We start from the raw sequence: 71,866 nt of genomic DNA on the forward strand, positions 1-71,866 counted from the left end.
TGCCTGGAATGCACTACCTGACTCTGTGGTTTCATCCCAAAATCCCCAAAACTTTAACCTTAGACTGTCTACTGTCATCCTCACCCCATTCCTAAGAGGTCTTTAAGGGGCATGCATAAGCTCACCAGCGTGCCTACCATCCCTGTCCTAATGTTCCCTTTTATTCGTATCCATTTCATGTATTTATAGTTTAGTTTATTTGATTTGTATACCACCCTACTCCCGAAGGACTCAAGGTGGTGAACAGCCAAGCAATAAAATACATAAATACACAAAATTTAAAACCAGATAAAATCAAATTAAATCATTTTGGCCCGGACAGATTAAAACACCCCAATAATTTAAAAACAGATTAAAATTTACATATTAAAAGAGGGAGGAGATTAGGCCAAGCCCGCTTGATGGAATAAAAAAGTCTTCACAGTGCGGTGGAAGGTACGCAGATCCAGAATCCTCCGTATCTCTGGGGGGAGCTCATTCCAGACGGTAGGTGCCCCCACAGAGAAGGCTCTCCCCCTAGGGGTCGCCAGCCGACACTGTTTGGCTGACAGCACCCGGAGGAGTCCCTCTCTATGAGAGCGTACTGGCCGGTGGGAGGCTATTGGTGGTAGTAGGCGGTCCCGTAGATAACCAGGTCCTAAGCCATGGAGCGCTTTGAAGGTGGTAACCATGTTTATACTTATATTTGTTATCTAATACATGCTTAAATAAACCAATAAACCAATAAACCAATAAGTGTCAACCTGAAGCCATTTTGGAACGTCTTCAGGGCTGCCACAGCGAGACTGGTTGGAGCTGTGGGAATGGGAGGGGAAAATAGAGACCGCTGGGGACTTGTAGCCAAAATAAAAATTTTTATCCTGGGAATCAAGGATTTTCCCACCAGGTGCTGGGGAGGCATGGACTGAAACCAACTGGAGCTGGGACTGTGACCTGGTTGAGCCATGTGATGGACATATGGACTGGGGGGGGAGGAGAGAACTTTGATTTTTAATTTGGGTGGGGAAAACCTCGGGACTTCAGAATTGGATGTGCCAATATGATATGCCTAATAAATTTGGACTTTTAGGAGCATCTTGGCCCCGGAGTTTTGATTGCATTGGGTCTGTTATTTGGAATCATGACACTGAAATTTGGTTCACACAGTTATTTACAGTATAAGAAATGAAAAGTTAATGTAGTGTTTAAGAATCCTCTTTTTAGACCTGACGTAGCACTTAGCAATAGCAATAGCACTTAGACTTATATACCACTTCACAGTGCTTCACAGCCCTCTCTAAGCAGTTTACAGAATCACCATATTGCCCCCAACAATCTGGTTCCTCATTTTACCCACCTCAGAAGGATGGAAGGCTGAGTCAACCTCGAGCTGGTGAGATTTGAACTACCAAACTGCAGGTAGCAGTCAGCTGAAGTAGCTTGCAGTTCTGCAGTCTAACCACTGCGCCACCTCGGCTCTAGTAGTTAGAGTTTGGAATAGATATAAAATAAGGTTATTTCCTAAATTGCCCTTAGGGGAGTCACCACAAAAGGTTTTTTAAAAAGGGGGACCATGGATGGCATAGGACATAGGCTGATAACTTGACAAATGCTCTTGAATGATATGCATTTTAGATTGAAAATGAGAAAAGACTTAGAAAAAGACGGTTATTCTTATCACTGGTTTACATATATAAACTGCCTGAAATATTTAAAGTGTGTATATATATATATTTTCTGAGGTTTTCGCGGGTGTTTGTATGTAGGTCTTTGGTTATTCGGGTTTTCTCCCGTGTAAAATTGGAGGTTTCTTGGCAACGTTTCGATGAAGTTTCATTCGTCATCTTCAGGCTGGTGTTCTCGGCTTCGTGCTTCTAGGAGCAATGTGTGTGATCGCAGCTGTTTCTTCCTTTTAACTGCCAGTGGGGGTGTGAACTGATTGGGTGGGAGCTTGGCTGTGTTCTGATTGGGTGGAGGTGTGTTCTGATTGGTTGGGGGGGTTGGCTGTGCTCTGATTGGATGGGTGTGTGTTCTGTTTAAGTGGGGGCTTGGTTGTGCTCAGGTTAGTCTGAGTAGCTGGGGGATTTGAGCTGGTGAGCTGTGTTGCTGTTGTTTGGCTTCGTGTTCGTGGCCGTGCTATCTCTTCATGTTGGGTGTCAGTCTGCTTCATGTATGGATTGGAGGGGTTTAAAGTGGCTAATGATGCAGCTGTGGTCTGGCTTCTGGTCCGTGGTCATGTCTGATCATCAGTGTGGGTTTGAGTCTGCTTTCTGCGTGGATGTGTGGTGGTTACATCCTGTGTGGCTCTCATGAGTGTGGGTCTGGTGTCATTCTCGACAAACGAATCCCTAACACAAAGAATGACACCAGACCCACACTCATGAATGCATATCATTCAAGAGCATTTGTCAAGTTATCAGCCTATGTCCTATGCCATCCATGGTCTCCCTTTTTAAAAAAACCTTTTGTGGTGACTCCCCTAAGGGCAAGTGGGTAAAATAACCATGTTAAACAAATGTCAATCCATGATCTTAAAATTCCTGTAACCACCTGATATCATCGTCTCTTTAACCACTTCCTTTGCATCTTGTGTGCGATCACAATTTTACATTGCAAAAGTCAGAGACGCATATTGTAAGTTCTTTATTTCTTCCGCAGAAAGCCTGCAGGTTGGTCCAATTCAATTCCCCTTTTTTCCGAAGAAGGAACTAACTGCATCAAGTGAAAGCCAACAGAATTCCCAGGAAAAAAAAAAAACATCTCGTCCTTAGATTCTGAAAGAGACTCTTTTTATACTCTCCTCTGGAGATTCTTCCTATCATCACCAGGTATGTCAGCAGTAAAAGGAGAGCTTCGGTTGTGGTAATTGTCATTTGCAAAGTATGCCTTTTTTGAGTTCAGGACAGGGCTTGGGGATCATCAGTATGGGATCAACTAATCGCCTAGGATCCTCTGGCTAATAATGGAACTCAATTTAGCAGCAATTTTTTCCAGGATGGTGTGGACACCATTGCTCATCTCTGACTCCAATAAATCAATCTATCTGTCAGTGGTGGCTTTCATTTACCTTTGCTACCAGTTTGCTCGCATGTGCAGACCATATTTGATGATGATCAGGTGGGTGGGCAGAGCCTCCCGCCACCCGCTACTACCGGTTGCCTGAACCAGGACGAACTGGTAGAAACCCACCACTGCTAGCGCTCTCTCTCTCTCTCTCTCTCTCTCTCTCTCTCTCTCTCTCTCTCTCTCTCTCTCTCTCTCTCTCTCTCTCTCTCTCCCCCTCCCTCCCTCCCTCTCTCTCTCTCTCTCTGTCTCAGGGTTGACCAAGAGTCCCATAGCCCTTATCAAGTCCTAATCTGCAGTGACCAGGGGTGGGTTCTAAATTTTTTTACTACCGGTTCTGTGGGCGCGGCTTATTTTGTGGGTGTGGCTTGGAGGTCATGTGACTAGGTGGGCATGGCTAGCTGGTCAGAGTCCTTTCTGGAAGGTCCTCGCACTTACGACCAGTCCTCGCACTTACAACCCGACTCATTTGTTTGCTTTTAACACTGATCAGCTGTAGGGCGGCCCTTTGAATCCCCGCAGCAAGAGTTTAAACAGTTTTTTTCCCTCTAGTCATCAGCTGCGACTCAGGAGGCAACAATAGATTGGAGGTGGGACCAAATAAAAGGTAAGAATAATGGGGGTGGGAGGGAGGGCGGGGGGGGAGAACTGGTTCGGTGATGTCATATCATCACTGCTACCGGCTCGGCCGAACCGGACCGAACCGGGAGGAACCCACCACTGGCAGTGACTCACAAGTCTGCTCTTGCTGTTCTGGACAGGTGTGGTTATTTGTTAAGAAAATCCTTTCTTAAAGATGATTACACTGGGATTAACAGTGGGCAAAATAGGGGATAGAAAAAGGAAGACAGAAATGAGAGAAGAATATGCTATAGATACCTAGACTTGAAATATGGATTGAAGCTAAAATATATGAAAATTAGATTATGTAAAAAGAAAATATATCAATGGATATAATGAATTAATTTTTATTGAGATATTGGATGGTACTATTTGAGAAAATTGATGGCTATAATAATTGGGATATTGTTTCAATACCTATAACAATTATAATAATTTGAATATTTTCAATAATACATTTATTTAAGCAAAAAGAAAAGAAAATTGAAATGATATAGGATTATGATTTACTAAATAAGACTCATTTAAATTGGCTTTTATATAAATGGTATTGTTAAATAGACAGAATTTAGGGAAGTAATTGTGAATTGTATAATGTTGTGTTATTTGAATTAAGAATTTTGTTTAAATGTTAAATTGGTATATTTTCAAGATTAGAGATAAGATTTAAATGTGATGAAGTAATAATTAAATAAAGACTTAATGAATATTATATGAAGTAATAAAATGTAAGGAAGTTTTAGAAATGGAAATAAGATTTAGAAATATAAACATGTTTGAATTGTATTTTTAATAGTGGGTATTTGGGGTAAGAATTGTGAAATGTATTATGGGGTATTAATTGAATCAAGATTTAATGTGGATTAATAGAAGGATAATTGCTTTGACTAAGTTAATATGAGTTAGCTTTCTATAAAATGGTAATAGTTGAGATATGTGATAAGTGTAATGGTAAAAATAGAATATATAAAATTTTGTTAAAGATGAACAAAAAGTTGAACAAATTAATGACCGGATTAATGCTCTGTTCTGAAAAGATGTATTGTATGTTTATTTGTGTGTTTTAAAAAAAATGCAAAAAAGAAAGAAAGAAAGAAAGAAAGAAAGAAAGAAAGAAAGAAAGAAAGAAGGAAGGAAGGAAGGAAGGAAGGAAGGAAGGAAGGAAGGAAAGAAAGAAAGAAAGAAAGAAAGAAAGAAAGAAAGAAAGAAAGAAAGAAAGAAAGAAAGAAAGAAAGAAAATCCTTTCTTTTCAAATTTGTCAGAGTTGGTGAAGATGTCCTTTTCTGGTCCTCTTCTATTATGGATTTTTTTTCTCATCCATGACCCAACTCTAAGCTCCTCATTTCCATTCTGCAGAATCTTCTTTGGATATATTTTGTCTTATGAATGAAGGCAGATATACATATCCCAGGATAATTTTGCAGGATCCAATCTGGGTTGGTCCCTGGGACCAGAACTTTAGTCTTCAGGGGACTTCTCTGTCATGGAAGGTATGCTTTGGGCTATTCTATGCATAGTATGTGGCATTTTAGTTGTTGATTGGGGTGTTGATGGCCAACATCCATACCAGAGGTGGGTTTCAGCAGGTTCTGACCAATTCTAGAGAACCGGTAGCAGAAATTTTGAGTAGTTTGGAGAACCGGTAGTAAAAATTCTGACTGGCCCTGCCCTCATCTATTCTCTGCCTTCCAAGTCCCAGCTGGTCAGGAGGAAATGGGGATTTTACAGTATCCTTCCCCTGGATTGGGGAGGGAATGGAGATTTTACAGCATCCTTCCCTCGCCACGCCCATGCCATGCCCACCAAACCATGCCATGCCCACCAAGCCACACCCACAGAACCGGTAGTAAAAAAATTTGAAACCCACCACTGATCCATACTATGTTGTATGCCATCAGAGTAATCATATGAACATTGTATTCTTTTTGCTTTTGATTTTACACAGTTCTTGTGACGAACCAGAGGAAACAAACTCCCCACAAAATGGAAAAATATTTCTGCTTTTATCTGACAAAGTGATCAAGCAAACTGTCCTCCATGAATTATTTCTGCTTCGCTTGTACAGAAAGGCACTGAGGTCAACCACGTCCTTTCTGGGAGCCAAGTTCTTCATTACTTCTCCCAAAAAAAATATACATGTCTAAGGTGACCAGACGTCCCGCTTTTGGCGGGACAGTCCCGCTTTTGAGCAATTTGTCCCGCGTCCCGCGGCGTTTTAAAAAAGTCCCGATTTTTCATTCTGCCTCCTGAATCCCCGCTGATGGCTAGAGGGAAAAAAAACTCTTTAAACTCTTGCCGCGGGGCTTCAAAGGGCCGACCTACAGCTGATCAGTGTTAAAAAAAAAAATGAATAGACCCATGCCTGCAAAAATAGAAAAAACAGCCCCTGTTAACAGCTTCCGCTAGGTTAATTAGCTGCAAAAAGCTGCAAAAAGTTCCTGGAGCAGATTTCCCCCCCCCCCTAGCTATACTGAAAACAAAGGCGAAAGCGAAACTAAACCTGCAACGTGACAAAATGAGGCAGAGAGAGATTTCTTTCTTTTTCTTTTTCTTTTTCCTCACCAAAAAAGGTAGGTACAAAACTGCAAACAATGGGAAATTTTGGGCAAAAAATGAGAGTTCAAGATTTTAAAACACAAAAGAAAAAAAGCTCTATTTAACTAGGGAATTGTAATAATTGAGATACTATTAATAATTGTATATTGTGTTGAAAGCAGAAATGGTTAAGTTGTGGTTTGGAGGAATATATGGGGGAAATTATTTGGTTTATTATTATTGGTAAATATAATTAATTGATTTGTAAGAAATTGGATTGCATGGAAATAATTGGAATATTCATGTTCATATTGATTAATATACAAAAAAATATAGTTATATAACTAATTGATTTATATTAAAATGTTGAATTTGTATTAAACAACTGTATTACATAATTACATAATTAACCAATGTGAGGATGGATATAAAAATAGATGACAATGGGAAGGGGTATAATATAGAATAGAAGGGAAAAATTGAATTTGATTAAGATTAGAGATGAGGATGAAGGGTAATATTGTTTTTTTTAAAAAATAGATGAATAAATATGGCAAAAAGGAAATATAGAAATTGTAAATTTAATTGAAATGACTAAACGCTGTTTAAATTTGTGAACCAGCCAAATATTCTGTTCAAAGAAAATACATTGCATGTTTGTATGTGTGTTTCTAAATTCTAATTATTGCTATTTATTCATATTTGTTCTTTTTTATTCTTTAAAGTTTAACAATTCATTCTTAATCTTAATATCTTTATATTTGCTTGGGGTTGGCTTTCTTCCCTTTCATCTTTTTTAGTGTACAGCAATCTTTCTCCTCAAACCTACCACCTCTCTCTTTTCTTTCCTTCTTACTTTCTCTTCCCCCCACCCTCTTTTTCTCCTCCCTACTTCCTCTTCCTTTCTCCTTCTCCTCCTCTCTTCCTCCCTCTCTTACCCTCACTCCTACTCTAATTTCCATTCCTTCATCCCTCTCTATTGCTGTATCCTTTAATGCATATGGACTACTCAGAGGGCTGAAAAAGTTATTTTTGACTGGTCCTCACACTTTTGACCAGTCCTCGAACTTATGACTGTCCTCACATTTTACATTTTTGCCCTATCTTGTCATCATGGTGAAGAGAAGCAGTTGTGAAATGAGTGACATGGTTGTTAAGAATGCTGCACGGGCATAAATGTGAGGATGGTCATAAGTGTGAGGACCAGTCAAAAGTGCGAGGACCTGTCAGAAATGACTTTTTTCAGCCCTCTGGTTAGTCCTTTTGTGCATATGGACTACTCAGAGGGCTGAAAAAGTTATTTTTGACTGGTCCTCACACTTTTGACCAGTCCTCGAACTTACGACTGTCCTCACATTTTACATTTTTGCCCTATCTTGTCACCATGGTGAAGAGAAGCAGTTGTGAAATGAGTGACATGGTTGTTAAGAATGCTGCATGGGCATAAATATGAGGATGGTCATAAGTGTGAGGACCAGTCAAAAGTGCGAGGACCTGTCAGAAATGACTTTTTTCAGCCCTCTGGTTAGTCCTTTTGTGCATATGGACTACTCAGAGGGCTGAAAAAGTTATTTTTGACTGGTCCTCACACTTTTGACCAGTCCTCGAACTTACGATTGTCCTCACATTTTACGTTTTTGCCCTATCTTGTCACCATGGTGAAGAGAAGCAGTTGTGAAATGAGTGACATGGTTGTTAAGAATACTGCACGGGCATAAATGTGAGGATGGTCATAAGTGTGAGGACCAGTCAAAAGTGTGAGGACCTGTCAGAAATGACTTTTCAGCCCTCTGAGTAGTCCCTATACACATAGCCATGGCCACCCGGTCACATGACCAGATAGCCACGCCCACCCAGTCACATGGCCTCTAAGCCACGCCCACACAACAAGTCACGCCCACAATGGTGTCCTTCTTACCAATGTTAAAATCTGTTCACCTTACCCTATACGCATAGCCATGGCCACCCGGTCACATGACCAGCTAGCCACGCCCACACAGTCACATGACCAGCTAGCCACGCCCACCCAGTCACATGACCAGCTAGCCACGCCCACCCAGTCACATGACCAGCTAGCCACGCCCACAAAATAAGCCACGCCCACAATGTCCCTCTTTACCAATGTTAAAATCTGGTCACCTTATACATGTCAGATGATGAACTGACCTTGAATGGCTCAAAACTGACAGAAGAGAATAATAATCTTCTGATATTACCACTGTTGCCTCCTTGAGCAGAAATCAGAAGTATTTGTATGAGGAAATATGCAAAAGCATAATCCAAGTGACTTCAGATGAAGGTTTCTGTGAAATTCCTCACATCTTCCACCGTGATTCTTGGAAAAATCAAAATAGATGCAAATGACATTTGATCTCTGTTGACTAAAATAAGGGTGAGTGGTTTGTTCTTTAGCTGTCTGGATCCATTATTATCCTTCCCCAAAAAGCAAAAAATAAAATAAAATAAAAAATAAAACTAAAAAAAGATCCATTTCCATAGAAGAAGACAACCAACATGATAACCATCTTTCCTGGAGTAACGGATGCTAAAATGGGAAATTTGACAGTCAATTATACTGAACACAATGGCTCTGATGACATATCATCGGAGGCCAACATTTATCAGCCTGACTATCAGAAAAAAGTCATCCATTCTTTAATCATTTTAATTTACATTCCAGGAATTATTGGGAATGGAACTGTCATCCGAGTTTTGCATTCCCAGATGAAGAGGACTCCTTTCACCATCTATATCCTCAATTTGGCTGTGGCTGACAGTGGGACTCTTGTATTCCTATTTACTTCCGCAATTTGGCACATAACTACTGAAAATTCCAACCTAGAAATCATAGAATGTTTAATATGGACTTTCTACGCTGGTCAGTTTCTTCTGACAATCATCAGCATTGACCGGTGCTTGGCTGTCTTCTTCCCAATTTGGCATCGATATCATCAGCCACCATACCTCTCCACCATACTCTGTGCCATTACATGGATTGTCTCTTTTTCCTTCTGTGCAATTCATTACACTTTGATTTTAGTTAAAGGCCCTCGAAGCATCCGCCAATCCTACCACATTTTTATATATACCATTTTCATATGGGCCCCACTCATGGTGACCTCCAGCCTGGCCCTCTTCCTCAAAGGCTTCCATAAATCACAAATGAAGAGGCGAGGAAAGCTTCTCAAAGCCATCTTGCTTGTCCTGCTTTTCTTCCTCGTCTTTTCTTTTCCGCCAATCGTCATTTATCTCATCAACCTGATTTCCAATGAAAAGTATTTCAATTTATTTACCTATGGCTACTTATGTGCCTGTCTAAATAGCAGTGTTAACCCACTGATCTATTTTTTGCTGGGGAGAAAGAAGGAACACCATTCTACGTTCAACCTAAAAATTAACCTCCAGAGAGTTTTCAAAGAGGAGGAAGAGAGTGAAGAGCAACCAAAGGTCCAGTTTGATATCCATTTATGGTGTACTCATGTGAGTGAAAACCCTGATTAAACCAGAGTGATAAACCCTGATTTATATGTTACTAAATATACACACTGACAAAGATGTTAGACTAAAAAAGAGCTACTTTATGTCCCAATTCAGCAACCAAGAACTCTTAAGGGAAACTTTTAAAATGGTCATAGGACCAATACATTAATAAATTGTTTAGTTATATCCTAAGAGAAATAGAGAGGTGATCTTCATAGCAACTATGGGTAGAACTTCGCAGGGTTTGGTTGAGAATAGAATAGAATAGAATTCTTTATTGGCCAAGTGTGATTGGACACACAGGAAATTTGTCTTGGTGCATATGCTCTCAGTGTACATAAAATAAAAGATACATTCGTTAAGAATCATAAGGTACACCACTTAATGATAGTCATAGGGTACAAGTAAGCAATCAAATCATATAAGGAAACAGTCAATATAAATCATAAGGATACCAGCAACTAGGTTACAGTCATACAGTCATAAGTGGAAGGAGATGGGTGATAGGAACGATGAGAAGATTAATAGTAGTGCAGACTTAGTAAATAGTTTGACAGTGTTGAGGGAATTATTTGTTTAGCATTTGGGGAAAAAACTGTTCTTATGTCTAGTTGTTCTGGTGTGCAGTTCTCTATAGCGTCATTTTGAGGGTAGGAGTTGAAATAGTTTATGTCCAGGATGCGAGGGGTCTGTAAATATTTTCCCAGCCCTCTTTTTGACTCGTGCAGTATACAGGTCCTCAATGGAAGGCAGGTTGGTAGCCATTGTTTTTTCTGCAGTTCTAATTATCCTATGAAGTCTGTGTCTGTCTTGTTGGGTTGCAGAGCCAAACCAGTCTACATTAAGATTCAGCCCGGAGCTTCCAACATGATTCGTCACGAATATGACTCATTCTCCAACTCACAGCCAACATAGGGCCATGACTATTCAATCTGCCTCAAAAGCAGCCAGGCAGAATACAACCCAAAATGGGCTTAACGAATGTGAAGGAAAGTCTACTAAGATTCCACCATACCAACACTTTACACAGTGAAGTTGCCTCCAGCTAGAAATAAGGACTTGAAATGTCAATAAGGCGTTGTGCCAAATTGCAATAAATAAGATTAAGAAGCTTCATATTTCAGAGTATAGTCCAAAACAGAAAAGGCAATGAAATCATAATTCAAAATAACCTTTTATTATGAAATAAAATGGAACGATATAGTGTCTGAAAATTTCAGGATTTTGAATATCACATTTTATTTAAGAAAACACTGTTTACAACAAGTTTTGCTTTTTTCCTTTCCTATTTCCTTTCAACGTCCATGACTTTTGTGACTTCATATATTGTTCTATTAAATAAAATTGTGAGTTAAAACAGCGCCCCCCAATCTTTCTGGCTCCAAGGACCAGCAGGGGTGGGTAGAGGATGGTTTTGTGTGTGTGCCCGCCACTTACACAAATGAAGTTTTGCACACTAACCCACTGTCAACTTGTAAAGCATCCCTGTCCTGCTCTTGAGTTGCCATAGGAAAGGGGGGATGGGAAACTGATGAAATGGCATGGGAGCCAAAGACAGATGCACATTTCAGGCTTATATCTCTCAAGGCTGTATCCCAGGGTTACTTACAGCGGCAGGAGGGGAGTGGTCTCTACAACCCACGAAATTGGCCTGTTGGTGAATGTGATTGATGACATGCCCTGGGGAAGGGGAGGAAATGGGGGCATGATTGGGGCCGTAAATTACATGGGGTCAGAGCTGGCTTCACTTGGGAATATCCGACATGAAGCTCCTAATAAATAACTGGATTTCTTTTGAAGCTTGGCTCGAGGCTCATGATTTAATTAGGGCATCCGTCGGAACCTTGACAACCACAGCTTGTGCAGCCCGGTTCACAACGGGTCACAGACTGGTACCGGTTCATGGATCGTAGGTTGGGGAACCCTGAGTTAAAACATTTCCAATCAGTAGTGGGTTTCACTTTTGTTTGCTACTAGTTCGCTCGTGTGGACTCGCCCGCACGTGTGCGTGATGCTTCTGCACATGCGCAGAAGCATCTGGGTGGGTGGGCAGAGCCTCCCGCTGCTGCTGCTACCAGTTTGCCCAATGCGAACTGGTAGCGGCAGCAAGATGCTGGCAAACTGGTAGCAACCCACCACTGTTTCCAATATATATCAGGTGCTGTCTTTTATCTGCTTAAGGAGCCATGACCAATAATCTTCCTTAATATTTTTCTGCTCTTCTGGATACCTTAGCCAATCTTTGAAAACCCCTTCGAGGAATATTTACTTGGCTGCCTCCACCAAGTAGTAAACAAATTAAAGGGCTGGGATTTTTCCTGACTGAGGAACAATCATCAGATCTTGAGCAAAAAAAAATCCGTCTTGAAGAAGATATTGCTTATAATTCACTCATATTCAAATATATGATCTAATAAACGTGCTTCAAAAAATACATATGTAAACCTCTCCAATGTACTGATAACCTTTTGATTTAATAATAAATGTATGGACATTTTAATTTGAAAAACAAAAGTCCAAATTATGATAATATTGATTATACAACAATATTTTAAAATATGAAATATGGGGACAATGGGTTGAGAAACATAATAAAGGCAATAATTTATCATTCTAAAAATTAGGTATATTTAAACTCTCATATATTTCAGGGGCAACGAACCAGAACACCTACATAAGTAGGCCAAAATAGTTTCTTTATTGTTGATCGAAGATCTTACCAGACTGACTGTCCCAAAGGTGCTTTTTCAGAAGGCAACAACTCTTGTTTTTTTTTCTTTTGAAGACATTTCGCTTCTCATCCAAGAAGCTTCTTCAGCATTGACAGGATAGTGGGCAGAACTGAAGAAGCTTCTTGGATGAGAAGTGAAACATCTTCAAAAGAAAAAAAGCAGGAAAGTCCAGTTGCCTCCTGGAAAAGCACCTCTGGGACAACCATGACCTGATGATGACTGAGAACCTCTCCATACTTTTACCAGACTGACTGCATTCTTTTGGGGAACAGGCATATAAAAACTTCAAGATTTTGATCTCTGTCGCTTCCTCCAAGCTACACCCCATCTTCATTCCTCCCTCTACTCTAGCCAGGTATTCCACCACAATACACAATACACAATACAGCAGTAATTGTTACTATTTATTTATTATTTATTTATTAATCAAATTTCTATACCGCCCTACTCCCGAAGGACTCAGGGCGGTGAACAGCCAAGATAAAATACAGATAATACAAATATTAAAAAAACCCTTAAAATTATTAAATATTTTGGCCGAAACACAGATTAAAACACCCAATTTATAAAATCACGAATTAAAAATTTAAAAGAGGAGAGTTAGGCCAGGCCAGCCTGCTGAAATAGAAAAGTTTTGAGAGCACGGCGAATTATTATGAAATGTGATTGTATTATATAATGTCAAGATATTTGATATGAACGTCTCTTCTTCACTTCTAGAAACTACATATGCAGCACGGTTTCCAAATTTTTGCTATTCGGATTCCTAAATTACATTAATTTCCCATGTTCTTTCTGAACAATATATTGTTTATGACCAGTGGTGGGTTCTCCCTGGTTTACACCGGTTCTATAGAACCGGTAGTAAAACTGGTGGGAGGCTCCGCCCACTGACCCTGATGTCATGAAAATGCTTCTGCACATGCGCAGAAGCTTCTGAGCTTGTGCAGAAGAGCCCGTGCGTGGACGAGCAAAGTGAGCGCGCGCCCGTGGCCCCATTGTAAACCGGTAGTAAACCCACCCCTGGTTTATGACTTGAATGAACAACAGTATTGATACTTCACAACTGGTCTTCTTTCATGGTTTGCTGCTGTTCTGAGCTGCCGTTCTCATCCTTGAAGACTCTTTGCAGAGCAACCTTGTAAGATGTTTTGGGTTGTTCCTTTCCCGTCTTCCTCCCCACTAAGAAATAAAGGAGTGGGTTGAAGCTGCTGCTGACAGCCGCACATCCTACCCCAATGGTCAGGAGGAGGGGATTATAGGAACCTAAATATTCAATGACATATAAGGCATCCATTGGGAGAGAAAAAAGGAGGAAGAAAATGAGAGCCAGCACGATGGTGGTGACCAGTTTCCTTTGATTGCATTGCATTTTAGACCTCGTTTGAATCAAGAGAGTCACCGTAGACACAACCATGAGAGGCGTACAAAGTAAACCATTCACAATCAGCTGATAAAATAAAGGGGAGCTTTCAGAGTTCCTGGTTTGGTGGAGAATGAAGTGCACCGCAGAGAGCAGGAAGGAGAGGATCCAGATGAGGCTACAAACAAGTGTGGGCAAATATGGAGGACGATGGCAGCGATGCCAGAGTGGGAAGAGGACAGCCGCACACCTGTCCAGGCTGATGGCCGTCAGCAGAAACTGGCTGGCAGAATAGGTGAAGAGGAAGAGCTCAAAAAATAACATGAAAAAGACTGCCAGAAGGTTAGTCCTTTTATGGAGAGTTAAAACAGCCACAAATGTAGCTGCAATAATAAAGGATGTGAGTGCCCCAAAATCAGCGATGGAGAGATTCAGGATGAAAGTGGTGAAAGAATTCCTCTTAATGGAATAGACCAAAAAATAAATTGTTGCTCCATTTCCAATCAGGCCTAAAATACAAATAATGGCAATGGAGCCATTGATAAGGTTTCGCGTTAAAACATCAAACAGAGGAAGAGTTCTAAAATATTCCGTCCAGTCATGACTCCTGGGAACAGGAAAAAAGCAAAAAGAGAATCAGTCCTTGATTATCTTTTGAGAGCTGAACGTAATTTCATTTTAATGTATGCCGATTAGTGTACATTTAAAGTGACAATAAAGCTCTACTCTACTCTACTCTACTCTACTCTACTCTACTCTACTCTACTCTACTCTACTCTACTCTACTCTACTCTACTCCACTCCACTCCACTCCACTCCACTCCACTCCACTCCACTCCACTCCACTCCACTCCACTCCACTCCACTCCAATTTTCTATTCTATTCTCTTGCAGAAATCCTTGAATGCTGAAATAGAATTACTTATGATGGGCACCTCTTCTTCTCTCATTCTTCACATGCTGTGATTATATAGGACCCATCCCTAAATCTGGGGACAACAGACAACAGTGCCAACCTAGGACCGTGATGGTGAACCTATGGCACATGTGCCAAAGATGGCACGCAGAGCCCTCTTTGCTGGCATGTGCGCCATTGCCGCAGGTCAGATCTCCGTGGCGTTTCTTCCGTGAGCTTCTGTTTCCCTGAAAACGAAGAAACAGAAGCTCACGAAAGAAAAAGATCTTACCTCTTGCACCGCTGCCAGTGTTGGGATGCCTCATCTCCCTCTGGCCACCTGGTCTTCGGGTCTCTGCTGAGCATGGATGCACGCCCACACACGTTCATGCATGTCCATGCATTTTCAGTTTGGGCATGTGCATGCGCACAGTTTGGTGTCTAAAAGGTTCACCATCACTGACCTAGGAGAAAGTTAACTAAGGGAATCCAGTTAACAATAGAGCCACAATCTATAGTTATTGGGACGGAATGGGACTTTTCGGCTCGGTCTCTTCGCCTTGCCTGTTTTGCCTTGAGGTTTTTGCCTCTGGGTTATTAGCCACAAACTTTTCTCCTCGGCTGGCCCTCCGCCGGTCTTTCGCCATGGCACAATGGCCACAGCCACTCCCTTCCAGGTGCTTCGCCACAACCCATACACAGAAGGAGGTTTCATCCTAGGTCAGGGATGGCTAACCTTTTTGCCATCGCGTGCCAAAAGCGGAGGGAGCACAGTGGGGTCACACGCACACATTATTATTATTATTATTATTATTATTATTATTATTATTATTATTATTATTATTAATTTTATTTCTATACCGCCCTTCTCCCGAAGGACTCAGGGCGGTGTACAGCCTGATTAAAAGCACAAAGACAGACAAAGTTTAAAAATAATTAAAATTATTCAATAATAGGCCCAATTTATAAAACCTCAAATTTTAAATCCCATTTAAAACCAATTAAAATCTTTACCTTGATAGCCCAGCCTGGCGGAACAACAAGGTTTTGAGGGCACAGTGAAATACACGGAGATCAGAGATTTTATGAATTTCTGGGGGCAGTTCATTCCAAAGGGCAGGGGCTCCCACAGAGAAGGCCCTCCCCCTGGGTGTCACCAGCCGACATAATTTGGCCGATGGCACCCTGAGGAGACCCTCTCTGTGGGAGTGAACTGGCCGGTGGGAGGCTACTGGTGGCAGAAGACGGTCTCGAAGGTATCCAGGTCCAATGCCATGGAGCACTTTAAAGGTGGTAACCAACACCTTGAATCGCACCCGGAAGACCACTGGGAGCCAGTGCAGCTCGCGCAGGAGGGGTGTCACATGGGCACAATGAGTTGCACCCATAACCACCCGCGCAGCCGCATTCTGGACCAGTTGGAGCCTCTGGACTAGATGCATGCCCACATCCATAATTCTATGCACCTCACCCCCCCCCATGCTCCCCCCACTTTTGGCACGCGATGGCACGGTGGGCCCAGTAGGCCTGTTTTTCACTCTCCCCAGGCTTCAGAACCTTTCTAGGAGCCTGGGGAGGGTGAAAACGGCCTTCCCCACCCCCCCAGAGGCCCTCCGGAGGTCAGAAACAGTGTGTTTCCTGACTTCTGGTAGGCCCAGAAGGCCCCAAAACAGCTGGCTGGTGCACGCAGGCGTGCCGAAACTGAGCTCGCGTGCCCACCGATATGTCTCCACGTGCCACTTGTGGCATCCGTGCCATAGGCTCGCCATCACGGTCTTAGGTTTTTTGATACCTGGGACAGTTAGGGCCCAACAAATCAGCTAGAGGGGGAAGGAAGGAAAGAACAACCTTAGTGAAATGGGAGGGAGAAGGAGGGAGAAGGAGTGGGGGGACTTCCACCTCTGCCTTTTTTTTTGAGAGAAGGAAGAATCCTTTTCAGGCCAGATATCCAAATCGCTAACTAATGACAATGAAAAATTTACGGCATTGATTCCCACCCCCCAAAAAGAGGGGAGATGTTGGCAAACATCCCATTCAAGATTTAGAAAGTGGCGTAGGAGGCTAATGCCTCCTACTAAGGCAGCATTTAACATCCAGCTGCCTGCAATTACTGCGAGTTCAATTCTCACCAGGCTCAAGGTCGACTCAGCCTTCCATCCTTTCCAAGGTGGGTAAAATGAGGACCTGGTTTGTGGAGGCAATAAGCTGACTTTGTATTAAAATATACAAAAGTATGAAGGCTATTGCTTAACGCATTGTAAGCCACCCTGAGTCTCCGGAGAAGGGCGGCATATAAAAATAATAAAATAAATAAAAATAAATAAAATAAGAAAAGGAAATTCTAAAAGCACTCCGTTCATGTCCCTGCCCGTTCCTCCAGTTCCAAGGGAAGCACTCCTGGTTTTTTTTTTATGTTTTGCAAGGGGAAGCGTTAGTTGCAATTAATTTCTTAACCAAAAGCAACAAAAGCCTGCCGGAGGGCCAGCCGAGGAGAAAAGTTTGTGGCTAATAACCCAGAAGCGAAAACCTCAAGGCAAAACAGGCAAGGCGAAGAGACCGAGCCGAAAAGTCCTAGACCCTTATTGGGACTGTACATAGGGAAAAGATGCAGCTGCTTTGCCAAGTTGCAGTGATACAGGGAACGTGGATGCAGATACAGAGACCTCCAGGCTGGACTCATGTAATATACCTAACCAGATCTAGTATCTAAACATAACTATTTCATCTTCAGGGATTCTGATTTATTCATTTGAGTGCTACTGCATCTTTCCTTTGGGACAAGAGTTCTCCAATGTTTCTAGTTCCATGTGAGTGGCCAGTAAGAATAAATGTTGCCAGTAGTGGGATTCAAATAATTTAACAACACATGTCAAAAGAAAGGACTTTGTAAAGTTGTGCCTGCCATTTTGACTTTTTTTCCTCATGTTTTATTTGTTTTATTTATATAATATTCAATTTCCATCAAACAGTGTGTGATCTGGGTACGGTTATTTTTAAACAATCATAGCCCACATAATTGTTGTAATATTCATCACCATAATATTAATAGTATAATAACAATAATACTTAACATGCTCTTCTTTAATAACTCTCCACTTTAGCATTTTCTCTTTTTATATCTCCTCCTTTCTAACTTCTGTTTCTATTGTCTAGCCATTGATAGAATACATCCCATGTCAAAAAATATTCAGTTTCTTCTTTATCCTTAATAGTGAGCGTTAACCTATCCATTTCTGTGCATTCTAATATTTTCTTAATTACATTCCCCTCAGACAGAATCTCTTCATTTTTCCATTGCTGTGCAAATACAATAATAAAAAATATTGGACGGAAATACATACTTGGTTGGAAAAAAATGACAAAGCAACATATAGACTTGAAACCAGAGATATATTTTTGTTAGACATTCTACCAGAAAAATATGATTAAAACAGGGGTGAAATCCAGTAGGTTCTGACAGGTTGTGGAGAACCGGTTGTTAATTTTCTGAGCAGTTTGGAGAACTGGTAGCAGAAATTTTGAGTAGTTCGGAGAACTGGCAAATACCACCTCTGGCTGGCCCCAGAGTGGGGTGGGAATGGAGATTTTGCAATGTCCTTCCCCCAGGAATGGGGAGGGAAATGGGGATTTTGCAGTATCCTTCCCCTGGAGTCAGTGGTGGGATTCAAATAATTTAACAACCGATTCTCTGCCTTAAAGATTTCTTCCAACAACCAGTTCACCAAACTGCTCAGAAGGTTAACAACCAGTTCTCCCGAAGTGGTGCGAACTGGCTGAATCCCACCACTGAATGTTGCTCACTTAAATGAGTTAGCATGCACGCTCGCTCGCTTGCCCACTTCTCACGCAAGTGAGGATGTGTGTGCATGCCTGCTCACCGGCCGTGTCCACAGTCTGGCTGCAAATCCCACATGGCCCACTAGTGGGCAGTGGCCCACATGTTGGGGACCCTGCTTAAGGAGATCAGAATCTGTGATTATCAAGATTCTAGTAACTTCATGCAACATGTCAATGAGGTTCTCTAGTAATCCTCAAATGGAGAGGAGCGCCTCACTGGGAAGCTTTCCCTTGTCTGCCAGCTACTCTAAATCCAAAAATCCGCATCGAATCACTTGGGAATCTCACGTTTCTGGACATTCACCCAAAGTGGTTTAAGAACAAGTTGAGTTGGTCAACCTCTATCCTTCAGAAGAGGCCCCCATTCCAGTAGCTGCAATGAGCACAGCAGAGGATGACTTTTCCTCTGGAATGTGATGAAACAATTGGAAGGTGTTCTGACCCAACCTTAACAGAAGCAAGAAAAAGACTCCTTGTCACGAAAAACCTCTCTTTACTTACCTCCTGTGAATTAATGGCATTCACACACCAAGAAGTCCTAGCAATAGTCCTTCGAAGAGTTAACTGCAGTAACAGACCTTATCAGTTCCTTGCGATAATTGCAAGATCCTGAGCTCTCAGCTGAAAGTCTGCAAATTAAGTTCTGGCAAGCAGTCTTTGATGCACGAAACACCATGAGCAAAATCTTCAGAAATACGAACTGTTGTCTCCTACGACAACCACTCCCCTTTCCTTCTATTTATTCCCCAGCCAGGGAGGGGCCACTCAGTGTCCACGTGTGCCTTGCTTCCCAAGTTGACTCCTTGTCTTCAGTTGTTCCCCTCTCCTAACAGCTCTGCGCATACAGCCATCTGGAACAGGCCCCAGCTGTTCTTCCTCCTCACTCATAGCAGCCTCCAAAGGCAGCTGCCTCTCCGGTGGCTGGGAAATGTTGGACAGCCCTGGCTCTATCTCTGTGTCTGATGCTGAGCATCCATCAGAGCCTTCCCCAGGCTTCAGAACTGGCCCAAGTTCTTTCCCAACCTTCTCATCATCTGAGTCTGGCTGTGGCCTGCCAGCTACCAGCTCTGCTGGTAGCTGGTAGGCCACAGCAGAAGGCTAATTTCATTACTACAAAGAAAATATTTTGTACCATAAAATACTTACATCTCATAGTAGGTTGGCCAGACACGGAGGGAGCCATTATAATCTAAGGATTCAGTTACCGAAAATCATGATTATTGTCAAAATGCACATATATTTTAAAAACATCTTCCACAGTTACAATTTTATTTTTATGTCTCTATGTCTGGGTCTGTGTATAAATAAATAAAAGAATCCTCAATAACTTTTTCCTGTGGTCACCCCACAGAGTCACTGGTGGATAATCTGTTTCTCTGATGCTTTCTAAGATGCCTGCCCCAGAAATATTTAACCTGGTAATTAATTATAAAACAAAATCACCTTGAAAGGAAAATTTTTCTTCCCTTGTTTTTCCTTCATTTTCAGAAATGTTTCTGGACTGCCAATCAGGGGTAAAATCCAGCAGGTTCTGACAGGTTCTGGAGAACCGGTAGCAGAAATTTTGAGCAGTTCGGAGAACCCGCAGTGGAAATTTTGAGTAGTTCGGAGAACTGGCAAATATCACCTCTGGCTGGCCTCAGAGTGGGGTGGAAATGGAGATTTTGCAATATCCTTCCCTCAGGAGTGGGGGGGGGGAATGGGGATTTTGCAGTATCCTTCCCCTGGAGTGGGGTGGGAACGGAGATTTTGCAGTATCCTTCCCCTGCCACGCCCACCAAGCTACACCATGCTCACCAAGCCACGCCCACAGAACCGGTAGTAAAAAAATGTGGATTTCACCACTGCTGCCAATCATATATATATATATATATATTCTCTCTAAGTTCTCTTAAAGTACATTGAGGATGATTTCATCCCTTGTGTCCTTCTGAAGGACAATTCTGGGATGATGTTGCATACAGGAAATGTTGCAGATATCACTGTATTCAGGGATGGGTTTCACTTATCTTTACCTCCAGGTCCCTGCACACGCGTGCTGTCTGTGCATGTGGCCAGACTTCCATGCATGCACTTTGCTTGCTCGTGCATGCACCCAACTTCAAAAACATGCCTAAATAACATGACTTGGAGCCTGGGCGGGTGGGTGGACCCATCTGCATTTGCCGCTACCAGTTTGCTTGAATCGGTGCGAACCGGCTGGATACCACCCTTGCCCATGTTAGCATTCTTACATTCCCCATGAAAGCTATTTTGTGAAAAAAAAAAAAAATCTTCCAGAAGACATTTTGTGAATGCATTCATCGAATGGCTTCAAAATGTTGATGCCGTCTTAATCCCAGGATGGATGGGACAAGAGGAATTTGGTGCTAAAATTTCGATTTTATTTGAATAAGCTCACAAAGCATTATGAACCTTTGAGTTTTTTTCGTTATCAGTCACGTTATCCCACAAAGGAAAGGAAATTCTATATAATATAATTTTCATACTGTTCATACCTTCTGAATCCGAATAATTAAATTGTTGCTTCATTGTGCGAAAACTGTTGTTTTCTTGTTTAGAAAAGTTCTGTGGATAAGATGGACAATCTGGGACACTGTAATGTAAGAGGAAATAATACAATTATCAAAAGCAAGCACACTCAATTTTTTTTTCCTGATTGTCAAAATGACTGAAAAGATTTGTGCTCTTAAGGAATTCAATTTCCTTTGTCCACACAAAATATAAGGCATAATAACTCTTACTGGCTTTCAATCAAGCAATCGAAATTTATTTACAGTCTGAGCCAAAACGCAATACAACAGAGCCGAAATGCAGTATGGTAAGTGCAAAAAATGAATTTTAAAAATGTGTTGTGGCTCCGATCCCCGAGCCCATCTTATTGGAGGAAGAAGGCTCCGAACATGAAGGAGAGGAGCCAGCCAGGCCTCCCTCTCCAGGCCCCTCCTCTCTGGCAATGCCTCAGGTGTCTGCCGAGGGAGAGGAGATTGACCAGGAGCCAGGTGTCTCCGATGACAGCGATGAGGGTGATAAGTCGTTCCTGGATCCACGCCAACGAAGGCGAGATAAACGTTTGCAGCAGATGAGGAGGTGTGCCAGGGATTAAGCTGAGTCACTGGACCACACCCCACAGGCTATATAAGAGAGTGTGGTGGCCATTTAGACTCTGTGATGGACAAAGCTAACTTCTGGCTAGTCACTTTGTACAACGCCTGATCTGCTGAAGGTTTCATATTTGAGCTGGACTGTTTTGAAAACTGTGTGTATTCGTTGGTGTTATCTGGTGGAGGAACACTCCCTCTTCTTGTAGTAAAGCACTTGGCAGACAGTTATCGTATTGCTGCCAAGTTCCTGATAACGAACCTTGTGTGTGCCGAGTACTTCTTTAACCCCCGGCTGGCTGTTTGTGTGTGTGTGGGGACGGGAACAGAACAAAATGGAAAGAAAGTGTTTAAAAAGTTAGCAGTGTATTGAAGAATGGACATTAAAAGTAGCTAATTTGGCAGAGATTGCTAAAATCTCTGCATATTTGAAGGACCGTTTGAATGAAAGATATGTACTGAAATGGAGAAGATGGATTGATTATATACAAAACAAATATGGGACTAAAAAGTTGCAAATAGCTTATGAATGAAATATTTAGATGATTTTTCTTTTTACCTTGACATTTTGGTACTTATGGAGGAGTTAAAGAGTAAGGGGGAGTTAAGAGTTTATATTTAATTTGTTTATGTTAGATTATGTTTGTTAAATGCAATACCCTGTATTTTGCTCTGGGAAGTCGGGGGGCGGGGGGGGGAGGGAGAAGGGAATGGATGGGGAGAGGAGGGGGGGAAATTTGTTTGTAAAGCATTTTAAAACTTTTCAATAAAAAAAAATTACAGTCTGAGCCAAAATGCAATACAACAGAGCCGAAATGCAGTATGGTAAGTGCAAAAAATGAATTTTAAAAATGGAAAGCAAGTGTTTAAAAAGTTAGCAGTGTTGGAAGAAATATCCATCTCTGTTCAGTTCCAAGACACTGGAAAAATGGAGGCTGATTGGAAAGATGGTTTATTGGTAAAGCAGAACCACCTGGGTAGCTGACCACATGAAGTGGAGAGTGAGTGTTATTTATACCCTCTCTTGGGCCTTGCCCTTGAGCTTCCTGTTCCTGTGGCAAGGGCATGTATTCTATTGACTGTCAGACTCCCAAGAGGCTATGCAGGGGTCATAGCTGAGGTTGTCTGAGATAAGTTTGGTTATCCATGTTTCCAGTGTCTTTCTCCCAACTTGGAACTGAACCCAGGTGGATATTTCTTTCAACACTGCTAACTTTTTAAATACTTTCTTTCAATTTTTAAAATTCATTTTTTTGCACTTACCGTACTCTTACCCAGCCTTGCTGAATGATGCAATGAAGGGGCTTGGTTGTGCCATGTGGTGAGCTCTGCTGATAGATAATCCTAGTATGTCCTGGAGGGTCATGTCTTAATCCCATCACCCTGGAGCTGGAGGCCTTTTGTCTTGTAGATAGGCTGGCCCAGTCTTTCTCAATGAGCACCAATTATCTGCTGGGGGCAGGGAGCAGCAGGGAACTGCTCTTTGTCTTTAAAAACATGTTTTTCCTTTTCTCATCCAGGGAAATATAATATTCTGCCTTTTTAATATCTCCTAGAACAGTGATGGCAAATCTATGGCATGTGTGCCCAAAGTGGCACACAAAGCCATGTCGCAGCCTTGCCTGTTTGTCTTCCGGATTTCTGGTGCTCATGCGCACATGACAATCAGCTGTCCTTCGCACGCGCGACAGTGCCGAAAACTGATGTGCGCATGCGTGCCAGCCAGCTGATCACTGGGCGCATGTGTGCCAGAACCTGGAAGTTCAGCTTTTCAAGTTTCAAGTTTATTAGATTTCTATACCGCCCTTCTCCCAAAGGACTCAGGGCGGTGTACAGCCATATTAAAACACATAGATTTATAAAATTTAAAACCAAATTAAAATCAATATATAAAATTGGCCCACAAATTTAAAACACACATACACCCATAATAAAATTCATATTAGGCCAGTCCGGCTTGCTGGAACAGGAGGGTCTTAAGGGCGCGGCGAAATGTATGCAGGTCGGGATTAAGACGGAGCTCTAGGGGCAGCTCATTCCAGAGGGCAGGTGCCCCCACAGAGAAGGGTCTCCCCCTGGGTGTCACCAGTCGGCATTGTTTGGCCGACGGCACCCTGAGGAGCCCCTCTCTGTGGGAGCGTATTGGCCGGTGGGAGGTTGTTGATGGCAGAAGGTGGTCTCGTATATATCCCGAACCTAAGCCATGGAGCGCTTTAAAGGTGGTAACCAACACCTTGAATTGCACCCGGAAGACCACCGGGAGCCAGTGCAGCTCACGCAGGAGGGGTGTTATGTGGGCGCACCAATTTGCACCCATAAACACCCGCGTGGCCGCATTCTGGACCAGTTGGAGCTTCCGAGTGCTCTTCAAGGGGAGCCCCATGTAGAGAGAGTGTTGCAGTAGTTTTTCCAGAGCACGATCCCTTTGCGCGCGGGGCAGTGCCGAAAACCAGCCTGTGCATGTGTACCAGCCAGCTGATCACCGGGCGCATGTGCGCTAGAACCGGGAAGTTCGGCTTTTCCAGAGCATAGCCCCAATGAGCGAGCGCATCCGCATGAGATGTTTTCATGCGACCTTTTTGGCACTCGGTGCCGAAAAAGTTCACCATCACTGTCCTAGAATATTTCATTCTTCTAGGAGAGGGATGGGTGCTAACTTTCTACAGCAGCTAATAATTAATAGCATGAGAGTAGAACCTGCTGTTATAACTGGGTATATTCAAACAGACCCAGATCAACTAATGTTCTGCAAAATGTAGGCACAAGGCGGAAGACAAATAGACAACCAGAAGAAAGCGATGGACCTTTTTAAAAATATATAGGATAACTGCAGCAAGGTTATTATGTGCTCATAAATGGATATAGAACTGATTTGTCCTGTTTCTCTGTTGGAAACAACAATTTGATCTGTTCTGACATATTCTTTCTGTGTTTCTCTACTTGTGTAAAAACAAAAAAATCATAGAAATTCTGATCTTTGGATGTGATGATGAACCTGGCTTGGCTCTCTGGATTTCAGATTTGATTTTGAGTTCTCTTCTGTATATTCTTGTTGAAAGTGAAACTGCTTTCAAAAAAAACATACAAAAGGGAAGCTTTCTAAGAGCTTCTGTAATATTTACCTTCCTATCTTCCTTGTCCGTTTATCTATTCAGCAGTCCAGTAAATTACCATTAGCTAATAATCATGTGCGTATGGTTTTGAAATCTGACACAGATGGTGTCTTAGTAAAAAGTCTTTCACAAGATTCACAAACTCTATGTTAAGAACAGTGGCAGCGTTCCAGAAAAACCCCAACTCCAAGTAAAGATGCAGAAGCAAACATTTTTCCAAAGTTCTCTTTACTAGAATAGGCAAACTGGCACATCTGGGAAAACCTGAATCTGAAAAGCCCGGGTTTTCCCTCAGTAAGTCAAAACCCCCAAAACTATTCCCTGACTCCCCAGTCGATCACATGCTCCAATCAACATCCGTTCTATTTTGACCCAACGCCCTGACCACTCCTTCTCCAGATGCTGGATTGCCCTGACCTTGATCGGCAGGAAGTTGTCTACTAACAACCCCTCTCCTTAATCCCCCCTCCTACTTTCCCACACATGAGAAGGTGGCAGCATTGGGGCTTCCGGCCTAATATGGCTTCCAAAGCTGACAAACAGTATATGTCAGGGGTGAAATCCAGCAGGTTCTGACAGGTTCTGGAGAACCGGTAGCGGAAATTTTGAGTAGTTCGGTGAACTGGCAAATACCACCTCTGGCTGGTCCCAGAGTAGGATGGGAATGGAGATTTTGCAATATCCTTCCCCCAGGAGTGGGAAAGGAATGGGGATTTTGCAGTATCCTTCCCCCAGGAGTGGGGAGGGAATGGAGATTTTGCAGTATCCTTCCCTGGCCACACCCACCAAGCCACATCACGCCCACCAAGCCAAGCCCACAGAACCGGTAGCAAAAAAATTTGGATTTCACCACTGGTGTATGTGTTATCTCACATATAAGATGCACAAGAAGTATTTAAAGATCATATCAAAAGGCTATACGAATTTTAAGGTCATGAACTGAATGTCAAGCTTGAAGTCATTTTGGAATGTCTTCGGGGCTGCCACAGCGAGGCTGGTTGGAGCTGTGGGAATGGGAGGATGTTCTGTCCCCGTCACACACGCACACACACCAACAGACGTTCAAGAGTTAAAAACCAAACCAGCCGGCAAAATCCTTTTCCTTATGATAACGGAACTTGGCAACAACCTAGTGGATGCCTGCCAAGAGTTTATTACTTACGAAGAGGAGAGATAACTTCTCCCCTCTTCTGGTACATCAAAAGAAATAGCTCAATAATTACAGAGTCAATCAAGTCCAGAGATAATCCAGCAAAGTCTATAGGAAATGTCCGTCAATGCACAATGGCATGGAAGCTTTCAGCTTTGTTCATCACAAGGTTTGACTGGCCACCACGCTCCCTTTTATACCTTGTGGGGTGTGGTCCAGTGACTCAGCCTAATCTCGGGCACTCCTTTTCTTCTGTTGCGCACGCTTATCACTGCGATGCTGGCATGGATCCAGCCAAGACTCATTACCCTCATCACTGTCCATCTGTGGCTGCGTGGATGTGCTTGGCCCCGGCCCTATCTCTTGCCCTTCGGCAGACACCGAAGGCATTGCCAGAGAGGAGGGTCCTGGAGAGGGAGGCCTTGCCAACTCCTCTCCTTCACTCTTGGAGTCCTCTCCTGCCGATGACACAGGCTCAGGTAACGGAGCCACAACAGAGGGAATGGGAGGGGGGAATAGAGACAGCTGGGGATTTATAGCCAAAATCAAATTCTTTCTCCTGGGACCCAAGGACATTCCCACCAGGTGCTGGGGAGAGTTGGACTGAAACCAACTGGGGTTGGGACTGCTACCTGGTTGGGCCATGTGATGGAGATGTGGACTAGCTAATAACCATGTGCGTATGGTTTTGAAATCTGACACAGACGGTGTCTTAGTAAAAGGTCTTTCACAAGATTCACAAACTCTGTGTTAAAAACAGCTTATGTTTACACCGAATACATACAGATGACAGTATTGCTGCTTTCTGAGCATGGTGGTTGGCTTAGAGTAATTTCCCCTGTACTATGTTAGGTAACATCAAGTAATGAAACTTTTGGAAACCAAAAGCCAGGCTCAAACGTCACCAGTGACTCTACAGTGTGTGTATATATCACTGTGTGATACTGAACTGGGCTGAAAAGTTAACAGTGTGGAAAAACATTGCATAGAAGGTGATGTCTGTGTTGTAACACAGTTTCTTAGCAATGCTGGTTGAGCCCAAGGGAGAACTTTGTATTTTATCCTATCTAGAAACTGGTTAGGCTTAGGACCAAATAGGGAATTGCAGTTTTGTTAAACCAAACACTATCCACTAACTCTTAATCATTTGCTGCAATCAACTTGAAACAGATCTGTTGCAATCCTCCAAATTATATAATTTATATATGCTTTTCTCCACATTAAATTTCATTTTGTTGGATACGGCCCAGGGGTGAAATGCTCCTGGTTTGGACCGGATTGCTCAATCCGGTAGCGATGGAGGCGGGTGATTCAGAGAACCGGTAGCAAAAATCCCTGCCCCCCTCCCCCATGCCCAGCTGAGCCGCACAATCATCAGAGGCTTTTTTTTTTACTTTTAAAAGCATTTTTTCTACAACCTTTTCAGCCGAGAAAATGCTTTTAAAAGTAAAAAAAACCCCAACCTCTGATGATCGCGCAGTTCAGCTGGGATCGTCAAAGGCTTTTAAAAGAAAAAAAAAAGCCTCTGCTGATCAGGCAACTCAGCTTGGATCATCAGAGGCATTTAAAAAAAACAAACCCTTTTTCTCTTTTAAATGCCTCTGATGATCCAAGCTGAATTGCTTGATCGCCAGAGGCATTTAAAAGAAAAAAAGCCTCTGCTGATCAGGCAACTCAGCTGGGATCGTCAGAGCCTTTTGAAAGCATTTTTTTACAACCTCTTCGCCGAAGAGGTTGTAGAAAAAAATGGTTTTAAAAGTAAAAAAAAAAAAATTGGTCATGGCCACCCAGTCACATTACCACCACCACCCCCAAGCCATGCCCACAGAACCGGTAGTAACAAATTTTAGATTTCCCCACTGATAGGGCCCATTGTTCAAGTTCTGTCAAGGTCCTTTTGGAGCCTGAGTTTGTCTTCTTTGGTGTTGGTTATTCCTGCCAGTTTGTCGCCATCTGCAAATTTGATGAGTTCCCCTTCTATCTCTCATCTAAGTCATTTATGAAGATATTGAAGAGTATTGGGCCTAAGACGGAACTTTGTGGTACCCCACTGTTTACTTCTCTCCATGTAGATGTACTACCATTAAGAACTACTCACTGAGTACAGCTTGTCAACCAGTTACAAATCCATCCAGTAGTGATCCTATCTATTCCACCTATTTCTACCTTAAAAAGAATTAAGTTATGATCTACTTCGTCAAATGCCTTACTGAAGTCTAAGTATACTATGTCCACAGTATTTTGCTGGTCTACTAATATAGTCACTATGTCAAAGAATAAAATAAGATTGGTTTGGCATAGTCAATTTTTAACAAACCTGTGCTGGCTTTTAAAAGAACTATAAAAGTTTTTTTTTTTTTTTTGAAGATTTTTCTATCTCCAGTAGGATTTTTGAAAGATATGGTAACAATAGTTCTGAGACAACATCTGCCAGTTCCTTCATATGTTTAGTTTTCGTTTTTGAAGAAACTCTGGGATGTAATCTATCAGGTCCTGGTTATTTATATTCATCAAGATAAGACGGGTGTTCTCTAACCATTTTTCTTGCTTATTTTAATTGGTATTTCTAGCCTGTCATTTATGTTTAGGTTTTTGGTAGTCTGGGTTACAGTTCCTTTTTGCATGAAGACTGATGCAAAGAATGAGTTAACCAGTTCTGCTTTCTCTCTGCTGCCTGGTACTTCCTTGACATATTCTTTTTTTAATGGACCTACCATTTCCTTGACTTTTTTCTTATATTTCCTTGACTTTTTTTTCTTGTTATAGCACCAAGGAATTACCTGAGGATTGGAAAAGAGTTGATTTGGTTCCATTCTTCAAAAAAAAAAAAAAAAGTCTAGTGAAAAGAAGGACTAGAGATGATATGATAGCATTATTCCAGTATTTGGGAGGTTGCCACAAAGGGTATCAACTTTTTTCCCCAAAGCATCAAACTTTAAGCTCTATTATTGGAGGCTTTTAAGAAGAGATTGGATAGCCACTTGTCTGAAATGGTATACATTTTCCTGCTTGAGCAGGAAAGTTGGGCTAGAAGACTTCCAAGGTCCCTTCCAGATCTCTTCTCTCTTCTGAATTGAAATTGAAGTTGAGTTTCATTATTGGCAGGAAGTTCCTGCCGGATTTGCTGATCCCATCCTGTTGATCTCCCCAAGTCATATCCTTAACTTAAAAAAGGAGTACTTTGCAAATCACAATTACCACAACAGAAACTCTATCTTTACTACTGACATACCTGGTGATGAAAGGAAGAATTTCCAGGTGGGACCAACAAGTCTTTTTTCAGGATGTAAGGATGAGAGTGACGGGAGTTTTTCAGCGAATCCAGATGTTCCGCACTTGATGCAGTTACAGTGAGAAAGAGGAATTGAGCTGAACCAAATTGCAACCTTTCTCAGAAAGAAAGAAAAAAGGAAGTTGTGCAATATGGATCTCTGGCTTTTGCAACTTAAACACAAGATGCAAAGGAAATGATTAAAGGTACAATCATATCTCCTCAGGGTGCCATCGGCCAAATTATATCAGCTGGTGACACCCAGGGGGAGGGCCTTCTCTGTGGGAGCCCCTGCCCTTTGGAATGAACTGCTCCCAGAAATTCGTAAAATCTCTGATCTCCGTGTATTTCACTGTGCCCTCAAAACCATGTTGTTCCGCCAGGCTGGGCTATCAATGTAAAGATTTTAATTGGTTTTAAATGGGATTTTAAATTTGGGATTTTATAAATTGGGCCTATTATTGAATAATTTTAATTATTTTTAAATTTTGTCTTTCTTTGTGTTTTAATTAGGCTGTACACCGCCCTGAGTCCTTCGGGAGAAGGGCGGTATAGAAATAAAATTAATAAATAAATAAAATAAGAGCCTTGGTACTACAGTGGTTTAAAGCACCCTGTTATTAACACAGCTGCCTGCAATTTACTGCTGGTTCGAATCTCTCCAAGGCTCAAGGTTGACTCAGCCTTCCATCCTTTCTAAGGTAGGTTAAATGAGGACCCAGTTTGTGGGGGCAATAAGCTGACTTTGTATAAATATACAAAAGTATGAAGGCTATTGCTTAACGCACTGTAAGCCACCCTGAGTCTCCGGAGAAGGGCGGCATATAAATCAAATTAAAAAATAAATAAATAAAATAAATAAATAAATAAATAAATAAATAAATAAATAAATAAATAAATAAATAAAGGGTCATAGGAGTAAAAAGGCCATGAATTGAGATTTGATTCACATGGTGATTTATAAGAAATGAAAAATTCATGTAGTGCTCAAGGATCCTCTTGTTAAGAATCAGTGATAGCACGGGGGGAAAACTTTGGTCGTGGTATTGATTTAGAAAAATGGCAAAAATTGTGGTCGCAGAATTATAAAATGACAATATCTGCAGCATATAAGGAGAATTTCTCTAAGATGTTTTACAGGTGGCACCTACCCCCGACAAGGATAGCCAGAATGTTGAAGAATAAATCGGAGAAATGTTGGAAGTGTCATCAGACTCCAGGATCATATTACCATATGTGGTGGACATGTGTAGAAGCTAAAAGATATTGGACTAAGATACACATGTGGTTGGAAAAAAACGACAAAGGAACATATTGACTTTAAACCAGAGATACTGTATTTTTATTGGGGATTTTATCAGAAACATATAACAGAGAATTGCAATATTTAATTGTGAATGTTTTAACAGCGACTAGAATCGTATTTGCTAAAAATTGGAAAGGAGAGAAGTTACCTACTGATGATGAGATTATTAAGAAAATTATGGAATGTGCTGAAATGAGTAAATTGACATTTGAAATTAGAGAACAGGAAGATAAACAATATTATTTGATATGGGCTTTGTTTTATCAATGGATAGATAATAAATCATGGAATTGAAGTATGAAATATGGGGTTGATGTAAAGCTAAAATATCTGATGTTTTTTTTTTCTATAAAAGATATATGTTTCTGTTATAAATTGGTATTTTAGAAATGGATTTATGCACAAGAGAATATGAACCATTCGACTCACTGTCTGTAATTGCTTGGAATGATGATGGTTTTATGTTTTGTTTTTGTTTTAAAATAAAATTAAAATTCTCAAAAAAAAAAAGAATCCTCTTGTTAGACATACAACATAGAACAGTGATGGTGAACCTTTTTATTTATTTATTAATTTAATTTAATTTAATTTAATTATTTAATTATTTAATTTAATTTAATTTAATTTAATTTAATTTAATTTAATTTAATTTAATTTAATTTAATTTAATTTAATTTAATAATTTAATTTAATTTAATTTAATTTAATTTAATTTAATTTAATTTAATTTAATTTAATTTTATTTTATTTTATTTTATTTTATTTTATTTTATTTTATTTTATTTTATTTTATTTTATTTTATTTTATTTTATTATATTTAATAAAATTTATATGCTGCCCTATCTCCGAGGACTCAGGGCAGCTCACAACAATAAAACAAGTTAAAAATATAAAATACATAATGTATAATTTATATTAAAACCCCCAAAATCTAAAAACCCTCTCAGTCTAGGCTGGGCGATGTAAACAACCATGTTTTTAATTTGCAGTGGAAGGTGCGAAGGTCAGGAGCCAACCGGAGCCCCAGGGGAAGTTGATTCCAAAGGGTGGGCGCACCCACAGAGAAAGCTCTACCCCTGGGGGTCGCCAGCCAACACTGTCTAGCTGATGGCACCCGGAGCAGGCCCTCCCTGTGAGAACGCATCAGGCGATGGGCAGCTCTTGCTGGCAGCAGATGGTCTGCCAAATATCCTGGGCCTAAGCCATGTAGGGCTTTATAGGTCATCACCAGCACCTTGAATCTCACCCGGAGATTTTTTTGCAACTGAGTGCCGAAAAGGGAGCCCACGCATGTGCATGCACTCATCAGCCATGCAACCTGGAAGAGGAGCTGCAAAGGGGCCATGTGCGTGCATGCGCACACTGGGAAATTAACTTCCGGTTTGGGGCATGACCATGCGCAACAGACACCTAGTCTTCCAGTTGCTGGCATGCACGCATGCACTACAATCGCTACAGCTGGCTGGCGTGCATGCCCACACCAGAAAACTTTCCAGTTTCTCACACTGCCGCATGTACGAAGGCCAGCTGATCGTTGCACGTGCATATGCGCCAGAAACCCAGAAGAGGAACCGGCGATGCCACGCATATCAGCCGACATGGCTCCGTGTGCCACTTCAGGTCACAGGTGCCACAAGTTCTCTATCACGGACATAGAATATCAGAGGCGACTAGACTTTCTGATTTTTCTTTGAAGACGTTTCGCTTCTCATCCGAGAAGCTTTTAAAGAGCTGAAGGATCTTCTTGGATGAGAAGCGAAACTTCTTCAAAGAAAAACCAAAGAGTCCAGTCGCCTCATGTAAAAATTACCATTGGGAGAACCATGACCTGGATGACTGAGAATCTCCATAGACAGAATATTGGAGTTGGAAGGGACTTTGGAGATCTTCTTGATCGATCCCTGCTGAGGCAGGAGACACTACACCATTTCAGACGAATGACTGTCCATCCTCTTCTTAAAAGCCTTCAGTAATAGAGCTTAGAGAAGGGGTGGGTTCTAAATTTTTTTACTACCGGTTCTGTGGGCGTGGCTTGATGGTCATGTGACAATTCTTCAGGATTTAGCAGAGGTACTGGTCTACCGGGCTTTTAAATGCTTGCAGAGCTGTACCGGTCTACCCATCTATTTTTGCAGGCACCGGTCTACTCATTTGTTTTTGGAGGCACCGGTCTACCACCAAACTGCCTTTTACCACTGATCAGCTGTAGGGCGGCCCTTTGAAACCCAGTGGCAAGAGTTTAAACAGTTTTTTTCCTTCTAGCCGATCAGCTGGGACTCAGGAGGCAGCAATAGATTGGGGGTGGGGCCAGATAAAAGGTAAGAATAATGCGGGGGGGCGAGGGGGCAGGGGGGGGCAGAACTAGTTCGGTGACATCATATCGTCACCGCTACAGGCTCGGCAGAACCGAGAGGAACCGGGAGGAACCCACCACTGGCTTAGAGTTTCCTAAATTGCCCTTAGGTCTGAAACAGTGTGAAGGTACTTTTTACTACCTTTGAACGGCATGTAAGAAGGGTAAGAAATTTTGGAATCAGATATCTATTTACTAAGTTTGCAATACTATTAATCTTCTCATCATTCCCACCACCCATCTCCTTCCACTTATGACTGTATGACTGTTATTTTGTTGCTTGTATCCTTACGATTTATACTGATATTGTTTCCTGATTGCTTATTTGTACCCTATGACTATCATTAAGTGTTGTACCTTATGATTCTTGACGAACGTATCTTTTCTTTTATGTACACCGAGAGCGTATGCACCAAGACAAATTCCTTGTGTGTCCAATCACACTTGGCCAATAAAAAATTCTATTCTGTTCTATTTTGGTTCAAAAGAATTTGAAAATAAATGTAAAAGTTAAATCCGAAGCTTTTCTTTTAGGGATGGCAATGGATGGAAAGAAAACATGGGTCTTTGTTTTTATATATGACATCAGTGGCAAGATTGTTGGAAAGAAGAATATATACCCACAAAGCAAGAATGAAATTTGAAAGTAATGGAGCTAGCTGAGATGGTGAAATTGACTGTTTTGGTATCCCTGGTGTTCTCTGAGTGAGCTTGGTAGTCTTCTTGCAGCTGTTTCAGTAAATGTTTATTTTATTTTTATTTTTTATTTCTTTTATTTTGTCAAGCATGCATTTTATGACAAATACAAGTATAAACATAATTATAAATACATGAAAAGGTTATGAATAATAAAAAAAAAACCATTAGGACAGGGACAGTAGGCACGCTCGTGAGCTTATGTACGTCCCTTACACACCTCTTAGGAATGGGGTGAGGTCTACAGTAGACAGTCTAAGGTTAAAGTTTTGGGGATTTGGGGAAGAAACCACAGAGTCAGGTAGTGCATTCCAGGCACTGACCACTCTGTTACTGAAGTCATACTGTATTTTCTGCAGTCTAGTTTGGATCAGTTTACCATGAGTTTGTATCTATTGTGTGCTCTTGTATTGTTGTGGTTGAAGCTGAAGTATTCATTGGCTGGTAGGACATTGTAGCAGATGATTTTATGCTTAGGTCAGACCAAAGATGGCGAAGTTCTAAGTTGTCTAAGCCCAAAATTTCAAGTCTGGTGGCATAAGGTATTTTGTTGCGAGCAGAGGAGTGGAGGACTCTTCTTGTGAAATATCTCTAGACTCGTTCGATTGGCACGACGAAAAGCCCGGAGATCTGGTATCATGTGTATCTCCGGGGGCAAATTGTTCCAGAGGGCAGGTGCTGACACAGAGAAGGCCCTCCCCCTGGGGGTCACCAGCCGACACTGCCTGGCTATCGGCACCCTGAGGAGTCCCTCTCTGTGGGAGCGTACTGGCCGGTGGGAGGCTATCGGCGGCAGAGGGCGGTCCCGCAAATACCCAGGTCCTATGCCATGGAGCGCTTTAAAGGTGGTCACCAACACCTTGAAGCGCACCCAGAAGACCACTGGAAGCCAATGCAGCTCACGCAGGAGAGGGGTCACATGGGAGTGCCCCCTTGCTCCCATAATCCCCCACACAGCCACATTCTGCACCAGTTGGAGCCTCCAGGTGCTCCTCAAGGGGAGCCCCATGTAGAGAGCATTGCAGTAGTCCAGGCGGGAAGTGACAAGTGCTTGAGTGACCATGCGTAGGGAGTCCTGATCCAGAAAGGGACGCAACTGGTGAATCAGGCAAACCTGATGAAAAGCCCCTCTGGCCACGGTGGTCACATGCTCTTCTAAAGACAGCCGTGCATCCAGAAGGACACCCAAGTTGTGAGCCCTCTCCGTGGGGGCCAGTAACTCGCCCCCAATAGCCAGCGATGGCACCAGCTGGCTATATCAGGATGCTGGAAGCCACAGCCACTCGGTCTTGGAAGGGTTGAGTTGAAGCCTGTTACTCCCCATCCAGATCTGCACAGCCTCCAGGCACCGGGACATTCAAGGGCATCATTGGGATGGCCTGGGGTAGAGATATACAGCTGAGTATCATCAGTGTACTGATGGAACTCCACCCCAAAGCCATGGATGATCTCGCCCAGTGGCTTCACATAAATGTTGAACAGAAGGGGTGAGAGGACCGACCCCTGCGGCACCCCACAAACAAGTCACCTCGGGGTCAACCTCTGCCCCCCTGCCAACACTGACTGCGTCCGGTCGGAGAGATAGGAGGAGAACCACTGCAGAACGGTGCCCCCCACTCCCAACCCCTCCAACCGGCACAGCATGATACCATGGTCGATGGTATCAAAAGCCGCTGAGAGATCTAACAGGACCAGGATAGAGGAACAACCCCTATCCCGAGCCCTCCAGAGATCATCCACCAACGCGACCAATGCCGTTTCCGTGCAGTGCCCAGGCCTGAAGCTGGACTGGAGCGGATCCAGATAGACAGCTTCATCCAGGTACCCAGGAAGCTGTCACGCCACATCATCACAGAAGAGAATGCAGTTGCTTATAATATGATCGCAAAGGTCATTTATATAAAGTATAAAGAGAGTGGGTCCCAAAATGCTGCCTTGGGGGACACCGCTGTTAACAGGTGTGTGGAGGGAATGGAGATTTTGCAGTATCCTTCCCCTGGAGTGGGATGAGAATGGAGATTTTGCAGTATCCTTCCCCTGTCATGCCCACCAAGCCACGCCCACAGAACCAGTAGTAAAAAAAATTGGATTTCACCACTGGTTTTAAGGATAAAAAATATCACTATTTATTTCAGCACATTTCCCCCCGTACAGTTTCTTTCATTACACATATAAATTTGCATCCTGTTTGTGAAACCATACATTCTTCTACCAAGGGCTTTAGGGACAAAAGCTTGGAAAATAAGTAATGATGAAAATTACTGATTTTAAAAATGTCATTCGGTAAGAATTATTTCTAGAGTTGTTATGATGATTTTTTTTTTTTAAAAAAAAGGATTTGTATAAAAACATTTTTCTGTTCAACATCTTCTCTTTGAAAATTACACATGCAGCAATATTTCCTGTTTACATTGTTTGGTGATTACTGTAGCTATTTTGTTTGGCAAATTCCATCAATTCTGTATGTCCTCATGAAGAATGAATACACCATGCCAGAGACTCCTCACAAATGGGTCTCCTCCATAGTTTTCTGATGTTCTGGACTGCCCTTCTCATCCTTGAAGATTCTTTGCAGAGCAACCTTGTAAGATGCTCTGAGTTGCTCCTTTCCCCTCTTCTTCCTCCCAACTAAGAAATAAAGGAGTGGGTTGATGCTGCTGTTGAGAGCCACACATCCTATCCCAACTGTCATGAGGAGGGGATTATAGGAACCTAAATATTCAATGACATAAAAGACATCCATTGGGAGAGAAAAAAGGAGGAAGAAGAGGAGAGCCAGCAAGATAGTGATGAGAAGTTTCCTTTGATTGCGTTGAGATTTCAACCTCATATGAATCAAGAGAGTCACAGTGGACACAACCATGAGAGGCGTACAAAGTAAACCATTCACAATAATCTGAAAAAAGAAAAGTGACATTCCAAAGTTGGTAGTTTGGTACAGAATGAGGTGCACGGCAGAGAGCAGGAAACAGAGGATCCAGATGAGGCCACAAACAAGGTTAGGCAAATATGGAGGACGACGGCAGCGATGCCAGTGTGGGAAAAGGACAGCCACACACCTGTCCAGACTGATGGCCGTCAGCAGAAACTGGCTAGCAGAATAGGTGAAGAAAAAGAGCTCAAGAAATAAGAAGATAAAGCCAAACAGTAGATTAGTGCTTTTATGCGGAGTTAAAACAGCCACAAAAATAGCTGCAATAATAAAGGATGTGAGGACCCCACAATCAGCGATGGAGAGATTCAGGATAAAAGTGGTGAAAGGATTCCTCTTAATGGAATAGGCCAGAAGATAAATTGTCCTTCCATTTCCCACCAGGCCTAAAATACAGATAATGGCAATGGAGCCATTGAGAAGGTTGCTCGTTAAATCAAGCAGAGGAGTAATTCCAAAATATTCAGCCCAGACATCATTGCACCTGTTAACAGAAAGAGATGAAAACAAAATCAGTCCTTGTCTCAAAAATCTGTGAACTGCTCAGATATCCATATCATTGAATAGGTTTTGTGCTAAATTATCAAATAATGGATCATATGGAGAAGAGTACATTTCTGATATTTTAGAAATGTTTGAAGCAGGAAATTTGACATTTATTTTATTATTTATTTTTATTGATTATTAAATTTATATACCGCCCTACTCCTGAAGGACTCAGGGCGGTGAACAGCCAAGAGATAAAATACACATAATACAAACGTTAAAAAACCATTTAAAAATACATTAAACACTTTGGCCCACGAACAAATTTAAAACACCCCAATTTATAAAACAAATTAAAAACAATTTAAAAGGAAGGTTAGGCCAGACCAGCCTGCTGGAATAAGAATGTTTTGAGGGCACGGCGGAAAGCGCGCAGATCGGGGATCCTCCGTATCTCTGGGGGGAGCTCGTTCCAGATGGTAGGTGCCCCCACAGAGAAGGCTCTCCCCCTGGGGGCCGCCAGTCGACATTGTTTGGCCGACGGCACCCTGAGAAGACCCTCTCTATGGGAGCGTACTGGTCGGTGAGAGGCTACTGGTGGCAGAAGGCATGCCCTAAGATTGAGAGGATTGTCCTTGTGCTACCAGTTAACCTCCAGTGGATAACTGATTAAAGTCGTGTCAATTTCAGTTAAAATTTGTTAAGTCCAATAAATATGGTTAGCATTTATTAGAGAAGTGCTAGGTCCTTTTTGGTACTAAGTGCCGAAACGGGAGTGCGCGTGGGCGGGGAGGAAGTGCCAGAAACCGGAAGAGCACATTCTTGGCATGCGTGAAGACCAGCACTGTATGAGTGAATATCCAGAGTTTTAATATTAAATGGGAGTATATTTTGTCCATGTTTCTTTTTTCAGGGCTCCTAATGGACCACTACGAATCTCCTCTCTTCTACTTTCTGCTCAGTTCTGTTCCATTTCCTCCCTCCCTCTCTTTCTCCTGCTCTTTTTCTAAGGTAGTTGAGGGCCCTTCAGCAGTATTACATGTTGGGTTTGAGCTCATTGAAGGCTGCAATCTTTGAAGAAAATCTGCCACTTATAGGCACCATGCATAGGGAAAAGATTCAGATGCTTTTCCAAGTTCTTAACAGTTATGCGGTGAGCACTTTCATCTGCTCCACACAGCTTTGCAAAGCCAATGTGAAGGATTGCAAAAGACACAGGATGTACAAATGTAGATTCAGAATGACCCATGTTGGACTCACATAACATATTTAACCAGGTCTAATACAGTGGTGAAATTCAAGTAATTTAACAACCGGTTCTCTGCCCTAATGATTTCTTCCAACAACCAGTTTTCCAAACTGCTCAGAAAGTTAACAACTGGTTCTCCCGAAGGGGTGCGAACTGGCTGAATCCCACCACTGGTGAAATCCATATTTTTTTTTACTACCGGTTCTGTGGGCATGGCTTGGTGGGCATGGTGTGGCTTGGTGGGCGTGGCTTGGTGGGCATGCCAGGGGAAGGATACTGCAAAATCTTCATTCCCACCCCACTCCAGGGGAAGGATACTGCAAAATCCTCATTCCCTCCTCACTCTTGGATGAAGGATATTGCAAAATATCCATTCCCACCCCACTCTGGGGCCAGCCAGAGGTGGTATTTGCCGGTTCTCCGAACTACTCAAAATTTCCTCTACCGGTTCTTCAAACTACTCAAAATTTCCCATACCGGTTCTTCAAACTACTCAAAATTTCCGCTACTGGTTCTCCAGAACCTGTCAGAACCTGCTAGATTTCACCCCTCGTCTAATACCTAATCTTAACAACTGCAAATTCACAACTTTAATTTACTGTATTTTTCGGATGATAAGACGCACCTGACTATAAGACACACTTAAATTTAAAAGAGGAAAACAACAACAAAAGGTTTTGGCGTCTGCGGGCACCATTTTTGGGCTTTTGGGGGGCTTTTTCCAGACTTTTTTTGGCCCATTTCTGAGGCTTTTTTTCAGCCCATTTTGAGGCTTTCTTGGCCCATTTTGGGGGCTTTTTTCAGCCCGCTTTTTTGGCTTTTTTTAAAAAAAAAGGGGGGGGGGCTGAAAAAAGCCTTGAAAATGGCCTGAAAAGCCTTGAAAATGGGCCAAAAAAGCCTTAAAATGGCCTGAAAAAGGCTGAAAAATGACCCAAAAATGGGTCATGCGGGGGCCCAAAAATGGCCGGTGGGTGGGTGGGTGGGCAATATTTGGTCTATAAGATGCACAAACATTTTCACCCTCTTTTCTGAGACAAAAAAGTGTATCTTATAGTCTGAAAAATATGGTATTTATTCCACTTCCATCTCATCTTTCCTCCAGAAAATCAACATTTTTGCATTATGAAGACTAGTAAATTCACATCATCTGTCCATGTCCTGTTAAGAGTCAAATGGTGATGATCCACTCTCTGGGGAACTTTGTCCTTTGTCTGCTCCTGCATGAAATCCGAAAGTCCTCATTGAATTTAGATTAGATTTTATTTTTTTAATTGGCCAAGTGTGATTGGATATACAAGGAATTTGTCTTGGTGCATATGCTCTCAGTGTACATAAAAGAAAAGATACATCCATCAAGAATCATAAGGTACAACACTTAATAATAGTCACAGGGTGCAAATAAGCAATCCGGAAACAATATCAATATAAATCGTAAGGATACAAACAACAAAATTACAGTCATAGTCTGGATATTCACCAAAAGTGGGTTAGGAGCAAGCTGAGTTGAACAATGTCCATCCATCACAAAGTGCTCCCATTCTAGCAACGCAATGGGCAGAGCAGGAGAGAAATTGTCCTTGTAGATGTCAAGTTTCCGAAAGATGCCCTAATTAATTCATGAGCCATGATCCAAACTTCAAAGGAAATATAGTGATTTATTAGGAGCAACATTCCGGCAATACTCGGATGCAGTCAGGACTGATCCCATGTAGATTTACGTTCCCCTATGACTCTGTCTCTCCCCTCCCCTCTGGCCATATCATAAATCACATTCTCCAATTAACCACTTTGGCTGGCTGTGAAACCTAACACCCTCCTTCTGATTGCGGTCAGGAAGAATGTATGGAATTCACTTCAGTTCTCCCTCCCTCCTGCTCATGGCAACTTGAAAGCTTTGCAAGTTGACAGTAGAATCTTATGAAACAATTGGAAGGCTAACTCCATTCTTGCAAAGAAAATGTTTTCTACCATAATATACTTACTCCTTGAGGGATGTAGGTGAAATATTATAGAAGCCACCACTTCCACCAAAGTCATCATCATCTAAGGAAGAAATTATAGTAAGTCAAGATTATGATCAATAACAGCAGGCAGCAAAAATGTTAATGTGTTTTAAAAAGTTCTTCCATACATTCAGTGCAATGCTGGGTTTCAAAATTTTTTACTACCAGTTCTGTGGGCATGTCTTGGTGGGCGTGGCATGGCTTGGTGGGCGTGGCATGGTGGGCGTCACAGGGGAAGGATACTATAAAATCTCCATTCTGTCCCCAATCCAGGGGAAGGTTACTTCAAAATCCCCATTTCCTCGCAATCAGCTGGGGCTTGGGAGGCAGAGAATAGATGAGGGTGGGGCCAGTCAGAATTTTTACTACCGGTTCTCCGAACTACTCAAAATTTCTGCTACCGGTTCTCTAGAACTGGTCAGAATCTGCTGAAACCCACCTCTGATTCAGTGTCTTTCTGAGTGGGAGTCCGTGTATGCATGAATAGAATAGAAAATGAATAGAGTAGAGTAGAGTAGAGTAGAGTAGAGTAGAGTAGAGTAGAGTAGAGTAGAATAGAATAGAATAGAATAGAATAGAATAGAATAGAATAGAATAGAATAGAATAGAATAGAATACAATACAATACAATACAATACAATACAATACAATACAATACAATACAATACAATACAATACAATTCTTTATTGGCCAAGTGTGATTGGACACACAAGGAATTTGTCTTTGGTGCATATGCTCTCACTGTACATAAAAAGACAAGATACATTCATCAAGAATCATAAGTTACAGCACTTAATGATAGTCATAGGGTAGAAATAAACAATCAAATCATACTAGGAAACAATAGCAATATGAATCATAAGGATACAAGCAACAAAGTTACAGTGATGCAGTCATAAGTGGGAGGAGATGAGTGATAGGAACAATGAGAAGACTAATAGTCATAGTAATGCAGCCTAATGTGAATAGTTCCCAATTAAATAATCCCCAATGGGTTTTTTTCCTTGTTTTTTCCTTGACTATCTTGCCCAGATAGTCATAGCCAATACTCAGTTCCAATGGTCCTCTTTAAGAGGCCCAGAAATTATTTAACCTGATAATTAATTCAAAAATGCTCATTTTGAAAAGGAAACTATTTTTCCCATCCTTGTTTTTCCTTCATTTCCAGAATGGTTCTGGACCTCCAATCACATTTCTTGTTCTTAATGTTTTCTTGAAGAACATGGAGTTTGACTTCTGGAACGATGTTGCCTGCAGGAAGTGGCAGGTATCAATGTGTCCATATTTCTAAATTCTCTATAAGATTTAGTTAATGAATAATTCCCTTGGAAGCTATTTTGTTTCTTTTTTTAAAGTCAAGTATTTTGGATACAGTGTATTGTCTGGGCATACCAAAGAAAAGAAAAAGTAACATATATACTGATAGTAATAGTGACAGAATAATTCTAACCATATTTATAATTATATTAGTTTATTTATAATCCTATTAGTTATATTAGCATAATATAATTAACTATATATTAACTATACTAACTATATATTAGCATAATATAACTAACTATAATCCTATAGTTATAAACAACATTCATATTTTACTCGAACATAACAATGTTCTTTCTTCATCTAATTTCTACCTCTTATCTCTAACCATTGATAAAACCTTTTCCACGTTAAATAATACTCTGTGTCTCCTTTATCCTTCATTTTCAATGTCAATCTATCCATCTCTGCACAATCCAATATTTTCCGATATATATTTTCATCTGATGGGGTGCTTTCATTTTTCCAATATTGTGCAAATACAATTCTTGCTGCTGTCAATATATGTAGCGCTAAATATATAGCCCCTTTGTCATAGCTTTTTGGTATTCTATCTAACCAGAATATTTCTGGTTTTAAATCTATATGATGCTTAATCATCTTTTCCAACCATGTATGTATTTTTGTCCAATATTTTCTTGCTTTCATACATGTCCACCACATATGAGTACCTAGAGTCTGACTGCATTTTCAACATTTGGTGGACATGTTGTTAAACATTTTTGCTAGTTTTGCTGATGGCAAATGCCACCTATAAAACATTTATGAAGATTTTCCTTATATACATTTTATGCTTTCAAAATGCCAGTGTTCCCTCCCCCTCCAATCCCAGGAGGTGCAGGAACAACAGGGACTCATGACCTCAGAATAGAGTTTGAATTTTGGAATAAATTTATGGAGTATTATGAACACTTGAGATTTCTTCATCAGCTGTACCCAGAAAGGAAAGTAAGATTATATATAATATAGTTTAGATGTTCCTACCTTCTAGGGAAATAATTTCTTCCTCCATTGTACAAAAATTGTTGTTTCTCTGTTTGGAGAAATTCAGATCAAAGTTAAGGTAGACAATCCAAGACACTGCAATTTAAGGGGAAATTATTAAAAGAAAGTAAACTTGACTGTTCTTGTGATGGTCAAAATGGCATAGGGAATTTTATTTTTTATTTTATTTCGAATTTATATACCGCACCTTCTCCCGAGGGACTGAGGGCGGTGTACAGCCAGATAAAAAACATACAATAAAAACATTAAAAACAATTAAAAAGGTATATATTAATTTGGCCCCAATTTAAAATAACAAACCAATTAAAAATATTTAAAAAATATATTAAGAAATATATTAAGCCAGCCCGGCTTGCTGAAAAAAGAAAGTTTTAAGGGCATGGCGGAAGGCACCGAGGTCTTGGATTCTCCTTATCTCTGGGGGCAGCTGATTCCAGAGGGTAGGTGCCCCCACAGAGAAGGCCTTCCCCCTGGGGGTCACCAGCCTACATTGTTTGGCTGATGGCACCCCGAGGAGGCCCTCTCTGTGGGAGCCCACAGATCGGTGGAAAGTCATCAGTAGCAGCAGGCGGTCTTGAAGATAACTAGGTCCTATGCCATGGAGCGCTTTAAAGGTGGTAACCAACACCTTGAAGTGCACCCGGAAGACCACTGGGAGCCAGTGCAGCTCACGCAGGAGCGGTGTTATGTGGGAGCGCCAGGCGGTTCCCGTGATTACCCGCGTGGCCGCATTCTGGACCAGTTGGAGCCTCCGGGTGCTCCTCAAGGGGAGCCCCATGTAGAGAGCGTTGCAGTAGTTCTTGGATTGTGTTCTTGGATTCAGATTCAAAATCATTGTGGGTTTGCCATCTGCAGAAAACAAGTGTAATCCTTCCCAGCCCTCAACCAACCAATCAAAATTTACAGCCCAAGACCAAATGCAATCAAAAGACCATCAATACAATATAATAACCATTAAAAAAGGAACTTTTAAAAAATGAGGAATAATTGTGCCATTTCATCAAGTCATCTGAATAGAATCTCTTTGTAATGTCTTGGAAACCAGACATTTGACTATGGTTGAAAAAAAATGAAAGATTATTTCTTAATTTTCTTGGCGCTAAATATCTTCTTATCCTGTATTAGCCAAAACAGGGTTGTCTGAATGTAACATAAATGCTGGCAGAAACCTATAGAAAGATGGAAGTTTTTCACTGTTGTGAGAACAGCATATCTCTGGACCTCTGGTTACTCCCTTCTTCCTCCTTAAAAACTCTCTGAAAGCTTATTTTTAGGTTGTACGTAAAACGATGCCATTTCCTTCTCCCCAGTGGAAAATAGATCAGTGGGTTAACACTGCGGTTTAGACAGGCACATAAATAGCTATAGGTAATAAAATCGAAATATACATTATTGGAAATAATGCTGAGGCACTTGGTGGAATAGAAAAGATGAGGAAGAAAACAAGGGCAAACAAAATGGCTACCAGAAGTTTTCCTCACCTCTTCATTCATGATTTCTTGTAGCCTTTGATGAAGAAGGCCAGACTGGAAACCACCAGTCTGGCCCTGAGATGCAAACTGAGGTAAATATGAGAATAAGGAAGTATAGGAGAAACTTTCAAAGACCTGTAACCAAAATCAGAGTGCAATGAACTGCACAGAAGAAGATAGAGGCTATCCATGTAATGCCACCAAGTACAGTGGACAAGTATAGTGGTTGATGGCATCTATGCCAAATTGGGAAGAAGACTGCAAAATACTGGTCAATGCTAATGATTGTCAGAAGAAATTGACCAGTGCAGTATGTACATGCTAAACTTTCTAATTTTTTTTCTATGAGGGAATCTTCAGATGTTAAGTGTCGAATTGCAGAGACAGACACAAACATGAGAATCCCACAGTTAGCCACAGCCAAATTGAAGATATATAGATGATAAAAGGATTCCTTTTCATTTGGAAATGCAAAACTCTGATGATAATTCCATTTCCAATAATTTCTGGAATACAGATTAAAATGATTAAAGAACAGATGACCTTTTGGAGACATACAGGCTCAGAAATGCCTGCCCTTTGAGTGTATGGCAAGAACGAAATTGTCCTCGGTATTATTGAATCTTAAATTTTTCACTTTAGCATCCATTATTCCAGAGTAGATGTTTGTTGCATTGGTCATGATCTTCTGTGGAAATGAAACTTATGTTTATTTTTTTCTTTTGGGTTTTATTTTTTTGGTTTCTGCTTCTTGCTGAGGGATATTGATGAGTCCAGACAGCTAAAGAACAAACTACTCACCCTTATTTTAGTCAACAGAGATCAAATGTCATTTGCATCCATTTGGATTTTTCCAAAAAGCATGTGCGGGAAAAGCAAAATTTATTCAGCAAAAGGAGTAGATTTTCCACATTAAAGAGAAGAAGAACTTATTTTACATTTTGCTATAAACCAGGAATGAGAAAACATTTGTACGCATTTTACGCAAAGGAAATGTTTAAAAATCAAATCAGAACTTGGAAGGAGAAAGAAGAAATACCAAATTAAAAATTAGTCCATCAAGCAATCCAAATATAGAGTCCAAGCCCAAATGCAGTCAAAAGACCCGATATCAAATACAATAACTATTAAAAAGGAATGTTTAAAAAACTGAGCAAAAATCTTTGAAAAGTCAGAGCTAACAGTCGATGGGAGGAGAATAAAACTTAATGGCTTCTGGCAGTTGCAGCTCTTGAAAATCTACCTAAAGGATTTGATGTACCTGATGAATTTTCCGTTGTTCTACAAAAATGGATATCTTGTCATTGATCAGCAAGATTAATAACAGCGAGGCAGTCCAAACAACATGCCCAAACTATGAACATTAATGTCAACACTAATCTTTATTGTGAGGTTCCTCTTTTCCAGTCAAAACACCAGCAAAACAATATAATAACTATATATAAAAAAAGGAATTTAAAATTTGAGAGAAAATCTTTTAAAAGGTACCAGCTAACAATTAATAGCATAAGAAAAGAATTCCTAAATATATATAAACTAAGATCGGTTGGAGTGAGAGATGAGAGATGGTGTCATACCATCCTAGAGGAATATTGCTGTTATATTGAGGTCCATTATTAGGCAGAGAATCCTGCAGGATTTGCTGATCATATCCTGATGGTCCCCAGGTCCTATCCTGAATTAAAAAAGGATGACTTTCCAAATCATAATTACCACAACAGAAACTCTATGTTTACTACTGACATACCTGGTGATGAAAGGAAGAATCTGCAGAGGAGACCAGCAGATCTATTTCAGACTCTTAAGGCTGGGATGTTTTTCCACGAATCCTGATTTGATGTAGTTACAATGCGAAAGGAGAATTGAGAAGGACCAAGCTGCAAACTTTTTCAGAAAGAGAGAGAGAGGAAAAAAAGAACTTGTATAATATGTGTCTCTGACGTTTTCAACTTTAACTGTTATTGCACAAAAGATGTAAAGGAAGTGCTTAGAGATATGATCAAATCAGTAATCTATAGGAGCTTTAAGATTGTGAACTGAGATTTGATTCACATTGTGATTTACAAGAAATGGAAAGTTAATGTAGTGCTGAAGAAGCCTCTTGTTAGATATGACATACTTAAGAGTTTGGAACAGAGATGAAATAATAAGATTATTTCCCAAATTGATAGTGAAACAACTATGGATAGCACAAGCTGACATGTTGCTTTTGGGTAATATGGATTTTAGACTTGAAACGAGAGAAGAATTGGGGGAAAAAAGCTATACTGGTTTTCATGTATGCAACTACCTGACAGACTTAAAGTGCATCATACATACATACATACATACATACATACATACATACATACATACATACACAGATTAAAAAAGAATTGCACCAGTGATGGCAAAGCTAGACAGCATACTAAAAAGCAGAGACATCATCCTGCCAACAAAAGTGCGTATAGTCAAGGCTATGGTTTTCCCAGTTGCAATGCATGGCTGGGAAAGTTGGACCGTAAGGAAGGCTGAGTGCCAAAGAATTGAGAAGCCTTTGAACTCTGGTGCTGGAGAAGACTCCTGCAAGTCCCTTGGACTGCAAGGTGATCAAACCAGTCAGTCCTAGAGGAGATTAACCCTGACTGTTCTTTAGAAGGCCAGATCCTGAAGATGAAACTCAAATCCTTTGGCCACCTAATGAGAAGGAAGGACTCACTGGAGAAGAGCCTAATGCTGGGAAGGATTGAGGGCAAAAGAAGAAGGGGACGGCAGAGAACGAGGTGGCTGGATGGAGTCACTGAAGCAATTAGCATGAGCTTAAATGGACTCCAGAGGATGGTAGAGGACAGGAAGGCCTGGAGGAACGTTGTCCATGGGGTCGCAATGGGTCAGACACAACTTCACAACTAACAATAACAACACCAATGATGAGAATTTTATTGTAAAAGCTTATAAAGTTATTGCAATTTAGTTCTGAAGATTAATATGTGAAAAATTGTATGGTTAAAAGGACTTTAAAAAATGGCTATAATATTATGCTTGATTAATGGGACATGTGGATGCAAGATTTGAAATTTAAATTATGAAATCCTGAAGCTTTTCTTTTAGGCAATGAAGAATTGGAAAGAAAACATGGGCCTTTGTTTTTATTTATGAAATCAGTGGCAAGGCTGTGGTATGCCCAAAGATGGAAAGAAGAAGAATACATACCCACAAAGCAAGAAAACTTTCATGTGACTTCAAAGTTATCAGAACCTCAACAGTGTCTCCTTAACAGGTGCTTACTGTATTACAACGTAAAACAAGCATATCTCAGATCTGGTATAAGCAGGAAATAAGACATCTGCCGTTTTTCCATTTTCTGTGTTTTATGTAGCACCCATAGCTGATCCCTCAAATAGCAGAGCAATAGGACAGCTTTATGAATCTAATCTATCATTTAGCTTTACATGTATACCAGTGGTGGGTTCCTCCCGGTTTGGTCCGGTTCGGCCGAGCCGGTAGCGGTGACGATATGACGTCACCGAACCGGTTCCCCCCCGCCCTCCCACGTTATTCTTACCTTTTATTTGACCCCACCCCCAATCTATTGCTGCCTCCTGAGTCCCAGCTGATGACTAGAGGGAAAAAAACTGTTTAAACTCTTGCCGCGGGGCTTCAAAGGGCCATCCTACAGCTGATCAGTGTTAAAAGCAAACAAATGAGTCGGGTCGTAAGTGTGAGGACTGGTCGTAAGTGCGAGGACCTTCCAGAAATGACTCTGACCAGCTAGCCATGCCCACCTAGTCACATGACCTCCAAGCCACACCCGCAAAATAAGCCACGCCCACAGAACCGGTAGTAAAAAAATTTAGAACCCACCCCTGATGTATACCTAAACTAAATCAGCTAGCTGTAACTGACCACACTTGTAAATGGATCATAAGTTTCCTAACAGACAGGAACCAGCAGGTGAAGCTAAGCAAAATCACACCAGATACCTGCACAATTAGCACAGAAGCCCCCCCAAGGCTGTGTGCTCTCTCCACTTCTCTTCTCTCTATACACCAATGACTGCATCTCAAAAGATCCATCTGTTAAAATACTGAAGTTTGCAGATGATACAACAGTGATTGGTCTCATTCAAGACACCGATGAATCTGCATACTGACGGGAGGTTGAACAACTAGCCTTGTGGTGCAATCGTAGAAATGGTGGTGGATTTTAGAAGAAAACCTCCTATTTTACCACCTCTTACAATACTAGACAACACAGTATCAACAGTAGAGTCCTTCAAGTTTCTAGCTTCTATTATATCTCAAGATTTAAAATGGACACCTGACATCAAAAACGTCATCAAAAAAGCTCAACAAAGGATGTTCTTTCTGAGCAAGCTCAGAAAGCTCAAACTACCAAAAGAGCTGCTGATTCAGTTCTACAGAAGAATTGTTGAATCTGTCATCTGCACCTCCATAACTGTCTGGTTATGTTCTGCAACCCAACAAGACAGTCCCAGACTTCAATGGATAATTAAAACTGCAGAACTTGCCTTCCATTGAGGACCTGTATACTGCACAAGTCAAAAAGTGGGCTGTGAAAATATCTACAGACCTCTCACATCCTGGACATAAACTGTTTCAACTTCTACCCTCAAAAAGACGCTATAGAGCATGCACACCAGAATAACTAGACACAAGGACAGTTTTTTTCCCCGAATGCCATCACTCTGCTAAACAATTAATTCCCACAACACTGTCAAATAATTTACTAAGACTGTATTACTATTCTTCTTCTCTTCCTTCCTAGTATCGATCTCTTCCCACTTACTACTATAACCATGTTGCTTGTATCTTTCAATTATATTGTTTTTGTTTCCTAGTACGATTTGTTAGCTTATTAGTGATATTGACTATCAATAAGTGTTGTATCTTTTTTATTCTTGATGAATGTATTTTATTCTCCTTATGTACACTGAGAGCGTATGCACCAAAGATAAATTCCTTGTGTGTCCAATCACACTTGGCCAATAAAGAATTCTATTCTATTCTATTCTATTCTATTCTATTCTATTCTATTCTATTCTATTCTATTCTATTCTATTCTATTCTATTCTAGTCTAGTCTGGTCTAGTCTGGTCTATTCTGGTCTGGTCTGGTCTGGTCTGGTCTAGTCTAGTCTATAGCAGGGCAAAACCGTTCAAACTATCAAAATGGCTGAAAAGTACATAATGGCTACTATATGGCTCATCAGGGTCTTGACCCAGATGAAGCTTCCAAGGTGAGCCTCCATGCAAAGGACATTGCATTAGTCCAGGCTGGAGGGCATGAGGGCATGAACAGGGCACCTTGCTCCAAGAACACAAGCAACATATACACAGCCTTAAGCAGTGCAAAGATTCTCCTGGCCCACAGTTTATTAATGTATCCCCCTCCCAACTGGCCAATAGGAGAGACCAGTTTGGGTGTGGGGCTAAGTTGAGTGCAGGTGGGACTGTTAACAAGTGAGGGCTCCAAACATTGATGAGGGCTAGAGTTAAAGTGCTGCCGGAGTATCCTTCTGCCACCACCACCCCCAGAGGTGGGTTTCAGCAGGTTCTGACCACAGAACCTGTTAGAAAAGTTTTTAGTTTAGGTTGTAGAGGTCAATAAGATCTTGGAATGTCCCAGCAGCTACAATTAAGCCAGATTTCTTTTATCAAGAAAAACTTTGTTTATTTAAATAAACTATTTACATTTTAAATCACAGAACATTGTATCTTGGTCTTTATTTATTTCTGAGGTAAATGTGCCTAGAGCATAATCCCTTCTCCTGTGTGTCTCCCCTGTGTCTCCCCTGTGTGTGTGGCTAAAGGGCGTCATATTTATAGGGTGGCTAAGCCACTCCCCCTTCAGTCCCTTAGACAAAATGGAGGGAAAGTATAAACAAAAAAACCATCCTTCCAGTATAGACAGTGTGGTTCGGTGGCACTGTTTCAGATAATTATCTGACAGAACCGGTAGCGGAAATTTTGAGTAGTTCGGAGAACCAGTAGTAAAAGTTCTGACTGGCCCCGCCCCCATCTGTTCTCTGCCTCCCAAATCCCAATGGATCAGGAGGAAATGGGGATTTTGCAGTATCCTTCCCCTGGAGTGGGGAGGGAATGGAGATTTTGCAGTATCATTCCCCTGCCATGCCCACCTAGCCATGCCCACAGAACCGGTAGTAAAAATTTTTTGAAACCCACCACTGTACTACCCCCAGCCCTGTTGGCTAAATGAATGTGGATGGTTGAGGGAAGAGAAGGGCCTCTGGCCCAGAGGAGAGAGATGCCAGGGTTGGGAGAGGAGCAACATATTCAGATGGTGACAGGCATGGGGCACTTAGATTGGAGCCAAAGGGCAGGCAATTGCAAGAGAGGACATTCCTGATGTTTGAGACGTGTGGGTGTCTTCCAGTCCTTTTGGATCCTGCCTAGACCCTGCACAGAAATCAGCATATGCCATCCATAGCAGTGGTGGGTTTCAAATTTTTTTTTACTACCAGTTCTGTGGGTGTGGCTTGGTGGATGTGACATGGCTTGGTGGCATGGCTTGGTGGGCGTGGCAGGGGAAGAATACTATAAAATCTCCATTCCCACCCCACTCCAAGGGAAGGTTACTGCAAAATCCCCATTTCCTCCGAATCAGCTGGGACTTAGGAGGTAGAGAATAGATGGGGGCGGGGCCAGTCAGAATTTTTACTACCGGTTCTCCGAACTACTCAAAATTTCCGCTACCAGTTTTCCAGAACTGATCAGAACCTGCTGAAATTCACCTCTTATCCATAGCAATAGCAATAGCAGAGATACGGAGGATCCTGGATCTACGCACTTTCCGCCATGCTCTTAAGATTCTTCTATTCCAGCAAGCCGGCCTGGCCTAATTTTCTCCCCTGTTTTAAAATTCTTTTACATCGAAATTTTAATTTGTTTTAAATTATTGGGATTTTTTAATTGTCTTGGGCTAAATTATTTAATCTGGTTTTAATTATATCTTTTAACTTTTATATTTATGTATTTTATTTTGTGCCTGTTCACCGCCCTGAGTCCTTCGGGAGTAGGGCGGTATATAAATCTAATAAAAGAAAAGAAAAGAAAAGAAAGAATAGCAATAGCAATAGCAATAGCAATATCACTTAGACTTATATATCAACTTGCCAGTTGCACCCCTACCTGGACTGTGATGCCCTACGCACAATCACTCATGCGCTCGTCACCTCCCAGATCGACTACTGCAATGCTCTTTACATGGGGCTGCCTCTGAAGACCACTCGGAGTCTCCAGCTGGTGCAGAATGCGGCCGCGCGGGTAGTGATGGGAGTGTCCTGACACTCTCATGTTACACCCCTCCTGTGGGACCTGCATTGGCTACCGGTTGCCCTCCGGGTGAGATTCAAGGTTCTGGTAATCACCTATAAAGCCCTACATGGCTTAGGCCCAGGGTATTTGGCAGACCATCTGCGCCCAGCGACAGCTCCCCATCACCCGGTGTGTTCCCACAGGGAGGGCCTCCTTGGGGTGCCGTCGGCCAGACAATGTCGGCTGGCAACCCCTAGGAAGCGGGCCTTCTCTATGGGCGCACCTACCCTGTGGAATCAGCTCCCCCTTGGGCTCTGGGTGGCCCCTGACCTTCGCTCTTTCCGCCATGGCCTTAAAACATGGCTATTTCGCCTGGCCGGCTTGGACTGAAGGGGTTTTAGAGGGGATTTTAATGGTTTTTATAGTTTTATTGTTTTGTTTTGTTTTTAAATTGAATTTTGTGTGTTTTATTGTTGTGAGCTGCCCTGAGTCCTTTCAAAGAGAGGGCGGCATATAAGTCCAAATATAAATCAATAATTAATAATAATAATAATAATAATAATAAAAATAATAAAAATAATAATAAAAATAATAATAATAATAATAATAAAAATAATAAATAAAATAAATAATACTGCTTCACAGTGCTTTACAGCCCTCCAAAAAATTTTGGAACTTTGTTACTACATACAGAATGTTGAGAGGAGCAAGGCTATTATATGCACAAAATGGAAGGACACTTCGATTCCTACCATGGAAGAATGGTTGTGGAAGTTGATGGAGGTGGGTGAAATGGCAAAACTGACTACTTTAATTAAAGAAAAGAACATAAGTACTTTCGTTTCCACATGGAAACTGCTTCTGAACTTCATGCTTGATGTAGAAAAGAATGAAACTTTGATTTGGGGTTTTACAGATTCGAATTTCATTTCTTTATAGAAATGACTTGTTTATATTATCATGGGAAAACAACAAGCTGTGATCTGTTGTTAATGCCTTATTCTACTGTAACAGAGAGAATATGCTTCTTTTTCTTTTTTTTCTTTTTGGTTTTAAAAAAACAAACTTTATTGAATTTAAAAAGAATTGAAACCAAACAAAGTATTCACGACCTTATAATTACATAAAACAATACAAATCACAACATACAAACTAAATATCTATAAATCTGTATATACATGTATATAGACAGTGACTTATTACCTCTTTTATCTTAATGACTTCTTTTTCTTTTGCTTCTTTTACTTTCCCCATCTTTCCTCACTTTTCTTCCCCCTTTCCCCTTCCCCCTCATTGTCCTCTTATTTACTTTTGCATTTTGTATTTTACAATACTTTATAACTTAATATAATGCAAGGAAGGATGTAAGGCTGTGTCAACCTTGAATCTGGTGAGATTTGAACTGCCAAATTGCAGGCAGGCAGCAGGCAGCGGAAACAACCTGCAGTACTGCACTCTAACCACTGCGCCACTGTGGCTCTTGAAGATGTTCTAAGCTTTGGTGTATATCTTTGTTGGCATGCTTGACAATGAGGGGGAAGGGGAAAGGGGGAAGAAAAGTGAGGAAAGATGGGGAAAGAAAAAGAAGCAAAAGAAAAAGAAGTCATTAAGATAAAAGGTCATATATTTGGTTATGGATGAATTATAAGGAATGTCTCCTTCAAGACAGTCTGTACTCCCAAGATCAGATGTTGTTGTTAGTTGTGAAGTCGTGTCCGACCCATCACGACCCCATGGACAACGTTCCTCCAGGCCTTCCTGTCCTCTACCACCCTCTGGAGTCCATTTAAACTCACGCTGACTGCTTCAGTGACTCCATCCATCCACCTCGTTCTCTGCCGTCCCCTTCTTCTTTTGCCCTCAATCTTTCCCACCATTAGGCTCTTCTCCAGTGAGTCCTCCCTTCTCATTAGGTGGCCAAAGTATTTGAGTTTCATCTTCAGGATCCTCAATAAGGAACAATCCCAGCCCTTTGATTTGTTTAATAGTTGGTGGAGGCAAACAAATTAATTGTTGATCCTGAAGCTGACCTAACTGCGGCCATTTTCTTTTCTGTAGCTTTCCTCTAAGGAGGTCTTTTTCCCGCATTGCTTCAGGGCTGACAGAGCCTGGAGCTAAGAGGCCGGGAGCGTGTGTGTGTAGAGATAGCTTGGGTGTTGTAGCCAAAATAAAATTATTTTTCCCTGGGAATCAAGTACGTTCATGCAGGTGTTCGAAAGGTGGAGACTGAGATCACCTAACAACTGGACTATATGCTGATGGGACCATGTGACTGGAGACTCTGGGGGGAAGTGACAAAGTTTTACTTTTTATTGTATGTAATTATGAGCCGAGGTGGCGCAGTGGTTAGGGTGCAGTACTGCAGCTACTTCAGCTGACTGCTAGTTTAGCAGATCAGCAGATCAAATCTCACTAGCTCAAGGTTGACTCAGCCTTCTATCCTTCCGAGGTGGGTAAAATGAGGAACCAGATTGTTGGGGGCAATATGCTATTTAGTATACTGTCTTTGGTGTAAACCGCCCAGAGTCCTCGGAGAGTGGGCGGCATAGAAATATGAATAATAAAATTAAAATAAAATAAATAAAGTATGTAAAACCGGCAGGAACTTAGAGCCGGTTTTCCACCGGCTGTGCCATTTTGATATGTCTCAATAAAATGTTCTTTGAGGAATATGCCTGCCTCAGAGTTCTTGCTGTTGGGGATGTATTACTTGGAACCTTGACATAAATATTCCTGGAAGGGATTTTCAAGAATTGGCTAAGCCAGCAGTCCCCAACATTTCTGGGTTTGCAGACCAGAGGCTGTAGCAGAGGCAGGTGACCGGTAGAGGGGATAATTTGTGCAAGCATCAAGTGAACCTGCTCCTCCCAAGCAGCTCAATTTGTGCGTGAGTGCCCACTTCCGCTGCTCACACAAGTGGAGCTGCGCATGCTCGCCAGATAGTTCTGAATGGACCGTGTTCTGAATGGACCGTGGCCCCGTACCAGGACACGGCCTGTGGGTTGGGGACCCCCTGGGCTAAGCTATCCAGAAGATCAGAAAAATATGAAAAGGACCATTTGTAATGGGTCCTGAAGTCAATAAAAGCTAGTCGTTGACATCACATTGGTAATGTTGTAACTCATATTTTTTTATTTAAAAGACAACAACTGTATTGCAACCTTCTCTCAAATGCAAGTGGTTTATATGTCACTTAAATACATGCATTGATAAATGGGCTGGATTAAAAAGAGAAGTTTTGTGTCCCAATTCAGCCTTGTGTGTCAAAGATGTACTGTATAAGGATGTTTTAAAAACCATTTCATTTCTCGTACAATAAATCATTGTCTGAACCAAATCTCAAGTCAAGACCTTAAGATTCCTATCAGCTTTTGATATGATCATCTCTTTAAGCACTGCCTTTGCATCTTGTGTGTTGATAACACTTTGAGTTGCAAAAGTCAGAGGTGCATATGACGCAAGTTCTTTCTTTCTTTCTTTCTGAGAAAGTCTGCAGGTTCCTCCAGCTCAATTCCCCTTTCTCTGAAGAAGGAACTAACTGCATCAAGTGCAGGTCAACGGGGGTCATTGAGAAAGATCTCATCCTTAGATTCTGAAAGGGACCTACTGGACTCATCTGGAGATTCTTCCCATCGTCATCAGGTATGCTAGTTGTAAAGATAAGACTTTCTGTTTTGGTCATTGTTATTCGCAGACTACTCCTTTTTGGGTTCAGGATGACACTTGGGGCCTGGAGACTAAAATATATGAAGGATTTGGGTTTGGCTAGTTTAGAGAAAAGAGGGACATGTTGGGGGGGGGGACAGACATCATAGCAGTATTCCATATTTGAGGGCCTACCACAAAGAAGAGGGAGTCAACTTATTTTCCAAAGCACCAGAAGGCAGGATAAGAAACAACGAATTGAAAATAATCAAGGAGAGAAGCAACCTGGAATTGAGGAGAAACTTCCTAACAATGAGGACAATCAACCAGTGGAACAGCTTGCCTTCAGAAGTGGGTGCTTCACCACTGGAGATTTTGAAGAAGAGACTGGACAGCCACTTGTCTGAACTGGTATAGGGTCTCCTGCTTGGGCAGGGGGCTGGACTAGAAGACCACCCAGGTCCCTTCCAGCTCTATTCTGATTCTGACCATCAGGAGGAGATCAGCAAATCCTGCAGATGGTGCAAAACCATCTCTCTTTTCTGACTCCAATAGTGTTAGGTTTCACAGTTTGGCTTTCTTGGTTGGACTGCTTCCCTGGTACTAAATTGCTGATCAATGACAGGACATCCATCTTTGCAGAATAATTGAAAACTCATCAAATAGGTCAAACTCTTTCAATATATTTTCAAGACCCATAGCTTCCAGAAGCCACCAGGTTCTGTTCTCCATCTATAAAATGTTAGCTGCTAATTTTTCAAAGATTTTTTGCTCAATTTTTAAAATTACTTTTAATAACAAAAGCACTTAGAATTATATACTGCTTTACAGTGTTTTACAGCCGTCTCCAAGCAGTTTACAGAGTCAGCATCTTGTCCCCAGCAATCTGGATCCTCGTTTTACCAACCTTGGAGGGATGGAAGGCTGAGTCTACCTTGAACTGGTCAGGATCGAACACCTGACAGTCGGCAGAATTCACCTGCAATACTTGGTTTTAATCACTGGGAGGGAGGGAGGGAGGGAGGGAGGGAGGGAGGGAAGGAAGGAAGGAAGGAAGGAAGGAAGGAAGGAAGGAAGGAAGGAAGGAAGGAAGGAAGGAAGGAAGGAAGGAAAGAAGGCAGGCAGGAAGGGCAATAGCAATAGCACTTAGATTTATATACCACTTCCCAGTGTTTTATAGCCTTCTCTAAGCAGTTTACAGAGTCAGTATATTGCCCCCAATAATCTGGATCCTCATTTGTACCCACCTCGGAAGGATGGAATGCGGAATCAATTCAATAGCCAGATAAACACCCTGTTAAATTGTCACAAACAGTGTGAAATTCCACATTGGTAGAAATATTTAGCAGGGCAGAATTTATTTAATTACATTTTTCTTCTCCTGCATTGTTCCCCTGTGGCCAAATATAAAGCAATTAGAATACTATTACATTTTCTGTTGTTTAAAGGTGCTCCCAATGGGAATGTTTTAGAGGGGCAAGAATTATGATCAACAACCTTGTACACCAAATTTTAATTACACTTTAAAATAAAATTGGAAAGATCCATACCATTTTGTATGCTATCAATGACCATCATATGACCATTCTGTGTTCACTTTTAATATTATACAGTTTATCTGTTTTATTTATTTTATTAGTCATATTTCTATGCTGCCCACTCTCCGAGGACTCTGGGCGGCTTACAACAATCGACAGTATACTAAATAGCATATTGCCCCCAGCAATCTGGGTCCTCATTTTACCCACCTCGGAAGGATGGAAGGCTGAGTCAACCTTGAGCCGGTGAGATTTGATCTGCTGATCTGCTGAACTAGCAGTCAGCTGAAGTAGCTGCAGTACTGCACTCTAACCACTGTGCACCTCGGCTCTTAAGTTCTTGTGAAGAACCAGAGGAAACCAAACTCCCCACAAACCGGAAAAGGATTTCATTGATTATTTGTCATAAAACAATCAAACAAACCATCCTCCGTGAGTCATTTCTGCTTTGCTTCTACCGAGAGGCATTGCGGTGAAACAAAATACGTGTCAGATGATAAACTTCCCCATGTGGCTGAAAACTGATGGGGAAGAATAATAATCTACTGTTGTCATCACTTTTGCCTTCTTGAGCAAGAAGTAATGCAGGAGCACACAAAAGCATAGCTCAGGTGACTTCTACTGCAGGTTTTCTGTGAAATCTTCTCACATCCTCCACCTTGGAAAAATCAAAAGAGATGCAAATGACATTAGATCTCTGTTGTCTAAAATTAGGGTGAATGGTTTGCTCTTCAGCTGTCTGGCTCCATCATTAACTCAAGAAAGAAAGAAAGAAAGAAAGAAAGAAAGAAAGAAAGAAAGAAAGAAAGAAAGAAAGAAAGAAAGAAAGAAAGAAAGAAAGAAAGAAAGAAAGGAAGGAAGGAAGGAAGGAAGGAAGGATAAAAGAAAGGAAGAAAGGAAGAAAGGAAGAATGGAAGGAAGGAAGAAGGAAGGAAGGAAGGAAGGAAGGAAAGAAAGAAAGAAAGAAAGAAAGAAAGAAAGAAAGAAAGAAAGAAAGAAAGAAAGAAAGAAAGAGAAAATCAAAATATAGTTCATTTCCAAATAAGGTGACAGCCAAGACAACAAACATCTTTTATAGAATAATTGATACTAAAATGGGAAATTTTCTATTCAATAATACTGAACACAATATCATTAATGCCATGCACACAAAGAGCAGCACTTCTGAGCCTGACTATCTGCAAAAGACCATCTATTCTGTAATCATTTTAATCTGTATTCCAGGGATTGTTGGAAATGGAATTGTCATCCGACTTTTGCATTTCCAGATTAAGAGGAATCCTTTCACTGTCTATATCCTCAATTTGGCTGTGGCGGACACTGGGACTCTCCTGTTCGTGTTTATCTCCGCAATTCGGCACTTAACTACTGAAGATTCCCTCATAGAAATTATAGAAGGTTTACTATGCACTTACTGCACTGGTCAATTTCTTTTGATAATCATCAGCATTGACCGGTGTTTGGCTGTCTTCTTCCCTATTTGGCATCGATGCCATCAGCCACTATACTTGCCTACCGTACTCTGTGCCTTTTCATGGATAGTCTCTGTTCTTTTCTGTACAATTCATTACACTCTGATTTGGGTTATAGATCTTCAAAAGTTCCTCCAATATTTCCTTATTCTCATATTTACCTCAGTTTGCATCCCAGTCATGGTGGCTTCCAGCCTAGCCCTCTTCATCAAAGGCTACCTTAAATCACAAATGAAGAAGCGAGGAAAACTTCTCAAGGCCATCCTGCTTGCCCTGTTTTTCTTCCTCATCTTTTCTATTCCACCACGTGCCATTTATCTCAACGATATTATTTCCAAGAGGAGATATTTCAATTTCATTCCATATGGTTACTTATGTGCCTGTCTAAACAGCAGTGCTAACCCACTCATCTATTTCCTCTTGGGGAGAAGGAAGGAACACCATTGCAGATACAACCTGAAAATAAGCCTCCAGAGAGTTTTCAAGGAGGAAGAAGAGAGCAAAGAGCCATCAGACATCCATGCTGAGGTGTAGTTATGATATTTTCACAAGAGTGAAAAACTTCGGTCTTTCTATAGCTCCCTGTTAGGACGTAATGCTTCATTCAGACAAAGATTTCTCTTGGAAATCTAGGATTACTAGATAATTTAATGTCAAGGAAGTTAGGAAATTAATCTCTCACTTTTCTAAGCAACAACAGATCCTGGTTGAGATGATTTTGTGAAATAACACATGAGATAAAGGTGTAAAACTTTACTTGTTTATTAGCTTGGAGCAGCTGAATGAATGGTTTTCCTTATCTTCACATTTCTATATTTGCTCTGTTCATTAGCAAGAGCAAATCAAAATATCCCAAACATTGATTAAAATGCTTTGATATTCCTTGCTATTTTAATCTCATTATCCAGCAAGGATTTTTTTATCAGTGACAGTAAGTTAAGATGAGTCAGTTAAGATGAGAGTCAGCATAAATATCAACCAACAAATGCTCTGTCTTGCACATTGGCAAAAAAAATCAAAACATAAAATACAAATTAGATGGACATGACCAAGTAGATGAGCCTCACTCTGTCAAGGACCTTGGAGTACTCATTTCTAATGATCTAAGTGCCCAAGCCCACTGTAACAACATTGCCAAAAAGGCATTAAGAGTTGTAAACCTAATCTTGCGTAGCTTCTTCTCTGCTAATGTTGTACTACTAACTAGAGCATACAAAACATTTGCTAGATCAATTCTTGAATACAGCTCTTCTGTCTGGAACCTGCACTGCATATCGGACATAAATACAATCGAGAGAGTCCAGAGATATTTTACGAGAAGAGTCCTCCATTCCTCTAACCGCAATAAAATACCTTATGCCACCAGACTTCAAATTTTGGGCTTAGACAACTTAGAACTACGCTGACTTCAGTCTGATCTAAGCATAGGACATAAAATTATCTTCCACAATGTCCTTCCTGTCAATGACTACTTCAGCTTCAACCACAACAATATATGAGTAAATAATAGATACAAACTCAAGGTAAATCGTTCCAAACTCGATTGCAGAAAAGATGACTTCAGTAACAGAGTGGTCAATGCCTGGAATGCACTACCTGACTCTGTGGTTTCTTCCCCAAAACCCCCAAAACTTTAACCTTCAACTGTCTACTGTTGACCTCACCCCATTCCTAAGAGGTCTGTAAGGGGCGTGCATAAATGCATCAACGTGCCTACCGTCCCTGTCCTAATATTCCTTTTTACTTACTCTTTTCATGTATTCAAATTATGTTTATACTTTTACCTGTTATATATGCTTTACAAAATAAACTTATGACTTATGACATAAGTGTCATGACTGAGAAGTTGGACTTTGACTGTGGAGATTCAGCCTCAAAACCCCAGTTGACCACGGAGTTCCTTCAGTAATAAGTACATAAAAAGCAGTGATCCCTGGTTAATTTAGTCCAGCCATTACTTCTTACTTTGGCCAACCAACTGCGAAAGGAAGCCCACTTCTCTCTCAACGCAGACGCCCTTCAGAAACAGCTTCACTGCCATCAAGGCTAATAGGCATTGTCCTCAAGATTTCCATGAATTGGTCTCAACTCTGTTTTGAAACCAGCCGAGCTGATAGCCAAAATATTGGGCTACTCATTCTCTCAGAAGAAGGAAAGGAATGGAGAGGAGAGGAGAGTCCACTGGTAACCAGTGCAACACGCAAAAGAGAAGTCTCACCTGTCTGAAATGAAATCTCTAATTGCATGACTACTTAGGCTGCTGGATTCTGGATCAACTGTTATTGTGAGTAATCTTCAACGATAGCCCTGTGTATGATGTTTGTTCTACCTTGGAAAGGAACACAGGGTTAAAGCTTCTTTTTACTTACATTGCTCCAAAAAACCCTATATATGGTTCTGTGGGCGTGGTGTGGCTTGATGGATATGGCAGGGAAAGAATATTGCAAAATCTCCATTCCCACCCCACCCCATTCTCCTGGGGGAAGGATATTGCAAAATCTCCATTCCCACCTCACTCTGGGGCCAGCCAGAGGTGGCATTTGCCGGTTCTCCGAACTACTCAAAATTTCCGCTACCGGTTCTCCAGAACCTGTCAAAACCTGCTGAATAGCACCCCTGACATACATACATAAATACATACATACATACATACATACATACATACATACATACATACATACACAATCTGTTCAGTCTTCTAATGAACTTCTCCACATAATGGAAAAACTAACAAAAATATTTATCCATTCAATTGCCTTTAAATTTTCAGGCAAAAAATTCAAAAGTCACTAATGTTTGCAGACAAAGGATGAAACATACTTTAGATTCAATTTCATGTGGGTTGTTTTTTTTTTTTTCCCTCCATTTTACCAGAAGTTATGAGCAGAGATAAAATTAGCTAGATTTTCTGTCTGACGTTTCTTGCTTTTCCTTTGAGGTTATGAAGCCTTTAAACATTTGTTTGAGTAAAATTTATTTATTGTAATTTGTCAAACAAAAATGAAAGCAGGAATAATATAAAAATACCATCACCAAATTCCATTTAAATGGAAAATGAAAAATAGTTGATTGCCTAGGATTAAAGTGGTACATGGGGAAGGTATTTAAGATGAGAGGCAATGCAAGTGTTGCAATTGAGAAGTTCGACTTCCACGGTAGAGATTCAGTCTCAGAGCCCCAGCTGATCATAGAGCTCCTTCAGTCATAAGAACATAGAAACATAAGCAATGTCTCCTGGCCCATCTAGTCCAGCCATCTGTATTTTATTAACTTGGACCAAAATAGTCAAAATAGTAAAAAACTATTTTTCCTGTCTCTTTATTATCCCGTTTTGTTTATATATTTCTCTGAGTAACAATATATCAGAGAGAACGAGGAGGCTGACACTCAGTGGAAGAAAAAAAGAGACTGCTTAGCAACATGTAATCTCTAGTCGAATTTGTTCCTCAAAGGTATGATGAACTCATAAAGTCTGTGGAAAACATTCTGAAGAAACCAACTCTAAATATTTTAAACTCTTGGAAGAAATATCCTTTTGGGTTCAGTTCCAAGTGGGGAAAAAGACACTGGAAACATGGAGACTGTTTGGAAAGATGGTTTAACGGTGGACAGGATCACATGGTTTGAGGTCCTGGGGGAAAAAGGAAAGAGATGCTGAGAGTCCCACAGTTTTATGTCCTCTGTTGGGCTTTTGAATTTGAGCTTGTATTCTGATTGGTTGTCAGACTCCCATGGGGCCATGCAGGGGCAACTCTGTAGGCTGTTTTTTGAGTCCAAGTTTGGTTGAGCCTTGCTGGGAGGTAATGAAAGGGCTTTGGGATTCCTATTATGGCTCTGTTTGACAGAGGTTGATCTTTCTTATGTAGAATAGACTGGTTTAGGCCTTAATGGCCCATTGACAAAGGTGGGGGGAGGGGGCAGGGAGCTGCTTTGTCTTTAAAACTTGTTTCTCCTTTTCTCATCCAGGGAAATATAACATTCTGCTTTTTTAATATTTCCTAGATTATCTCATTTTCCTAGGAGAGGGTTTCCTACAAAATTCACAAAAGAAATCTGTTTCCAAAGTAGCAGATGAGTTTGAAAACAATATGGACCCAGAAACAATACAACACAGTGGAAAATCAAAGCCAAAAGGAGTGCCACTTTCCAGCAGAAAAGTGGCAGGGAAGAAAGATGGATCTAAAAATAACAGATCTGACTTCATACACTTTTCTGAAACTCAATCCTATGTTTCCATGTCATAATAAAGAAACTTTGGGTGGATAAATAGCAGGGGTGAAATCTACTTACCTTCCTTACCAGTTCGGAAGTGCGTGCACCACCCAGGCACAACACATGCGTGCGTAGACTCTCTGCACATGCGCAAAACCTTCCACACATGCGCAGACGGTAAAATGACACCCAGGTGGGTGGAGCCTCCCGCCACCATCGCTACCAATTCTCCGAACCACCTGCCACAATCGCTACCGGATGGCATGATCTGGTCCGAACTGGGAGCATTTCACCCCTGATAAATAGGTCTTTTTAAAGGGGTTTTAAGGAGAGTGGGGAATGAACCTGTTACATTTAAGTGAGGAACGATCCCACCTTATTTTTTTGGGTGGGGGGGAAGATTGGTTTTCGAGATTGGATTTACTGAATTTAATCAATCAACCAACAATTGATAAGAGATGGCATTAAGAAACAAACATGGATATTTGATCAGTGTCAATCTTTTGGGAGGATCTAGGTTGAAGCCATGGTAAATTTTCTACAAGTTGATTATAATAATAGTTTGTTAACAGAGGATTTTGGAATTTCAATCTTGTCTTTCTTTCATTATTATTAATAATTTTATTATTTTTTTATACTTTTAAATAATATTCTTATTTTTCCTGTTAACTATTTTCCTATTAATATAGAATATAAACTAATTTGTAAATAGATTTACTAGTTGAATAGTTGTTTTTTTCTATTAACTATTTTATTATTGATATAGCTTATAGGTGACCAGCTAACAATTTGTAAACAGATTTAATAGTTGAGTAGTTTAAAATTCTTTTGGCCTGTTTTGTAAGGGGTGGGAAATAATATTGTCATATTATATTAATCGATACTAACTAGGGAGGATGTTATGTAAATAGTTTTTTTTTCCCTAAAACTTTTTCTTTTTAATGTCTTGTTTGTCATGTTTTTTCTTACTTCATTTTTTTTTATATTTTTATGTTTGTATTTTAACTTTCCTTCAATAAACTGAATATTATTGCAAAAAACAAAACAAAACGAAGTTAAAATAATACAAACTAAGAAAGGAGAAAAATATATTTTATACCTGTCAATAGTGACTGGTTCACCAATTAAATCTCTAATATAAGCAATACAAGATATTATAGGTAGTCCTTGATTTAGGACCACATTTGACCCTAGAATTGCAGTTATTAGTCATTCTTATAATTAAACGAGGCACTCGTGACTCCTTGTTCAACAACAAGAATCCTAACACTTCCGGTTGCAGTTGTTAAATGATCGTTCAAGTCATTAAATGGATGGAGTCTCAAGTAGGAATCATTCATCCCACCCATCTCATTTCCATCTCTGTTCTTGCACAGTGGCACCAATGGTGGCAGTTCTAGGTGCTGTTACCACCCAGCTGACCTTCAGCACCAAGGGCTGAAAGTCCAAGCTAGCAATTCTTTCTCCCTGCAGACAGACATCCCAAAACAAAATAATTCATGATGCAGCTGTGGGACATACATATAAAATGGAGCAGTGCAGGAAATCAAGAACAATACAACAAGTTGATCAGAAAAGTTACTTTATTGCTGTTCTAGACAGGAATCTTGCCAGACTAAAGCACACTTTAGATAACAATCAGACAAATTCTGTGAAGGTTTTAGGGACAATCTCTTCTAGACTTCTTCCTGCATATCAAAGACTCAAGGCCGATTTGCCTTTCGGCTCCTTGAGAAAGTGGCCTTCCATTCTGAAATCATATCCCCAATTCCATAACACAAATCAAATTAAATATTTATTTTGGTTATATACTAGATAAGAAGGGTAGAATGCAAACAAAAGCTGAAAAAAATACATAAAAGTCAAAAAATATTTTGAAAAACTACTATCTATGTCATCTATATATATCTAGCTACCTACATTTCCATCTCCATCTCCATCTCCATCCCCATCCCCATCCCATCCCCATCTCTCTCTCTCTCTCTCTTTCTCTACCTCTCTCTCTCTACCCCTTATCTATCTATCTATCTATCTATCTATCTATCTATCTATCTATCCATCCATCCATTCATTCCATCCATCCAAAAATCATCTATTTACAGAAACACACACATACACACAATCCTTTAAAAACACCTCTATTCCAAAAGTAGCCATGCAGAATTACAGAATAGAAACCCAGGTGAGGTTTGTGTTGAGAGAAGAAAGGTCTACTAAGGTCCTCCTAGTCCAGAACTTTGCCAGGTGAGGTTGGTGCCAGCTAAGAAATCAGGACTTGAAATATTTATAAAAGATTGCCTGGAAGGAAGGTTTACAATGATAGAAGCTACATATCTTTAGTCAAGAAAAAAAGCCACTAATTAATGATTATGAATAATTAATTCTAATTTTAAAATATAATTGAATATTATGTCTGAAATTTTTCAGAATCAAAAATGGCACATTTTATTCCAAGAAACTGTACCCTGTACAGCACATTTCCCCCTTCTCCTTCATCTCCATTATATGTATATAAATTTCCATGTCACAAAGAAAAATGCATAAAATGAATTACACATTTTAAACATTTCATTCAGTAAGACCTAATCTTAACACTACCTTTGAAAATAAGAGCAGATCTTATATTAATTTTTGCTCCTAAAGATGCATTAGGGCTTATTTTCCAATTAGGTCTTATTTTGGGGGAAATATGGTACTAAATGTGACCCTCTGGTTGATAATCTTAACTGGGGTTTATTTTGGGGGGTAGAGCTTATATTACGAGCATCCTGAAAAGTTATGCTTATTTTTCAGTTGGGTTTTATTTTGGGGGAAACAGGATGCTAATTATGAGAAAGGAACTATATCAGCTAAAACATTTCCTCTTGAACAAGTTCTTCAGATAAAAAATGAGGACACAGCAAAAATTTCCTGTTTACATAGTTCTTGTTTTTAAGTACTTTGCTCAGTAAATTGTATCACATCTGTATGTTCTTAAGGAAAGCACATGTGATATCCCAAATAAACTTGTACCTCAAAATATTGCATATGCAATATTTATGATTCTTCATAACTGATCTCCCATGCTTCCATTCTCATCCTTGAAGACTCTTTGCAGAGCAACCTTGTAAGAGGTTCTGGGTTGATCCTTTCCTCTTTTCTTCCTCCCCACTAAGAAATAAAGGAGTGGGTTGATGCTGCTGTTGAGAACCGCACATCCTATCCCAACTGTCATGAGGAGGGGATTATAGGAACCAAAATATTCAAGGACATAAAAGACATCCATTGGGAGAGAAAGCAGGAGGAAGAAGAGGAGAGCCAGAAAGATGGTGGTGAGAAGTTTCCTTTGATTGCGCTGCATTTTAGACCTCATATGAATCAAGAGAGTGATAGTAGACACAACCATGAGAGGCGTACAAAGTAAACCATTCACAATCAGCTGGTAAAACAAAGGTAATCTTCCATAGGTTCTCGTCTGGTGGAGAATGAAGTGCACCGCAGAGAGCAGGAAGGAGAGGATCCAGATGAGGCCACAAACAAGTGTGGATAAATATGGCGGATGATGGCAGCGATGCCAGAGAGGGAAAAGGACAGCCACACACCTGTCCAGGCTGATGGCCGTCAGCAGAAACTGGCTGGCAGAATAGGTGAAGAAAAAGAATTCAAAAAGTAAGAAGAAAAGGGCATTGAGAACGTGTGTTTTGTGACTCAGAGTAAACACTGACACAAATATAGCTGCAGTAATGAGGGATGTGAGGACCCCAAAATCAGCGATGGAGAGATTCAGGATGAAAGTGGTGAAAGGATTTCTCTTAATGGAAAAAGCCAGGAGATAAATTGTCATTCCATTTCCCAACAGGCCTAAAATGCAAATAAGGGCAATGGCGCCAGTGAGAAGATTTTGTGTTAAATTATCAAACGGTTGATCATAAGGAGGAGAAAAAAATTCTGGTATTTTAGAAACATTCGGAGCAATTCCAGTAGTATTGAAAGGCAAATCGGCCAGTCCAGAACCACTTTCAGAAAAAAATTGAAATTCGTTCTGTATCCTAATAACACAAGGAAACAAAAAGAGAATCAGTCCTTGTTAGTGAAATATATACATACTGTAGGAAGGCCCCACCCTCTTCCTTGATTAAAATATTCTTTGTTCTTAATGTTAAAAAGAGGCAGAATATGTTGTATCATAATATACTTACTCATGTATAAAGTGAACCACAGGAGGGTAATTCTTTTGTTTTATTGGGAATGATCCACTACCTAAGGAAGCAATTATAGTAAGTAAATATTTTGATCAATAACAGCAGGCAGCAAAAATGCTAATGTGCTTTAGAAACTTCATCCACACAGATTTGTCTCTTACTGAATGAGAGTCTGTGAATGTATAAATAAAATATTCTCTAGTAGGTTTTATTTTCCTCTGATTGCCCAGATGATCATTAGCCAATATTCAGGCCTTGTGATCCTCTAAGCTGCCCCAGAATTATTTCACCTGATAATTAATTCAAAATATTTTTTAAAATGTTCATTTTGAAAAGGGAACCATTTTCCCCACCCTTGCTTGTCTTTCATTTTCAGAAATGCTTTTAGCCTCTAATTATTTTTTTCTAATTAAAGAAGAACAAAGAGGTTGACTCCATCCTTGTGTCCTTCCAAAGGACAATTCTGGGAGGATATGGTCTGCAGGAAGCAACAGGTGTCAGTGTGTTGATTTTCTTAAACTCCCTTATTTTATGAAAAATACCATCCTAAACCTAAAGAATGCACTCACTGGATGTTTTACAGATTAATAGATTAATAGAGTTGGAAGGGACCTTGTAGATCATCTAGTCCAACCCTCCACACAAGCAGAATCATTTCTAACAAATGGCAGTCTAATCTCTTCTTGGAAGCTTCCAGTGATAAAACGCCAATGCAATCCCCAACCTCAGGAGAGAGTGGAAAACAGGAACTCATGATTCGGTGATAGAGTTTCAATTTTGGAATAAGCTCACAAAGCATGATGAACCCTTCAGGTTTTCCTTAAGAGTAGTACCCCCAAAGGAAAGGAAAGTTTATATATATAATATAGTTTTCATGATATGCCTACCTCCTGAGTAATCAAATAGCTGCTCCATTGTGCAAAAAGTGTTGTTTCCTTGCTTAGAGGATTTCACGTCTGTGGATAAGATAGACCATCTGGGACACTGTAATTTAGAGGGAAATAAAATTATTAAAAGAAAACTGGACTGTTCTTCTGATTGTCAAAATGGCTGAAAGAAATTGGATTCTTGAAGAATTCCAAGTCATTATTGGTTTGTCATCCACACATGAAGCAATAAAATGTATTTACAGTCCAAGATCAAATGCAATCAAAAGTTGAGGAATACATTACAAGAACCCTAAGAAAGACATTTTTAAAAATGAAGAAAAATCTTCAAAAAATGGGGCAGTTTTTCTTTCTTTTTTTAAAAAAATTGATTTATATGCCGCCCTTCTCCGGAGACTCAGGACGGCTTACAGTGCGTTAAGCAATAGCCTTCATACTTTTGTATATTTTTACAAAGTCAGCTTATTGCCCCCACAAACTGGGTCCTCAATTCCGCTACCTTAGAAAGGATGGAAGGCTGAGTCAACCTTGAGCCTTGGAGAGATTCGAACCAGCAAGTAATTGCAGGCAGCTGTGTTAATAACAGGGTGCTTAGACCACTGTACTATCAAGGCTCTTTTTCAGTTAATAACAATTAATAACATGGGAAAAGAATTCGTAAAACAGAACCCGCATTGCATATCGGACATTAATACAATTGAGCGTGTCCAGAAATATTTCACAAGAAGAGTCCTCCACTCCTCTGCTCGTAACAAAATACCTTATGCCACCAGACTTGAAATTCTAGGTTTAGAAAATTTAGAACTATGCCGCCTTCGGTATGACCAAAGCTTAGCTTATAAAATCATCTGCTACAATGTCCTACCTGTCAATGATTACTTCAGCTTCAACCACAACAATACACGAGCACACAATAGATACAAACTTCAAGTGAACCGCTCCAAACTCGATTGCAGAAAATATGACTTCTGTAACAGAGTTGTTAATGCCTGGAATGCACTACCAGACTCTGTGGTCTCATCCCAAAACCCCTAAACTTTAACCTAAAACTGTCTACTGTTGACCTCACCCCATTCCTAAGAGGTCTTTAAGGGGTGTGCATAAGAGCACCAGCGTGCCTACCGTCCCTGTCCTAATGTTCCCTTTAATTGTATTCATTTTATGTATTCAATTCATGCTTATACTTATATATATTATCTAATATGTACTCGACAAAATAAAATAAAGAATAAATAAAAACATATTAAGGTTTATTGGAGATAGAGATGAGAAGACTGGTGTCAGTTCTTCTTCGGTTCTCAGTTAAAGTGAGTTTCATCAGACAATCCTGTGGAATTAGCTGATAACAGCCCAATGTTCCCTAAGTCTTAGTCTGAACCCAAAATGGGGTATTTTGGAAATAACAAATTACTACAGCACAAGTTCTGCCTTCATTAAAGCCATACCTGGTAACGATAGGAAGAATTTCCAGAAGGAAGATGAGGTCTTTTTCAGTGAATCCTGTTGGCCTTCACTTGATGCAAGTATAGTCAAAAAGGAGAACTGAGCTGGACCAAACTGAAAACTTTCTCAGAAAACGTGTGTGATATTCTTCTCCGAATTCTGCGTGTTGAAATGTTATCGCACACAATATGCAAAAGAAGTGGCTAAAGATGCAATCATATTTTGAAAGAAGGAACAAGAAAAAGGCACTTGTTAGAGAAGCAGTGTATTCTGGACATCAAATTCTTGAAGTCAAGGAGCCTTAAAGGAAAGGAACATCTTATGGCAGGAATTATGAATAATTCATTCCTAAGCCATTTTGTGAATGCACCCACTGAATGTTTTACAGCAGGCCTGTCAAACTGGTGGCTCATGGGATGGATGCGTCATGTGTAGGTCACGTCCACCCTAGCTCGACAAAGACAAAAAAAATTGTGGTACGTCACAAAATGCCATGTGATGCAATCAGTTATACATCATAATACGTCACGTGACACCTATATTTTAAAGTTCAATAGATTAACAGAGTTGGAAGGGACCTTATAGGCCATCTAATCCTGTTGTGTGACCTAGGTTTACTGAGTCATTACAATACACAGTTAGTCCCAAACAAACCTATTTTATTGTAACAGCTGAGAATTAAGTTCATTCCCAGCTGAGTTCCAATTAGTTGAAAAACAAGTACTTCGGAAAAAGTCCACCGGGATAATCACCAATTTTTATCTTCTTTGACACCCTGCCAAAGGCCTTACTTGGCAAAGCCCCATGAAGTTCAGAAAGAAACAAGAGGTGCCAACTGGAAACAGAATTAGTAACATTGCTTTCCTGCAAAAGGCCCAACTGCCTTTGTTTCTCTTTAAAGCCTTCTGGGAGGGGCCAATCATCTCCTGGCCTTACTCCCAGGTTGTCCCTTTTGCTTTAACTGCTCTTGCCTTCTGGTAGCTCTATGCATGCATCCACTAGGAACAGACTCCTCCTGTTCCTCTGCCTCTCTGCTGTCCAACTCGGGGGCTCCGAAGTCCAAGCATCACTCCCCGGTGGCCCTGGCCCCATCTCTGTCTCCAATGCAGAGCCCTCATCTGGGACTTCCCCAGACTCCAGGACTGGCCTATGTTCTTCCCCAGCCTCCTCATTCTCCGACTCTGCTGCCAGCTCTGCAGACTGCTGGTGGACCACAACAAATCCAACCCCCCACCCAAGCAGAAGACCCTGCACCATTTCTGACAAATGGCAGTCCAATCTCTTCTTGGAAGTTTGCAGTGATAAAATGCTAATGCAATCCCCAACTTCAGGAGAGAGTGGAAAACAGGAACTCATGATTCGGGGATAGAATTTCAATTTTGGAGTAAGCTCAGAAAGTATTATGAACCCTTGAGGTTTTCATTAAGAGTAGTACCCACAAAGGAAAGAAAATTTTATATATAATATAATTTTCATTCATAACTTCTGAGTAATTAAATTGCTGGTCCATTATGCAAAAGAGTTCAAATCTGTGTATGAGGTGGACCACCTGGGACACTGTAGTTTAAGGAGAAATACAATTATTAACAGAAAACAAACCTCTGATTGACAAAATGGCTGAAAGGAATTGTGTTCTTGGGCGATCCAAAATCATTGTTGGTTTGCCGTTCACACAAAATATGTTTAGCCTCTCCTACCTTTCAATCAAGCAATGAAATTTAGTTGCAATTCAAAACTAAGGGAATTAAAAAACCAGGAGTACAATTCCATAACCATAAAAAGAGAATTTTGAAAAATATGAAAATATGATCAGAAAGATAGCAGTGAACAATTAACAGCATGAGATTAGAAAAAAGTAGCAATAGCAGTAACAATTAGACTTACATACTGCCTCATAGTGCTTTACAACCTTCTCTAGGCGGTTTACAGTCCCCAATAATCTGGGTCCTCATTTTACTGACCTTAGAAGGATTAAAGGCTGAGTCAACCCTGAGCCAGTCAGGATCGAATTGTTGGCAGTGGGCAGAGTTAGTCTGTAATACTGCATTCTAACCACTGGACCACCAGGCCTCTTCAATAGATATTAAGATTTACCAAAGCCAGGGATGAGAAGACTGGTATCATACCTGTGAGATGTAAATGCCTTATTCCCTAATGTGTAAATAATGTATATATGGGACATCGGGGGTTAACTTATTCTTTGGTTCCTAATGTATTCATAATTCACCACTCCCATTCTTGGCTCCACCCCTTGTATATATAAGGAGCCACCTTCACCATTTTCCTTGCTTCTATCTGTGAATATTCAGTGAATATAGAATGCCTGTTATAATTAAAGAGAAATATATTTAAACCTCTAACTCTTATTATCATTATTGAGTCTGATCCTGAAAATATTGCAACAAGCTGGTAGCAGAGGATGGTTAATTGACTCAATAAATACTTAAAGATGTCTAAGAAAGATAGGCCCAACACCAGGGCCTACAGCAAAGAAATAGAAACTGAACAAGAAATAATCAACGAATCCACAAACGCGATTTCGAGAGAATCCGAAGAATACACCACTGAAGAAGAAGAACTAATAAATGAAAATAATGACCAGGAGGAAATCGAAATAGAAAATAACGAACTCAGGTCAGAGATATTAAAACTATTAAAAAGCCAGAAGAATGATGAAAGCCTCATCGCGAATCTCCAAGAAATGCTGAAAAACAGCGGAGCAGCGAGAGAGAAAAACATTGCTAAAGAGAAACCCAAAGACCAAAAAACTGTGAGTGATATGACTACAGAGAAAGTCGTTATGAAAAAGAAAAGATGTGATCCCGCGCGAAATTTTGAATGGCAGCCATCTTGGTTCCAACAAGCCTCCAAAGTGAGCGAAGCAGAGTCAATCAAAATGCTCAGTTCAAAATTTCTGGCGCGAAAAACGTTATCAGACAACGAAAGCGAAAAGGAAGATTCAAACTCTTCAGAAGAACCAGAATCAGAAAGCGAAGACGACTTAACGAAATCCCAAGTAAAGTCAGCAATGAAGACGCTTTTTGCTGCATTTGGGCCAAAATTAAAAATTTCCAAAGCGACAACGAAGAAGCTAGAGAACAAGCCGATACCTCAAGACCTGCACGCTCCCATCCTGACTTCGAGAGCGACGACGCCCGAGCCCAGAGAGCCATGTCGATTCCGCCCTACACCGCAGACTGGATCAAGTACCAACGCACACAAAAGAAAGAAAAGAGCAGTCGCCGCCA

At 40.8% G+C, this 71,866-nt stretch overlaps 5 protein-coding genes and 1 pseudogene across 5 annotated transcripts; 2 read left to right on the top strand and 4 right to left on the bottom strand.

Annotated features, from left to right (window-relative positions):
• The first annotated feature begins 8,712 nt into the window (after nucleotides 1-8,712).
• LOC139314262 (proto-oncogene Mas-like) lies at nucleotides 8,713-9,699 on the top strand. Its single transcript, XM_070939840.1, has one exon. The coding sequence runs from the start codon at nucleotides 8,713-8,715 to the stop codon at nucleotides 9,697-9,699; it is 987 nt and encodes a 328-aa protein (XP_070795941.1).
• A 3,703-nt stretch (nucleotides 9,700-13,402) lies between these two features.
• LOC139315590 (proto-oncogene Mas-like) lies at nucleotides 13,403-21,037 on the bottom strand. Its single transcript, XM_070941985.1, has 3 exons — nucleotides 21,004-21,037; nucleotides 19,652-19,694; nucleotides 13,403-14,380 (listed from the first exon to the last, which is right to left on the bottom strand). The coding sequence occupies exons 1-3, from the start codon at nucleotides 21,035-21,037 to the stop codon at nucleotides 13,471-13,473; spliced, it is 987 nt and encodes a 328-aa protein (XP_070798086.1). The 3' UTR covers nucleotides 13,403-13,470.
• Nucleotides 21,038-35,999: 14,962 nt separating this feature from the next.
• On the bottom strand, nucleotides 36,000-40,216 carry LOC139315591 (proto-oncogene Mas-like; the record flags this gene model as incomplete). Its single annotated transcript, XM_070941986.1, has 2 exons — nucleotides 36,000-36,912; nucleotides 40,146-40,216. Coding segments are annotated over 2 exons (984 nt in total), but the record flags the coding sequence as incomplete, so codon positions are not given.
• A 3,466-nt stretch (nucleotides 40,217-43,682) lies between these two features.
• LOC139314265 (mas-related G-protein coupled receptor member H-like) lies at nucleotides 43,683-44,613 on the bottom strand (annotated as a pseudogene).
• A 12,904-nt stretch (nucleotides 44,614-57,517) lies between these two features.
• Nucleotides 57,518-58,429, top strand: LOC139315593 (proto-oncogene Mas-like). The gene has a single exon (XM_070941987.1). The coding sequence runs from the start codon at nucleotides 57,518-57,520 to the stop codon at nucleotides 58,427-58,429; it is 912 nt and encodes a 303-aa protein (XP_070798088.1).
• A 6,724-nt stretch (nucleotides 58,430-65,153) lies between these two features.
• LOC139315594 (proto-oncogene Mas-like) lies at nucleotides 65,154-67,216 on the bottom strand. Its single transcript, XM_070941988.1, has 3 exons — nucleotides 67,176-67,216; nucleotides 66,286-66,346; nucleotides 65,154-66,135 (listed from the first exon to the last, which is right to left on the bottom strand). Exons 1-3 carry the CDS (start codon nucleotides 67,201-67,203, stop codon nucleotides 65,154-65,156), a joined length of 1,071 nt encoding a protein of 356 aa, XP_070798089.1. The 5' UTR covers nucleotides 67,204-67,216.
• Nucleotides 67,217-71,866: the final 4,650 nt, after the last annotated feature.

Source organism: Pituophis catenifer, unplaced genomic scaffold (assembly GCF_029215685.1).
Source record: "Pituophis catenifer annectens isolate HBS135680 unplaced genomic scaffold, rPitCat1.0.hap2 SCAF_3, whole genome shotgun sequence".
Classification (NCBI taxonomy): Eukaryota; Metazoa; Chordata; class Lepidosauria; order Squamata; family Colubridae; genus Pituophis; species Pituophis catenifer.

Excerpts from the sequence above, each read along its gene's own strand:
- LOC139314262 (XM_070939840.1), top strand. The coding sequence starts at position 8,713 with ATGATAACCATCTTTCCTGGAGTAACGGATGCTAAAATGGGAAATTTG.
- LOC139315590 (XM_070941985.1), bottom strand. The coding sequence starts at position 21,037 with ATGAAGCAACAATTTAATTATTCGGATTCAGAAG. Across the intron at positions 19,695-21,003 it reads TAATTATTCGGATTCAGAAG|ATTATAATGGCTCCCTCCGT; the intron begins GTATGAACAGTA and ends CTGAATCCTTAG. Across the intron at positions 14,381-19,651 it reads TGGCCAACCTACTATGAGAT|GAGTCATGACTGGACGGAAT; the intron begins GTAAGTATTTTA and ends TCCTGTTCCCAG.
- LOC139315593 (XM_070941987.1), top strand. The coding sequence starts at position 57,518 with ATGGGAAATTTTCTATTCAATAATACTGAACACAATATCATTAATGCC.
- LOC139315594 (XM_070941988.1), bottom strand. The coding sequence starts at position 67,203 with ATGGAGCAGCTATTTGATTACTCAGGAG. Across the intron at positions 66,347-67,175 it reads GCTATTTGATTACTCAGGAG|GTAGTGGATCATTCCCAATA; the intron begins GTAGGCATATCA and ends TTGCTTCCTTAG. Across the intron at positions 66,136-66,285 it reads GTGGTTCACTTTATACATGA|GATACAGAACGAATTTCAAT; the intron begins GTAAGTATATTA and ends TTGTGTTATTAG.